Raw genomic sequence first — 71,299 nt, forward strand, 5'->3', positions numbered from 1 at the left:
GTGAGGAAGGGAAGAGGTAAGGGAGCGAGGTTGGGGCCTCAACATGGGCTGGGGCCTTGGGCTCAGAAGTGAAGGAGCATTTTTGTGACTATTAGGCTGCTAAACAATCACCAGGACTGCCAGTAATAATAGTGATAGTCAAGGGCTTTGGGATTGGTGATGGCGACAGAAACTCCCTTTGATGACAGCCTCTCTGAATGCCGGGTGTTGTGCCCAGTGCTCTACACATTTTCTCACTCATCCTTACAAAGGCCTATCCTCACAAAAATCCTGCAAAGGGAAAATGATTCGCCCCAGGTTACAGTGTTAGTAAGCCAGGAGCCAGCGTGCACTTGGACTCCAACTTCTTCACCGCTAGATGACACTGTGATCTCTAGAGGCAGGGGTATCCTGCCTGTGGTCCCTGAGCAGAGGCTCCTGGCCCCGTCAGGGGAGCTATAGAGCGGTCCCAGCATTGGGGACAATGGGGGCTGGGGGAGAATATCAGACCCGATGACTTGTGAGTCTATTGTTCTATTGCTGGAAGCAACTCAGATTCCTATGAACCTACACTCCTGAGACTGAGGAGTTTATGGATTTATGTTGATTCCTACCACATATCACCATCATTTGCTCCTCCAACCTTGAAAGGAGCTGCTGAAAAAAACAAGGACAGTGTCCCAGAGGCCCGTGTCTACTTTCCAGCCCAAAGAGGAGTGGTGTCCAACAGCGAATGGGGGACAGAATGAAGAAGGCATCCTCTCTGCTTTTGGGGACTCTTGATTCTTGGGATCCTAGCTTTTCAGAGTTAGAGAGTTCCTTGGAGGTTACTAACTTGAGGCTTGTCCATATCGTTTCTTCAACTCATTTTTACTTCAGTCAGCTCAATTTAGATCGGCTCAACTCAACTTAACTTAATATCATGAAATCCAACTCATCTTATCTCAGGATGCCACAAATCAAACTCAACCGATGCATCCCAACCCAATTCAAACCAATGAGTCAAACTCCAGTTCGCTCACCTCAACTCATTGCGTCACACCTCGCATTCCAAGCAGGAGAAAGAGCCTGCGAAAAACCATGGAAACCAGAGTGTTTGCATGGGGACACTGGGGGTAGGAGCACAGTAAGCTAGGTCAGCAACTGGGACAGAAAACTGCACAGCTGTCATGCCGGACTGGGGAGGAAGCTTTGCCCAACTTCACTGGCTAATGCCGAGCTTGATTCCAGAGAGAGGAGAACCTCAGAGCTCTGCCCTGGAGTCATGAAACTCATGCTAGGACCGCAGACGGGTCCTTAGGGAGGATGTTGGAAGGGAGGCAACGCCACAGTCCCCTCCCATATAAGCTCTGACCAGGGAACCACTTAGGTTCCTCACAGCTCGGCAGAATCTGGAAGCCATGGTTGCCTTCCTTTTCCAGGAGGTCCAGTAAAGAAGGAAATAAGTGGCCTAGAGCAAGCTGGGGAACCACCCCCAATCCCCGCAATGCACCCTGCTGCTTATTAGCTCTGTGTGTGGTCTGCAGCAGGCCACTGTGTGTTTCTGGACCTCAGTCTCCACATCTGTCAAATGTACCTCTCACATGGTATAATTCACGTCCAACAATGTGACTTGAACTTGACACCAAGCTCAGTGCCTGGCACCCATTAGTCGATGACCAAATAACAGAGGCCCTACCTCACTTCCTAACCAGTGGCCAGGCACCAGGCTATGGAGAACCACAATTTTGGTGAATATCCCAGCTCTGCTACTTATACCAACCATGTGACCTTGGAAAAACTACGCACCTTCTCCTCAGCTTCAGTTTCCTCAAGTGAAGACAATGCAGCATTTATCTCATAGCATTAAAAAGACAGCTGAGAGCACTTAACATAGATCTTGGCACTTAGTAAACATTCAATAAATGCTTTAATTATTACTGACCTCCTCCCATCCTAGGGGTAATTGATAAAATAAAAAAGCTTGTTTTCCTCTGCTCTGGGCCTCAACTTCTCCACCTATCAAGTGGGTGTGCCCATCACTCTTAAGGCCTCTTTTCTCTGATATTCTGGGGCTTCCAGGTTGTGCTTGCTCATGAGCCTCAAGGTCAGGTAAAGGTGGGGGGTATGCATTGAGGGTGGTTTCCAATCTGCTGGGGTGAGGCCCTGAGAGTTCCTAAACCACAACCCCTGCGGGGCCCAGGGAACCCCCGACCCCTTTTGCTTCTGCCCTCCCCCAGCGCTGCCATGGGAACCGTGAGAGCCAATGTGCAGCAGCTTGTGATAAATATGCATGAATGGGCTGTGGTCTGGGCTCCTCCTCTAGTCCATGTGGGGCACCTCAGTGAGCTAATTGAGGGCGGCCATTGTCCCTGCACTCCCAGCCTGGGCCCCATTTTCACATTCAAGTGCCTGGCCTTGGTTTAAAGTGGCCGAGTGGCGGGTGCTATTTTTATTCAACAAAAGCCCCTTGAGAGGATGGATGGAGGACTCTGTGGGCCAGCCCATTGCCTGAGCCCATTCCTGTCCAGGGCCAGGGGGAGGGGGTCACACCAGACCATCTGATTGTGATTGAGGTGGAGGCCGCAGGATGGGCACAATGGATGTTCGAGAGGTCCGTTCAGCTACTGGGATGAATAGAGTAGGCGCTTTCCCTTCAACCCCCATTAGAACCCGGTATAATTCCCCCCGCTGCGGGGAGGGTGGGCTCTTCAGGATGAGAAGGGGAAGAGGAGAGGATGGGCCGTAATAAAGCCAGAGGCTCTTTGAAACGCACCCTTTGCCCCCTCCCCTCCCAGGAAAATGTCCTTTTAGCTTGATGATGGCACAAGAGGCCTTCATGAAGGGCAGGAGAGCCTCGGGGACGACAGGTGGAAGGGGAGAGGTGTCTCACTCTACCCACAGCTCCTAAAATGCAAGGAGAAAGAACAGTGAGAGAGTCCCCAACATGGTGGTGGCCACCTTCAAACACAAGGACTAAAGGGAGGAGAAGGCTGGAAAAGGAGGGGTGCTCCGCTCTCATTCCACTCACTATCGGGAAGCACAAAGCTTGTGGCAGGCTGGTGTCCTGAGTGCCTCTGTCCCAGCACTCCCCAAATCTCACCAGCCAATAGGGGCTGGATCAGTCCTCCAGTTTATCAATGAGGAGACTGAGCTCAGAAAGCTTCATCGGCTTGCTCAAGATCAGGCACCAAAAGACAGCAGGGCTCAGCAGAGAGGACAATGATTTTGGAGGTGTTTGTTGGCTCTGTTCGTGAACCCCATCTTGGCCACCAGCTCAATGGCAGAACCTTGGGAAATTGAATATGCTTAGAAATCGGAAAAGAAAATGGCCTATGAAGAGGACAGCAGGAGAAATGAAACCAGCAGTGTCCCAGGAACCAAGAGAAGAGAGAATTTCAAGAATGAGGAAATGATCAGCAGCAGTTGCTACAGCTAAGCTAAAGTACTAATTCATACTAAGAAGTGGGTGGTTGATAGAGCCAGGAGGACACTGAGAGATTTCTAAGCATGACTTCCTTACTGTGAAGAGATGGGGAAACTAAGGCCCTAAGGTGAAGAGATTAATCTAGAATCACACAAAATTAACATCAGGGCTGTAGCTTGAATGCCATCCAAGGTTCCCATGAGTGGCTGCCTTCCTGGAGACTTTTTTTGAGACCTTCTACACTTTTCCTAAAAGAACAACTATTAATGTCTTACTTCAAAAGTTCTTTGTGGTTGGATTTGAGTTGATGATGAATATTTTTGCCACAGGAACAGACCATGGGGGGAATACTGAGGCTTTATCTTTAAAAGTCCTCCAGCCTGCTGGGCAGTGGCTGCACAGAGGGCCAGCCCATATTTTGAGGCCAATATACACGTGGACAAAAATTCCACAAATGGGAAATTCATGGAGTTTCCTCATTAAATCTCAAAGATAAAGAAAAAAATCCAGATAAAGGAGAAAGTTGAGAATGTTTTGGAGAAGAAAACGGGGGAAGGGGGTGACTGGAGAGTGTGAGCTCTCTGCTTTGTAGAGTTGTTATAGTCCCGAGAAAGGTGTCACACTGTGTGGTGCATGTCTCCTGGGAGCTAGGATGAGATTACAGACATATAGATGCCAGCCATATGTTAGGAAGAGCTTAGCAATCAGAAGTACCCCATGGTGGAGCTAAAATTCTTTAGGTAGTGAGATCCCCATCAACAGGGGTGTGCAAGCAGGGACTTGTGCATCCTGGGATTTTTACTGGATGGAGATTAGACAAGATGCTTCTATATTCCTTTTATCAAAATCTGGAATTTTCTCAGACACAGAGTGGTTTGGGTTTGCTGAGTGAAATGAAACCACCTGAAACTGCTTGGCAAATAACTGCTGGGGGAAAGGCTGCCCACTGTGCCAGGCCAGGAGGAATGTCCGCAAAGGAGCCTCAGCAGATGAGCCAGACCACAGCCTTGGCAAGACCAGATTATTCCATCACAACTGACAGGCGTTGCTAGAATGGAAGAACTCTGGGGGTTGACTGTTCAAAAGAAACTGCACCATTGGGATTTATGATAGTGCACAAGAGTGGTTCTGGGCACGGCCAGATTCCTATCATCCACCGGTGGGGACTTGACCGGGGACTTGTGTGTGTGTGTATGTGTCTGTGTGCTCAGCAGGGCTCCTGCCTGGCCATCAGTCGGTAGGTAGATCAATGAGTACTTTACTGAGCAACTTTTATTTGCTGGGCACTATGCCAGGAGCTGGGCTACACAATGAACAAGAGAAATCTGGGCCTTGCTCTCCAAGTGTGGCAGGCAGACACATAAACAGAATAATAATGGGTAACCCTAACATAGAGTTTATTCTTTAGCAGGCCCTATTCTAAATGCTTCTGTCAGTCAGGATAGGAGAGGTATGTTGCAGTAACAAATAACTCCCCAAATCTCTATGGCTTAAAACAGCAAAGGCTTATTTCTCATTCATATTACATGTTCCTTCTGAGTTAGCAGAAATGCACACTCAGAGACCCAGGCTGAGGGAGAGACAGGACTATTCCTCCTGGAAGTGGCACACATACCTCAGCTCACATTTCATTGGCTGTGATGGGCTTGGGAAGTTCATCCTGCCATATGCCCAAAGGAAGAGAGAATCAGTGTGCCTGTGAATAGCCCCAGTGAGTGCCACATGGCCTTATGTCCATTATGAATTTAAACTTCACCTCAGCTCAATGGAGTAGGTAATTTTATTATCCTCACTTTACTGATAAGGAAACTGTGCAGGGAGCTCTACTGGAGAGGTGCCAGCATGCAGTGATTTAGAGGAGCTGGGGTTGGGGGGCCTTGAGAGCATAAATGTGGCTCTAGCCTGGGGGCATCAGGGAGGGGTTGCTGGAGGGGGTGACATCTAAGCTGGAGAAAGGGGTAGGGGATCATGACAGTGCTCCAGGAAGAAGGAACAGCATGAACAAAAGCCAGGAGGGAGGAGGGTGCGTGGAGGGCCCAGTCAAGTATGGTGGGCTCCCCCTGAGTGGTGAGGTGAGGCGTGGTGAGCAGGGAGAGACCTGCAGCAGACGGAGAGTCTCTGCTTCTCTTCAGCCTGGATGCTGGGAGTCTGGGGCCTCGGGGCAGAGAAAGGGCTGTCTGATCTGAGACATTGAGCACCTATGATGTGTTGGCCTTGGCCTTGGAGCTCTCCCAGCCCTTATCTCCTGGGTGCAATCCCTTGACCTTTCGGGCTGAGTCTCCTGCTGCCAGTGTGCTTTGTTCTTATCTGACTTTCCTGTCCAGCTGCTGCCAAGTGGCTCTGGGGGTCAGCCGGACTTCACAGTCTGACTTTAGGGCGCCAGGAATGCCATCTCTGCCTTTTCTCTCCTCTGTCTGCAAGGGCCACCAGATCCTTTTTTGGGCAGGTAAACTGAGAGCAAACCCAGCGTTCCATAAGAGAATGAGGTCTGGGTCCTCAAGACGGCAGCTTGTCCACTCCGTGTCTTTGGAGAGAACTACTGATTCTACATACTGTGGGCATGCCCACCTCCAGGCCTGTGCTAAGGACGCTCCTCTTCCCAGCATAGCCTTCAGGCCCATCCTGACCCTCAGGTCAGCTGGACTGACCAAGTCTTCAACAGTGGAGATATCTGCCCTATTATGATAAGGAAACGATAGACTCAACTTAAGTAAATTTATTTTAACTACACACCTACTATATGCTCTGACCCTTGCTAAGCATCAGGAGAAGCGATTGCTTAATGGCCCTCTATCCGCCCTGAAGCTTTGATGTGTCATGTGTCCTGTCAATTCTTCCTCCTAAGCAGGTCTCAAATCCATCCCTTGGTCTCATTCCATCTGCTCCACCTCAGTGCTGGCTGTCGTCATCATTCTCCTGCAGTGTCTGGGGTGTCCTCTTAATTGGTCCCCATATACTACATCAAAGTGTGGAGGTCCTTCTAACAGGGAGATTTCATCATGTTTTCATTATAAGCATCACCTGATAATCTGCTTGAAATCCTTTAATAGTTCCTTGTGGACCTCAGGATATAGTCCATTAGCTTGGTATTTGAGGCCTTGTATCAACAAGCTGGCCACCCCTTTCTCCTATCTTAATTCTCCACTTAACTAAGCCATTCTTGCCCTTCTAGGCTCTACTCCAGCCACTTCTCTTCCAGGAAGCCTTCTCAGAATGCCCAGTCTTCAGAGATTTCTCCCACTTCCACCAGCTTTCGTCTGTCCTACTCAGCTCTGTCCTAGGTGGATTCAGCTACTTACACCTTCCTCCCTCTCATCCTGTCCGACAGATATTTTTGGCCAGCTAGGTAGATACCAGATGCGAGTGAATGAATGAATGAAAATATGGTGTGGTGATAGGTACTATGATAGAAGGATGCCGGGGCGGCTGTGGGGACAGAAGAGAGCATGGAGCAGGGTTCAGGCAAAGCTCCCTAGAGGAGGTGAAGACTCAGTCAAGTTTCAAAAGGGGTAGATATTTTCTAGGAGAGAAGAGTTCCAGGAAGAAGGAACAGCATGTGCAAAGCTGGAAAGTGGAGGAAATATTGTACGTTTATAAGTACATATGGCTGGAGGGCAGAGTGTGAGGCCAGAGGTGGCAAGAGATGAGACGGGGGGTGGGGGGATGGAATCAGGACCAGAACACGGAGAATAGTGTAGGCCTTAATCTTCACTCCAGAAGGAAGGTTTTAAGGGGGGGGGGGGGGTGACCTCTGCTCTTTTGGGCTTTAGAAAGATGAATCTAGCTGCAGTGTGGAGAGTAGGCTGGGGGCAGGGATGTGGCTGAGGGGCTGCTATGGAAATTCAGTGAAGTGGATGAATTCCAGAGACATTTAAGGGGTAGGCCTGGCAAGTCTTGGTGATTGATTGGATTGGGGAGTGGTGAGAGGGAGGGGAAAGAATAAAGATAATCACTGTGGAAATCCCAGGCCCTTGGGCTCTGACCACAGCCCACAGTGGGTCCCATCAAGTGCCTGGATGCTGTCCCTGGGGCTCTCAGCGTGGAGTCCCTGACGTCATTTACACTGAACAGACCCTGTTTCCTGTCTGGCCATGGAGGCCTCAGAAGGGATGCCCTGGAGGCTGGCCCAGTGGCTTCATTTGCCAGAGTGACTTGGCTGAGATTCATGGAGCTTGAGGGGTGAGTCTGGGCACTCAGTGTACGCATCCCCCCCTGCTCCTAAGGATGTCAGGGTGGGGTGGGATGCAATGGAAGAGGCAACAGAGGCCAACATCTTGGCAACCAGAGGGACAGCAGATACCAGGCAAGCTGACCTCTTCCGAGGGCTCGCAGAGTAGGAAGTGGATAGGAGTCAGATGCGACAAGCATTAATCGAGCTATTACTATTAGCCAAACACTGTGCTAATTGCTGGGGAGTCAGAGAGACACACATCTCTGACCTTGGAGAGTAACCAGCTCTAAGAAATAAAGTGTGCTGAAGGGTTTTTGCATGTAAGCAGTCCTGGGACAGGTGAAGGAGCCTGGAGGAGGGGAGAGAGGGCTTGGGAAGGTTGGGGGGGTGGCAGTCTTGGCTCTGGCTTTGCAGGGCCACTCTACTTCTATCAGCTGGGCACTGGCCTGTGCCCCACCCTCTCCTCACCCTTGACTCCCGGGGGCAGGGATTCCCACAGACTATGACAGACTTCTGACTGCTGGGGGTTAGCTGCAAGTTGCCATTCTCCATGGGGTATATCTCTGTTCACAAGGGCACTGTATCAGGGACCCTCTTCCCCTCTGTGCCACCAGACCAAGGATGTCTACCTTCTGGAACTTACTCAGCGTGGACTGTTGCTTTTATTTCTGAGGTTTTCAGGCTCCCTCTCACTCCAGATAGCCCTGACACTGGGATCTTGCTCTATTTCTCTCATCCATCCATTCATTCATTCACTCATTCATTCATTCAACAATTCTGATTATTTTTTCATATGGGCACTTGAGCAAGCACAGGGATACAGTAATAAACAAAGCATCTAAGCCCCCATTTCCATAAACCTCACAGTCTAAGAGATAGCAGACAATAGTTAATTATAACCGAGTGTGAAGAAAGCCTTCAGGGCCCTGAGGATGGGCTTGGACCAGGGTGGGGAGTTTAGCGTCTGCCTCTCAGGGCAAGTGATGTCTAAGCTGAGACCCTGGGTTGGGTGGTAGTCACTGAAGTGCAGTGTGGTGATGAGGGTGCCAGGCGGCAGGAACAGCCTTTGGAAGGGCACAGAGGGAAGAGAGAGCACAGGCATTCAGGCGCTGAAGGAAGCGCACGACTGTGAGGCCATCTCTGACTTTCCCCTCCTAAGCATCTGAGAGGGTTGCTCTTCCTGGCCTTCCTGTGGCCAGATGGTTTCATACGACGAGTTATGGGAAAGGAAGTGACATGTACCACTCCAGGGCTCAAGCATTTAATTGCCAGTGTGCAGCCTTCCATGGATGTCTTTCTTCCAACACGGTGACCATCCACTTTCAAAGTGGCTGCTGCTCTAGCAGCCTGGGACCCTGAGTGACGACAATGACCAGAGCCGCCCATCAACTCTCAATGGCCACATAATGCAACTGAGAAATATTGATATTTTAAGCTTCTGAGATTTCCGGTGTATTAGTTAACTGCAGCATAACCTAACCCTCCCGGACCAGTACAATGAGAGAGTGGGGAATATTTCCTACAGGAAATTAATTTATAACTTTTAAGCAGAGAGAAACCAATTAAGACACTTGTTTTAGAAAGACAGCCCTGGCTGCTGGGTGGGGCTCTGGCCATTAGTCTGAAACAGGCTGCAGTGACCCATGTGAGGCCTGAAGTAGGCTTGATATTGGGGTGAAAAGATGTGAATGGATCTGAGAAATCTACAGGAGGGAGAACTGATAGGTCTTCAGGTCTTGGGAACTGGGAGGAGAGGGCAGGAGAGATGCCAGTGACGACTTCCCGGTTTAGGGTGGGGCACCTGGTGGGTGGCAGTGGGTTCTCTGAAGTGGAAACACTGAGGAGGAGCCACTTTAGGGGAGAGAGAGTTCTGGTTGGGATATTTTGGGTCTCAGAGTTGTGAGAGCTCATGGAGGGGGTATCTGGTAGGCAGTTGAATGAATATGTGGGTCTCGATTCAGGAGAGGGGGAAAGACGGGTTGGAGTGAGAGATCTGGGGGCCAGAAGCACAGAGAGAGGACTGAGCCACTGGTAGGGAGCTTGTTCTCCTAGGGAGAGTGAGCAGAGCAGGGCCCTAGGACAGCTCCAGGGGCAGGGAATACAGGAGGTAGAGAGGCATTGAGTACCCCAAGAGGAGGCACACCGCCCCTTGTGATTGAGCCCCGCACTTTGGGGCAGGGACTCTTGCCCAGAGGCGCTCTCTGTCCAAGGTGGAGGGCCTCTCTGCTGTCACAGGCTCCCAGCCCTTGGGGCCTGCAGCAGCACTAATACCTCTTCAGCAAATCAGTGGGTCCAAGGCTGTGGCAAGTTCAGCATGCAGAACCCTCTGTTCGAAGGAGGGAGGCAGGAAAAGTAAAGTTTCCAGAGTTCTCTGCCTCTCAGTGTCTAAGATTCCAGGCTTCTCGGAAAGTCAGGTCTTCAGATCCTGTTATTCTAAGACCCCGTGACTGGGGCCCCTGCTAACCTTTTCCATCGCGGAACTCGAGTGGTCGAACAGACCAGGTCACCCAGCTTGGTCTTTGCTGGCTCTGTCTTGAGCTGATGTGGCCCCCATGTGTGAGCTGATCTCTTGTTAGGCTTCCCGGGTGTGGCAGATGCCACCTTTGCTGACTGTCACCACCGAAGGTGCTGTGAGTCCTCTGGGGAATGTGGGTGCTGGGAGAGTTGGGCCTCTAGAAGGGACTTTGCTTCATTAGCTCCAGCCTGTTCTGAGCCCCTAAAGCTGGGAGGCACCCAAACCCAAAAGGATCTTTGCAAATAACTGTTCTGCAGCAGCTTCCTCTTCAGGGCAGTGAAAGGCTGGCTAGGAGAAAAGCCTAGAATGTATCTGAGCCCATTTCCTGGGAAGAGGTGGCAACGGCATCCAAGGATGTGAGAGCAGTGGGATGGGCCTGGACTCTGGTCCCAGACCCCTGTCCTGTCTCTACTGTCCTTTGACTCTCCATTTGGGGCTCGGGCCATATTGATATAAGGAACAATCATTGTAAGGCTGAGTTTCTTTTTAGAAACACCAGTGTTCCCTCCTGCAATGAGTTCCAGATGGTGGGAGCTCTCGGTGAGGGAGCTGGCTCCTCGGAGGATGGCCGTCCCCCTGCAGAGTGACAGCAGGCTGTGGACGAGCCAGCAGTCTCCTGACGCTCCGGCCTTTACAAGTTACTCGACCCCTTTCCAGTTTGTTTAAAACCCTTTTCTTTTTCCATGCAGATGTTCCTCCGGGTGAGCGATCTTTATAGTTTTGAAAAGATTATATCAGTTTTCCATGAGATTGGGTTACTGTGTTTCTTGGGCTCCCCCCTTCTTTAATGGCTCTAGAAAGGCCAATTCCTCCGGCAGGCATTGCTAGTGGAATGTAGAGAGGGAGGCGCGAGCCGGCGGCTGGGAGCCTGAGCCGGGCTCAGACTCACGCAGAAGGAAAACAGGCTTCCACCGCCTCCTTCCAGAGGCGGCTGCTCCGGTCAGAAAGCTGAGAAAACTGCTTGGGCTGCGCATTTTTCGATGATTATCAAAGGTGTTAAAATAGAGACAGAGGCACATGTTTGGCTGGAGGGCGGGAGAGGCCGCTGCACAGTTTTGCAGGCTTCAGCTGTCTTGAATCAAAACTATCACTTTGATACTGGAAAATTATTATGAAAATGTTAGTTTTGGGCCTTGGAGCACAAAGCAAAGATTGCTTGGAAGGCTGAGGGCTCTTCATTTAGCATTTGTGTCAGATCCAAAAATAACCTCTCTCAACTGTTGGATTTCACCTTTATCCAGGCTTAGAGGCGGCTCCATCCTGCCCCGGCTCTCTAAGGCGCTGAGCGCGCCGGAGGCCACCTAAGTCTTCAAGTTCGGCAACGGTGGGCGGGGCCAGGACAGGAAGGCTTCCTGGGTGAGAAGGATTAGCTCCAGGCTTCGGAGGAGAAAACAATTTCTACAAGGAGAGAAGGCAGGAAAAGGGAAATTGACCTTTCTCGAGGGCCTATACTGTAGCCAGCTGCGTTCTAGGTGAGGTGTAGAGTGGGTATGTCACCTGGTGAATGAGAGGGGCTTCAGCCTGCGTCCCTAACAACATTGGCCAAGAGGGAGAGAAGGGAGAGACCTGGGCCGCAGTGTGAGTGTGGGAGGGACAGCGGTGACCCTGGAGTGGGCCTCAAATGCTGGCCGGTCAAGAGGACTTTATTCTGTCAGATCCTGGGAGATTTAAACAACTGCTATTCAAATTCTAAATTAATTTTTTTTATGCTCCAAGGCCCTTTGCTGTATTTGCTTCCTGGAAAGGAAGAGGAAGAGATGTAGACATTTACTGACCTACTCTGTGCTGGGCTTTGGGAAATGGAAACAAGGAAGGCACAGCCATGCCCTCAAGAGGCTCATGGAGAAGCAAGAGAAAGGCAGGGGCTGCAGGAGCCCAGGGGAGAGGCTGCTCGCTGGTCTTGCGATCAGAGGCGGCTTCAGAGGACGACTGGATGGCCGCTCTGAGCTTCGGAGGATGAGTGGGGGATGGCTGAGCGGAGTCTTCATGGCAGATGTGCTCCAAGGAAGAGGCTGGGACGGGCGCTGCAGGCGGATGGTGCTGTTAGGGGGCCAGGGCTGCTGCAGGTCCACGGAGATGGTGAGGGCTGCCCCCTGTGTGACATGCTGCTGAAGGAGCTGAGCCTGGGCTGCGGCAGAGATATTAGTAGAGAAACATGGGCACCACCCCTGTGGACTCTGAGCCGCCGGACTACACTGAGCAGGGTTCTGTGGCCCCTGCTGGGAGCGGCCTCTCTGGAGGTGGAGGGCAGGGGTGGGGGGCTTTGTGCTGGCGGTGATGGTTGCAGGAGTTGGCAATTGTGTCAGGAACTCCTGAGACTCAAGGCAGAGCTGCTCCTTTTAATCCCCTAGGTGTGTCCCGGGGCAGAGGGAGCTGCTGTGCTGTGGGATGTGCCCGGGGCCAGGAAGGGTGATGGGCATCGTGTTCATCGCTGTTCACATGAGGGTGAGTCGTTGGCCAGGTGACTCAGATGCCCTCTCCAATTTCATCCGCATCACTCCCAGACCTCTCTGGGACCTTCTGTTTGGCACCTCGGGCCTCATACCTGTTCTCATCAGATGTGACTTCAGCCTCTAAAATCTCTCTTCCCCACCCCACATTTTATCTCCATCTTTGGGGCTGTCCATCTCTGTGGGGCAGGGGTCTCTGTACAGTGCTCATGCTGGGGAATGATCTGACTTAATTTGGGGTCACAGGACTTGGGGTCCAGTCACTAACTCAATGCATGACTCATGGGAAACTCACTCACCTCTCTGGGACTGGGTTTTCTTAGCTGGGTCAGGGAACTGAGGATCCCTGTCCTATCTGCCTCCCTTCCTACGCGTTGAAAGGACCAAATGAGGTCAAGGGTGGTGGCGAGCACACTATAATTGTTAGAGGCAGCCCAGGACCAGGAAAGGCAACATAAATCCTGGCTTCTGGTGCTCCTTGGCCATGCCAATCCCTTCACTTCTGGAGCCTTAGATCCTGGAAGCTTTTGCAGGCCAGAGGCGAGGAAGTTCCATCCATGATCTCAACTTCCCGCTGGAGTCATCTTTTAAAGCTGTAAGTATAGAATCAGGTGGAGGCCCTTTTGGAAACACTTTGGGGACTTTCCATTGTCAGCAGACTTAAATCTCATGTGTTACCTGCTCTCTCTGCTCACAAGGAGCACTGCCCTGCCTCAGGACCTTGGCACATGCTTGGTTCTTGTGCACAGAGCATTCTACCACACCCTTCCTCTGGCTTACTCCCACTCAGCATTCAGGCCTCAGCTTAAACATTATTTCTTCAGAGAGGCTGCCCTCAGCCCCCGCCTTGCGTATGCCTACTTTGCACTTAGCATGTCCTTTTCAAAGCATTGACCCAATTCCTAAACAGTTTATTTGTGCGGAGGTTTGTGTTGCTTGTTTACCTTTACAGCCTGTAAACTCTATGAAGTCAAAAATAATGGCTGTTTTGTTCACCACTGTATTCCCAGTACCCAGTCCAATGCTTCACCCACAATAAATGCCCAATAAATATTTGTCCAACTGAATGAATGAACTACCCAGTAAACTTGGAGGTCATTATAAATGTGTCCATGTTGCTTATAGGAAAACAGACTCAGAGAAGAGAGGCGACCTGCCCAACTTCTCATAGTTAGGGAGTATCGTTCGGTCATTAACACAGTCTGATAGCCTGTACCGGGGGGCGGCAGGAAAGGAGAGTGATCAGGTCAGTCCAGGAGAGGTCTGCTGCCCTGCCCCTCTGGCCCTCCCGTGCCTCCGCACTGGCAGACCGGTGGGGCTGCCCTTGGTGGGCCGCCTGAAGCTGTCCTGTGTTCCTGCCGCCTACAGGTGCAACCCACATGAGCAGGTGAAAATGCAGAGGTGCTGACAGCTCTCAACCCTGCGCGCCCGGGGGCATCTGGTTTGGATTTGGTCAGGGTTTTTACTAGTTGTTTTAGAGACACTTAAGCTTGCACGTTACACCTTGAGCCCACCACATGGCTGCTCCAGGGCCCCATTGAGCCACCCAGGGGCAGGGAAAGGGCATTCCATAGACCTGCCACAGTGCCCTGCGGGGGACCATGCGATCAGCAATCACTGCTGGCCTCTGCCTGAGCTGTGGGCCAAGCCATGCGGAGATGTGGGAGACGTGCTGAGTCCAGCCGCGAGCCTCTGGGACCTCTGTCATTTGATCGCAATGTCCCATTCCATCATCATCTCTCTCTCAATGCCCCTCCATGCCCTTGACACTCGAGATGTTCACTCCTGGGCATGTGCCTCCTGCCTCCTGCCTTTGCTCACGTACTTGTCCCTGCCAGGACTGCCCTTGCCCACGTGGCAGAAAGAATCACAAATCCCCCTCCATCAGTTTGGCCTTTGCAGAGAGCAGAACCAGAACAGGATAGAAAGGCTGATTCCCTCTTCATCCAAGCAAACTGTTTCCATCAGAGCTGCCCAGGAATGGACCGACCTGTTTCAATTTCACCCAGGGCCTGGGGCATCTTCCATTAGCAAAACATGGGGCCAGTCTAGGTCTGCCTCCAGCTGTGGCCTTTTCTATCTTAGCAGGACTCCTTCTGCCCTTGGTCTTCATTTCAGAGGCAGCTTCACGTCTCACTACAGTTCCTGCCATTTGTCCCCATTCTCATTCTTCAGGTCAGTTTCCTCTCCCTGGCACATGCCCTGGTTGTTACCCTGCCCTTGACACTGTAGTGGAAACTTGGTCTCTTCTCTCAACTTGGTTGCCTGCCATGAGGCTGGGCTGGCCTGGCTGAGCCAGAGCATGGAATATGGAAGACTTCTAACAACCCCTGTTGGTGCTATGAGACCTTAAGTTTCTGGCTTCCCAAGGTCCTGTGATTCTAGATTTCATTTGTCTAATGTCTTGTGATTCTATTATTTGATACTTTTCAGGATTCCAGTACCCTAAGAGTCCGTGACACTAAGTTTGTAGCTTACTAGACCGCCCTGTGCTCGCAAGCTTTCAGGGCCCAATCCAGGCCCTGACATCTCATACTCGTTCAATAAACGTCTGATGTATGATTCTCTTACTCTGAAATTCTATGTATTTCCAAATTTCTAGGACTCCCTGAGTCCATAATCGATCATTTTATTCATCACTGACAGAAACTGAGCTTTCCACTTTCTAATCAATTGTTGCAGAGACAGCTTTTTCGATGAGTCATTATTTTGAGAGTGGGAGGCTGGGGGGGGGGGGTGGCACACCACACAGACGGGCCAGCTTCCTTTCTAGCTCATTTCCTCTATTTGGATGTGGGTGGTTGAATGGAGCCTCTGGGGTCAGCTTTCACTGGGGCAGGCTGTGTACATGATAGGGTGTGGCGGGAGTCAGCATTTATGGCCTGACATCACATATGCTCTGTCCTGTGCAGCTTGTGTCTCAGGCAGGGCGCAGTGCTAATGAGTGGCCTGCCAGCGGGGCCTGGGGAGAGCTGTTAGGCACTCCTCCTGCCCTTGGGACTCTTGTAAAAGGAGATTGGAGCCTTCAGGGTTTTTAGCCCCTCAGGGGATGGAATATCCGAGTGTTTTGAGACAAAAGGGAGTTTCACTGCTTTCCCCAGGGGAAAAAACCTCGCAAGTGGCTTATAGGTTATCCTTTCAGTCTCATGTGCTAGAGGTGAGCTCTGCCCTGGGGGGATGGATGGAATTCTCTCTTAAGGTGCAAGGTGCACCTGGATTTGCTTGAGGCTGAGCATCTGAGAATGAAAGCAAGGCCCATCTCTGGGACGAATCCCCCAGGGGCAAGAATCCCAAGGACAACAGAGGGACCCAGCCCAATGCTCATGGAAGAAGCCCTGGGAAGGAAGATGCTAGCCTGAAAATCAGACCTATTTTATCGCTGCCAAGCACAGGAGGTATTCAAGGACTGTGGGAGTCCAGGTTGCTTTGGATGGGAGGGAGGTTGGCCACACGACCTCAAAGGTTCCTTTATGTTGAAGGAGTCAGTGATCAAATTCAGGATGTGAGAGTAAGAGGGGTCTTCAAGGTAATTGAGGGCCATTTCCTTCAGTATACATGTGGGGAAACTGAGGCCCCATAGAGGAAACTTCTCACTGTGTGAATTGATTGCTGAGCTGAGACAAGATACCCATGATTTTGTCTCTGATTACTGTGAGCTTTTTTTTATTAACAACACAACAAGGTCAGACATGTGACTTTCTTGGCCCTGGAATAGAGTGACTATAAGTAACAAACCTTTAGAGTGAGGAGGACCTGGGTTTAATGACCAGCTAGACCACTTAGATGGTTGGACTTGGGCAAGTTAATAACCCCGAACCTCAGTTTCTCCTGCATAAAGTGGTGATAATAAGACCCACCTCAGAAGCTCCCACGCTCCCTCTGCTCAAGCTATTTGTGGTAAAACATTATTTTGTATTTTCAATCTTTTGCGGACCAGTAAGACTTTTGTGAAATACAATAAATCTTGTCATGGCAATGGCAACTATCAATAAACATGTCTAATTGCTTTCTTTCAAATTCTGAAAACTTGTGGCACACTGGTAACCAAACAGGCAGGAACCCGCTGGGACCAGGCCCCGGGGCGCACATGGAAGGGAACCGATCCAGGCTGTGTATACTCAAGAGGGTCTCAAGGAAGTTCAAGGTGGAGGAATGAACCAGCAGGAATCCCAACATTATCATGTGTTGAGCACCTGCCCAGTACCTGGTGGGCTACGTACATTATTTTGTGTGAAATCCCTCCCTCCTGCCTGGGTGGCACGGTGACCTCATTCTGCAGGCTTCTCTCAGTTCCCAGGTTCCTTCCCACAGCAGAAAGGCCCTGGATGGTGATCACACCCTATTCTCTGCTCTTGTCTGGAGCTGTCCTTGCAAGGGTTATTCGGGTTGACAGCATGAACATTTCCTGTTGCTTTTTGGGAACATGCCTCTTGGCCCTGGTGAGGAGCTGTGGTTCTCACCCAGAGCAGATGGCACGGGCCAGGCACTTCCCCCAGCTCTCCAGGTCAGGGGACTTGGCCCGTAAGAAGCTCCTGGGCACTAAACATTCAGGGGATTGGGCACAAGACTCTTTAGGTTGGCAGGAGAAACAAACCTATGCCTTGCTCTGCCATTCTGCGTGCACACTGGAAAGGAGATTTATGGTGGCAATCCGGGGGAAGGGATAGTTTATCTTCTAAAGGAAAACTTTGGGAAGCCTCTGCTTGGGTCCCAGACCTCACAAGGATCTAATTAAAGGCCTATTAGTCAAACTAATTCCCGACATGACATCGGTTTGCATTAGACAAACATCTTTGACTTTTCAAACGCTCTCTTGGGAGCCAGGACTTGATCGTGTGACATCTATTGATACATATCGGGGAAATGGCTGACAAGAAATTGGGCAGGCTGATGCCAGAGGGTCGAGTGCTGGAAAATCCTGAGGGCGGGTTTTATTTGTTTGGCAGGTGTTCAGCTCGTAAACCCCATGGGTCACCATTTCTCTGCAAGGTGATCCCTTTCGTTGGTTTGCTGATTAAATAAATGATCAAAGGTCTAATAAGGCCCTTGCCTGTGTTTGTGCCAGGCTATAGATTGTTCCTCTCTGTGTCCCTGTGACCAGACCAGGACCCAGCACATAGGAGGTGTTTGGGAGGAGGGCAGAAGGGAAAGTGTGATGACAGCAGCCCAGCTCACAAGTGAATAACACAGTCTCTGTTTCCTGGGGAGAGCAGAGGCCTGCGGGCAGGCGTGCACGTGGACAGTGATGCGGTGACCCAGTGCTGTGGTCAGACAAGCAGGGACCGTGAGAGCCTGTGGAGGGGGTGTCAATGTGCGTTTCCAAAGACTGGCTGCGCCTCACACAGTGCTATGACTTAAATATGTCTGCTTCAAACGTCAAGGATTTGGACATTGTTACAGCCACACTGAGCCAATTACACACCCTCATTGGCCATCTCCCTCGTCCCACAATAACAGGCACCTGTGTGTGAGGCCATGGGTCAGAGTTGGGGCCCAGAACCAGGAATCAGTGCATAAAAGGAGAGGATTTGGGCTGCACCTAGGCCCAATCTGAGTGGGGCCTAGGCTTAATCTGTAAGTAGGTTTAGGGCTCAGTTTGCCATCCAAGATCAGGGCTGAGTCTCTAGGAGGATCAGGGCTCGGACTGTGGTCAGCATCAGGGATGATTCAATAGCCAAGGTCAGGGCTCACTCTTTTGTCAAGGTCAGGGCACAGTCTGCTTTCCCTTTTGAAAGTTCTTAGAGGCAGGAACCAGTTCTTAATCATCTCTCTCCTAATCTTGTTGCACAGTGAGTTCTCAGACATGGTTTATTAAATTGAACTCTGCTCACTTGAATCAAGAATGATCACAGTCTTTGCAAGATTGTCCTGTGGCAAAGAAAACAGGCAAAAGGCATTTTCTGAGTGACTCCATCTGGAGCGCTGCTCCATAGTCTTTATAGGTAGTGAGCTTCTCATTCCTGGAGGTATGCAAGCACAGTCCCATATAAAGCTGAGGGAACAGGGAATTCTTTCCCCAACAGGGGATGAACCACAGTTTAGAGATTTAGGCTGTGGGCATTCAGATTTAGGACACCAACCATTACGTCAAAGAATTTGCACAAACAGCAGCTGCCCAATCCACAGCCACGGGCCAGTCCCAGGCTTCCGATTGTTCCCCATGTCTTCAGCTCGCGGGGTCAGCCTCATCCATCAGCAACGCTGCCTGTCATCAGCCCTCTGACAGGCCTCTGGCCGCCAGGGTCTGCTGCTTGGTGAAAGCCCTTATTAAAATTAATCTCATTTTTACGACGGCACCATCTATCTTCTGTCCAGTGGGAACTCAGGGGTCACTGTATTTTTGTTTACTGTCAGCCTACTTCCTTTGGCCATAAATTGCTTTCCTTCCCAGCTGAGCTGGAGCCCTAGAGAACAACCCCATTTTTTTAAAAGTCAGCCCAGCTTGTGTTGCCTCATTTCTCTGGCCTCTGCTGCTGCCCTCCATCTGCTCTCGATTTGGGGAGTCTGGTGATTTCAGTTTTTCCTGTCTCTAGGTGGCAGCCACCCACACTCTGTCCTCTGTTCCTCTCTTCTTCTTGTTTCGAGTGTCTAGTTTTTATCCAAGTTCTAGAGATTTGTGCTGAGCATATGTCATGGGCAAGGAGTACAATCCAGCAGGGGAGGTGGAGAGGATCCACATATGCTGCTGCTTTTCCTTCTACCTATAGTGCCCTTTGTCCCAGAGAACTCCTATTCATCCTTTAAAACCCACCTCCAGTTGTGCTCCCTCTGGGAAGCCTTTCCTGATCCTCCTCCAAGACTGAGTTACATGCCACGTCCTCCGTGTTTCCACAGAGGACTTTTTTTTATTACCGCATCCCCATGCTGTTTTGTAATTATCTGTTTATGTGTTGTTCCTTGAAAGTGGAGAACACTTCTCTATTGGTTTGTTAGGGATGTCATGACAAAGTACCACAGACTGGGTGGGAGATTTATTCCGTCAACATTTCTGGAGCCTGGGAAGTCTGAAATGAAGGTGTTGGCAGGACCATGCTTTCTCTGAAGCTCCTGGGAGAAGATCCTTCCTGGCCTCTCTTAGCTTCTGGGAGCCCCAGGCGTCCCTCGACTGTGGCAGCCTCACTCCAGTGTCTGCCTCTGCTGTCACATGACATTCTTCCTGCATATCTGGGTCTCCTCTTCCCCTAAGGACACCAGTCATATTGGTGAGGACTAGTCACATTGACCTGATGGGCCAAACAAACCTTGGAAAACAGACTTTATTTTGTAGTCACACGGCTAGAAAGTGGCAGAACCAGCACTAAAACCCCAATCTCTCTATTTCTGGTCTGAGTTTCTCCATTCTTGTGTTTCTCTTTTGCATTAAAAATCAAGTTTCCTCTGTGGCCTCTGAAAGGCCTGTAGGTCCTTTCTTGAGAAGATCTTACTTGCTTCAAATAGGCAAGCCACTAATGCTTCTCTCTGAGGCTTGTTTCAGTCACGTTCTCAGTGTGGGCCCGCGGGCCTCTGTTAATTTCCACTCTGGAAGCCCACTTTTCAGGTGGAGGCAGAGAGAGTGCTTCGGTGTCTGGTCCCTTCAGGCACCTGTGGAGTATATGGAGAGCTGCTACTTACCTGCTCCCCCAAATACCTCATATTCAACGATTCCTCCAGCATTAAAAAAAAATGTATTCATAGAACTATGGCATTAACCTCTTTCTCAGAAAAGTCTTGTGAGTATGGGAAGAAAAGAGCTGGATCTCAAGTGACAGGCAGTCAAGGAGTAGGCATCAGGGACAAGGACTCCAAAGACAGGCATCCTGGCCTTAGATCTTGGCTTCTCCATTTGTTAGCCAAGGCCTGTGCCTGTTTCACCATCTGTGACAATATGGTCGTACCCACCCCATGGGGATTTTCTTGAGCATTAAATGAGTTCCTTTACATATAGTGCTCAGAGCAGTGCCCGCCACATAGCCATAGCAGTGGTCGCTGCTGTTATTATTATTGCGTTGAATCAAGCTTCGTGTGTAGCGTGAGGAGAGAACGGGTTGGGAGGTTTGGGTCTGGGGCATGTATCTGTGAGAATGATAACTTTGGCTGGAGACCCTTAGAAAACTGCAGCCTCGTGTCAGCATCACCGTCATTACACGGGAAGGCTGCTTCATGATGAAAGGGGCTATTAAGAAAGAGTGAAGGGACAGGGTTTCAAAGCAGAGTCTTTGTGAACAGAGGCCTTATGGCATCTGGGTGGGGGCACTCGGGTCTGGGAGAAAACCAGAGGTTTTGGAAGCAATCACGGAACACGAATGAGACTAGAAAGAGGCCTTAGTTTGTGCCTGTTCCCTGTATTTATTTCAGTCTTGCTCATATTTTTAAAAATCTTGCTTCATATATTCTTGTAACTGAATTTAATGTAATCTTTTAAACTGTACTGTTATTTGAATATACGAAATGGGCAATAAGTCAACCTGGGGCACATCGGAGGATTCTCTGAAGACCGCTTCTTCCCACCACCCTCCCTGTGAAATCACTTGCCAGCTTCCTGATCCCCTGCCCTTCGCCACATCTGTCGCCTTCCCCCATCCACGCTTCCCAGCCCTGTCCACCTGAGGCCCCCTCGCCTGGAGTCCTGCAGCAGCTCCCCTGGCTGGGGCAGGCAGGCAGGGGAGCCCCCCCACCAGTGCTGAACCTCTCTGCTGCTGCCGAGCTGGGTTCCTGGAGATTGGCATTCGAGGCCCCCCAGGATTTGGCTTCCATCTCTCTTTCCAAACCTCTTTCCCACCCCTGTCTCGAACATAGTCTTTCCTCTCGCCAAAATGGACAGCTTGTATGGGAAAAGAAAGGAAAAACCATTAGGCCCCGAATGCAAAACCACAGTTAAAAAAAGTTCATGTGTCTCTAAAGTTTGTGATTCTTTTTCTCACCATGTTTCCTGAAATGACTTCGCAGCTGCCTCCTCATTCTAGTTACTGAACCTCCTCGCCCCCACCAGTTGTCCCAGCTCAGCTTAGCCGGCCCTTCCACCTCCCCAGCCTTGCCAGAGGAATTTATGTCTCCTCAGAGTTTCTATGGCTCTTTATTTTTCCATTTCTTTCTGCCTTCTATTATACTTATTTCTAATGTACCTCCTCTATCAGCTCTGAATTCCTTGAAGGAATAAGCCACTTGTCATTCATTAACTCATTCATTCATTCATTCCACTGCATCTCCAAAATGCCAGGTCTTTTCCTGTGCTGTGGTAATACCAAGACAAATAAGGCAGGTCTTTGTCACCAAAGAGATCAACTCTCATTAAAAAGTTAAATAAAAAACCCCCTTAGAGTGTGACCCCTTAGAGTGAATGCTTTCATTCACCAGCGAGAGTGTGCACACAAAATATTGTTTAACATGCAGGGTGCTTCCAGAACCTTCTGAAACTATGGGGCAGGGGCAGGAGCTCTGGATCTAAGGGAACAGAGATGAACAGAGCACCTACTATGTGCCTGTTCTTGGAGAAGGGACTTCACCTGTACCATCTCTCAATCACTGCATCCACCAACCTCCCCCCCCACCTAGCACAGGCTGGCTCAGCCAGTGGCTATCTGGGGGGCATGGCTCTCTTGCCAAAGGTTTGGGCTGCTGAGGGGGACACTCAAGGCTTCCCTTCCCTGCCCTGCTGAGGGGTGGAGGGGCGAAGTGGAGGCTGTTCTCAGAGGCAATGGCTTTGTGTTTTTCTAAGAAACAGTTTCCTATTTTAGGACTTGTCACTGGAACAGGGTGGCCTCTGGCCAGCCAGCCTCACTGTGGGGAGGTGACTGCTGGGGAGTTAAAATGTCACAGGCTTATCACAGGAGAGCCTCTGTCTGGGTCTCCCTGACATTTATGCCTGTGTCTGCTCATTACAATTATAGCACTGGAGCAACAGGAGTGAGTGAGAAAAGTCGCTCAGGCTCGCCTTTCGGGAGCTGAGGAAGTAAGGAGAAGGGACAGCTCAGAGAACGGGAAGGAGAGGACTCCAGTCTCCCAGGGCCTGTGGAGGTCTCCTCGTTGCAGCCCAGATCCGAGAGCCTGGCCTTTGAATGTGGCCATCTTGATGCATGTTTGCATGGAAGAACCATCTAGAAGACTCTTTTCCTTTTATTCTCTTTCCAGCAGAAGATTTGTGGTATCTGGAGGGGGAAAAAAAGGAGGAAAACTATTAGGTCTTCAGAGTAAAACCACAGGACTTTTTAAAAAAGTGTTTATTTTTCTGTAAAGTTTGTTTTTCTTCCAATGGGAGCCAAGGCGCCCTGAACGCTGGCCTCTGCTGGCGCCTGGGAGCAGAGGGAAGATGCTTGTGAGGAAGAGGTTTGCTCATGGGGAACCTGAGGCCCGCGTGGAATGGGGTCTGACTCATGTCTTCCTGCGAGTGGCTCGTGTGGCAGCAGGAGGCCTTGTCTGCAGAGAAAGGGGACCCGGAGGACAATGGGGCAACATGTTGTCCATCTCACTGGAAAGAGAGCTTTCCAGACGTGGGGCCTCAAATGGTGGCTGCAGGTTCCTGAGTACCTGCTACATCCAAGCACTGAGCTAGGGGCATTCTACTTATCTCATTTGCTCCTCGCCACAAACCTGTGAAGTTGTTACTATGATTACCATTTTACAAATGGGGAAACTGAGGCTAGGGACTGTAAGTGATGATCCCACAGCAAGTAAGTAGTACAGCTCGGTTCATACTGAACTGAGGTCTAGCATGATTCCCATGTCTTTGCTCTGAAGTTCTAGGTTATATAGAGTCTCTTAAGTGACCTTGGGCAAGCTATTTAGCCTATTTGTGCCTCAGTTTCCTGATCTGTAAAATGGGAATAGTGGAATTTTTTGAGGGTAGGCTGAGAAGATGGGTGTAATGCACTTGTAGTAGTGCCTTGCACGCAGTCATTATGTAAGTGCCTGCTACAATAACAGTAATTATTATTACCTTGTTCACAGGTTGTGCTTGGTAACTTAGTGTTGGGGGACAGGAAGGAGCAGGAGATTGGCCCCTGTCCTCAGGGGGTGCACTGTCTGGTGAGGTTCTGAGTGCCAAGGATCCCGTGACCGGGGCGTTTGGCCGTGAACTTCATTCAGGTGTTCGTTGCCTGCCCAGTGTGGGCCGGGCCTTCTGCTCTTGCTGGGTGCACAGGGAGGGTTGAATACGGTCGGGGCCCTGGGGGAGCGCAGATCACTGGGGAGAACAGGTGGGTCAGCAGATGACAACGCAGCGTGGGCAGCGCTGTGATGAAGGGACACACTGTGACCGTGTCGGGCCCGCCCTCATGTCCACACTGCATCTGACCTCAGCTGGCCGAGGCTGCTTCCTACTCTCAGAGGGCCCCTGTCCCCCTCGTGTGCGGTGAATCCCCCCGTCTCTCAGGGCTGACTCGGCCACATTGCCTCCAATGAGACTTGCTGTCCTTCCTGACTTGCTGCCCCCTCTGGGGGCTGAGGACCCTCTTCTGCTCTCTGCGCTCCTCCTGCTCCTCCTCACCAGCCAGGCCCTTCATCACGGCCTTGCCCGCATCTGCGTCTGGGTAGGTCCCTTCACGGTGGGGACTCGAATGCCTCACACGCTCAGGGGGTCTTCCCTGAGGCTCTAATACTTTCCCCTGGATAGGAGCTTTGCCCTTCTGTTGGTCTTGCCAAAAGAACCTCCAGAAGGCTGTGACTCCTGGCTTCGGGGAGAGGAAGGAGGGATGAGTTGGTGGATAGGAAAGGCTTTTTGGCCATGGCTGTCCTAGGATGCCAGCCACGGAGCACACTGCTTGGAAGCAGACACACAAGACCAGAGACCAAGCTCATCGACGCTTTCATTGATGCCCTTGAGTGACATATTGAAATGAATCTCAGTTTCCACATGTGTAAAAGGGACGATAATAGTATCTACTTCACAGGATTGTCAGGAACTTAAATGAGATAATAAATGCAAAGCACTTAGCACACGGTGTCTGGCACCTGGTCAGAGGCCAATAAACATCAGTTCTCACTGTCATTTCCATGGTGATAATGACAATGGCCAACCAATACTGGCAGATTTGACCCATGACAGCAGTCAACTGGTTTAGACTGATTCCCTCTCGAAGTGCTAAGAGAGCCACTGAGCATCATCCTCTTTGCTGTAGAAAAGAGAAATGTGTGTCACTATGTAATAGTCATATTCTAAATGTCACAGCCCCTGTGTGGGGCTCCTCCTCCAAGAAGCTTTCCTGGACCAGGCAGCTGGGCTATTCTCTCCACTCTTTGAGCTCTCATGGCACGTAGCATCCAGGCTGCCCATTTAGCACTTGATTACAGACTGTCTGGTTTGCTCTCTAATTGCTTTCTCTGTGTATGGGCTTGTCTGCCCAGCTAAATCACAAGATCAGTAAGAATAATGATTGCATCTCATTTATATCTCTCAAAACACCTAGGTCTGTACTTTCTACATAGTTGGAATTTAATCAGCGATACACTGATCGGACCTGCCTAAAAACATCTGGTGTTTTACCTGTCCTGAGAGAACCACCAAGAGTAGAAACATGGATAAAAGACAGAATTCACAGAAACAGAAATGAAAATGGCCTAGAGGGGAAAAAAGTTGAATCTGGCTTATTAGAAATCAAAGAAATGTAAATGAAATTGAGATCCAATTTTCCTTATTATAGGCACTCATTTAAAAGTGCTGGGGAGGTAGGTGAGGGGCCCTCGCAAACGTTGCTGGTGGGAGGGTTAGTGTAATGCTCTGTGACAATTGGCAGTAACAGCAAGTGTCTAAGGAGCCCATACCCTCCTTCCTCAGTAATTCCACTCCTGGAAATCTTTTCCAGGAAATACTGAGAGCTACAGAGATTTGTGTACAAAAGTCATCATCACACTGTTATTTTTAATAGTGAATTTTTTATTTTATTTTATTTTTTATTATTTGTTTTTGTTTTTTTGTTTTTGTTTTTTAAATATATCTTTATTGATTTCAGAGAGAGGAGAGGAGAGGGAGAAACATCAATGATGAGAGAGTCATTGATCAAGCCCGCAACAGGGCATGTGCCCTGACCTGTAATCGAACCCCAATCGCCTGGATCCCAGGTCAACGCTCAACCTCTGAGCCACGCCCGGCCGGGCTTAATAGTGAATTTTGAAAGATGGGCTAAGTGCATCATGGTGTGGGGGGAGTATTGGGTCAATAAGATGAGCTTTTTATCTGAAAAGATGTCAATTCCTTTCTCATAATAAAAGCAGTGAAAATTAAAACAAGAGACTATGTTTAACTACAAAATTAAAAAGAATAAAAAAATTGATAAAATGCAACCTAGAAAAGCTGACATTTTAATATAGTGCAGGGATACTCATCAATGACAATTTTGCAAAAGCAAATGTAAAATTTTGTGCAAATTAAAGAAATGCACATACCTTTTGACTTAGGAGTTGTACCTCCAGGAATCTAACCCATTGATGTACTCACACATATATACACAAATATGTGCACAAGATTATTTATTGTGGCATTGTTTGTAATAGAAAAAAAAGGAAACAATGAAATGCAAATCCATAGAAGACTACAGAATGAAGTAGATCTTATTTTAAAAATTATGTTTTTGAAGAATTTTTAATGACATGGGAAAATTCTTATGCAGTGACATTAAAAGAAAAAAATTCAAAATTGCATATTGGTTATATTTCAGACTTGTGAAAACAAATCAACCATAGGCCAGCAGACCACACTTGGAAGGGCTGGAGAGACTGGGAAAGAGTCTATGAAGTATTGATCATGGTTGTTTTAAGGGGGGGGGGCAGTGAGTGATTTTAAAATGTTCTTCTTCATACTCTTCTGCATCTTATGAATTTTCTACAAGCTGCGTTGCTTTTACCAAAAAAAAAACAACAAAAAACGTGGGGGGGAGGGAGGAACATTTCGAAAAGAAAACATAGAACAAATGATACCCTTCAACGGCTCTTCATGGATAACTGGTATTGTTGCTTCAGCTCTCACAACAAACTGTGTTATGTCTTTACTAACCCTGTTTGAATATGAGGAAACTGAGGCACAGAGAACCTTGGTTCCCAAGGCTCCTCTCTGAATGAACTCACCATGTTGCCATCTTCTTAGTTGATAAAGTGCAAACTTGACCTGAAGCCGGCACCACTCCAGCCTCACCGGGGCCACTTTGACTGCTCCTTTCCCTTAGGTCGCAGGGACACCATCCCCGAAGAGGCCAGCAGCGATTGCCACCCTGGCCCTTAGGACAGGCTCTTCTCACCTTGTTACCCGGCTTACATGCCTTCATTCTCCAGTACCCAACCCTGATGGACTGCTGTGAGGAGCCCTCCAGAGCCTCCTTGTGCTGGGTCAGGTGCCTCTCCTGGCTCCTAAGCTCCTATGCTTAACATCCCTGTAAAAATATCATCATCATCAGTGTTGTTTAAAGTATTCCCTTTCTTTCATCAAACTAGAAGTTATGCACAAAAAGCCTGTGGACTGGGTTAGGCCTGCAGATGTTCATACTACATAGAATAACAGTGTAAAAAGAGAGCTGAACTGTCAACATTTAAACATTGGGAGATCTTGTAGAGATATCCTGATTTTTGGCTTCTCTTTAAAACTCCATCTGGCAACACTGGGCACACAATTCCTGCACAGCAGCCATTAGAAGGAGCTGATAGAGGCTGAGTCCTTTAGGTGAGGATAGCTTGCCATCATCCCTGTCACTCTGTACTGTCTTACACCAGCCGGTTTCCCTTCTTCACTTACTGGCTTGACTCCTGAGATGGACTCTTTACGAGCAGCACCTCAGTTAGTTTTTGGTGCATAACCCTACCCAAACCTTACTACCCATTTACTATCTCCAGCTTCTGTGAGTCAGCAGTTTGGTCTGGGCTCATCCGAGTGCTTCCTGTGCTGTTGGCAGCAGTGATTAGGTGACATGATTCTTGTCGCCCGGCAGGCCAGCCTGGTGTGGTGCCAGGGTTCCCAAGAGCAGAAAGAGAGCAGGTCTCACGGTCTGAGTGCTTTTCAAGACATGTGCTTTAGTGTCTTGTAATAATGTTGCTCTCACCAAAGCGGGTCACAGGGGCAATGTAGAGTCAAGGGCTAGAGAAATGGACTCTACGCCCTGATTGGAGGAGCTGCAAAGTGACATTGCTGACTCAGGTAGGCAGAGATGAGAATTTGTGGTCATCTTTGCAATTTACCATAGGCAGAGAGCTTGCCTTACTTGCCTGTCACTCAAGGCAGTAAAAAGCAGGGCCTGACCTGTGGGAGGGTAATCAGTAAACGTTTGTTTAATTAAATGGAAATGAATGCAAATGATCCTATTTACCACTGGCTTTGGAACCTCTTCTCAACAGACTCTTCTAAGCTTTCATTAGCTTTCCTTTCATCCTCAAAGGCCCTTCCCTCCTCCTGTGCTGGGGAGAAGCGAGGAGGGTGGGACCTCTCAGGACCCCAGAGACAAGGTTCTGGTGAGGGCATGCTTTGGGTCCAGGCTCCACCCCAGGCTGAGTTGTCTGGAACAAGAAGGCATTGGACCTGTGGCCACTCTAAGCAAATGCCAATGAAGCCACAGCCGAAATGGTCCCCTTTGATTTTGATACCGTGGTGAGATCATCTAAAGATGATCTTAGTTTTGGCGGGGGCTGGGGAGGGGGAGGGGGAGAGTCCACTTGCTAATGGGGTGTGCCTGCCACACAGTCCTGCCCTTGCTCTGGCTTGGCCCGTGGCCCACAGCTGAGACCGCAGTCACTCAAGGCAGAGCTGGAGACAGGGATGGATGACGTCCAGTGGCTCAGCCCTAGTGATAAAGGATAACTTGGATTCCTGCTCAGGAGGCTGCCAGCTACTGAGCCCTGGGTCAGTGAGTTCTCATTTCAGCCCAGTCACTACCTTGCTATCCCTCTGACTTCAGGCTCCTGCAGTGAAATGGGAGGAGGGTGTGCAGTGCTCCCTAAGGGCCCTCCATGCTGAGATTCTAAGAGCTTGTACACATGCACTCATGCATGTTCATCCCATCCCAGGATGCTCTCAGACTCCAGTTAAATCCCTACTTTCTTCCCAGCTTTCTCATTCGCTCCCATGACTTCAGTTACTCACCTCCTTCAAGTCTTTGCTAAAATATCACTTTCTCAGTAAGACCTATCCTACCCATTCTATTTAAAACGAATCCACTCCCATTTGTCGTACCATTCCCCCTCACCCTGGTCAACTTTTTTTTCTCTCTTGCATCATACTTGTAATCTTCTAATATATCATATAATTCACTTATGTATTGTTTGTTGTTTAATGTGTGTCTCCCCTCCTAGAATACAAGTGCCGTTGGTGGAGATCTTTGATTCACAGTTATATCAGTGCCTGGAACATTGCCTGGAACATCAGTAAATGGCACAAATGTGATGAATGAATTCACAAACATTTGTGATGGTAACTCCCCCATCCATACCTCTAGCTCACCCCTGTGGCCTGAGGTCCACACCCATATATTTAACTGCTTACTGGGCCTGCATAAGGTCTGAGGCAGGATCCTACTTGACGCACTGACTTCTTTCTAGTGGTGGCCTCCATTCCCATTCTACAGGGGAGGAATCTGAGGCCCAGTGAAGAACAGGGCTTATCTAAGATCATACAGCTACTTCACTATGATTCTCACCCCTATACGCGATGACATTTTGAGGCTGTTCTGACGTGAGCAGGATCACCCTGACCCACCCACCTGATCTACTGCTCTTCCCACAGGTCAGGGAGAGAGAGGCACTCAGAGGAAGTGATGCGAGCCGGAACAGAGCAGGTCAGGCCAGCTCCGGTGATAGCAGTCATAAGAACTAAAGGATAGCTCTGCTGGGTCTGCCTGACATCCTTCCCTCCTTCTTCCGGGAAAGGCACTCCCTCTTCTTGTGGGGAAACTGCTCCTCTTTCATTCCATGAGATCGGTGTCACCATTCCGAATACTCTGTGCCCGCTGTGCATGGAGTCCTTTAGAATACCCCAGCTCTTTGAGCACAGTGATTGGCTCAGGGATGGGCACATGACCGAAGCTAGACCAATTAAATCATTCCTTGGGATTTAATATGTGGACACTAGGTAAGTGAAAGTCTGGAGTCACTGAACTGGGAAGATGTAAGAGTGGAGCTGTCTGAGGTCATTCCTCCCCCACCCCTCCACCCTCTTACTCCAAGTTATAAAGGACACTGTAGAGACATGAAGACCACCTAGAGTAGGACATAACGAGATATAGAGAAAGAACAAATGGGAGCAAGAGTGAAAGCAGGTGTATGTACATGAGCGATCTGACAACCGTGCTGCCTGGCTTTCAAACTCCAGTCTGATTCTGTGCAAAATGTAGTGGCCTTTGGCCCCAGGGAAAGTGGGAATCCATTTCTCCTCTTCTTCCCATCTGGCCCAGCCAGGCTTCCCGATGCCTCTCTGTCCTCACTGTGCCCGTTGCCACCACCACTGCAGCCGCCCTACCCCCAAGGGCTCTTTCTCCCACCGGCCTGGGACCCACCTCAGGCCACCCCACACCGGGCCTTCCACATGGGCCCCTGTCCTGCGGGGGCCCCAGTGGCTGGTGCCTCCAGCAACAGTGGGAGGTCCCAGGACCCACTGCTGTCCGGGAAGGGGGTGAGCGGGCAGGTTTGTGTGACAGGTCCTGGGATTTAAAGGGTCCCTACATTTGTTCTAAATCACTGTGGAACCAACCCGCGCCTTTCATCTGGGGTTGTGGCGGTTTGGTTTTCTCTCTGTGGTGTTCCCGTCTGGACTGCATGGGCTCCCGCTGCCCTGCTCTCCCTCCCCCTCGCTCTGCTCTTCTCCCCATGGGTCTCTCTCCTTCCCTCCTCCCTCCCTCCTGGGCCCTCTCTGGTCATCTTCCTGCTCCCGTCTGTCTCAAGCTCTCTCTCCCTGACTGTCTGCCTCTGCAGTGTCCGCATCCCCACACCGTGGCCTTCGCTGCAGCTGCCTTCCTCTCCTCCTCTGTCTCCCTCTCGACTCTCGAACCCCCATGTGGTTTTGCTCTCAAGCGCTTTCTCTGTTCCCAATCTGTCTCCATCTCTGCATGTCTTTCTCAGCCCTTCTGTCCGATTCTTGGTCTGTCTCTGCCTCTGTGCCCACACCCCTGGCTCTCTCCATCTGTCTCTGCATCTCCATGTCTCTGTGGCTCGCCCTCAGTCTCTGTGTCTCCCTCAGCCCCCCTGCAGTCCTTGAGACTGAGCTGGTCTTGGTGTGGTCTGAGGGGAGCCTGGCCAGCCCCTCTCCCCCCGGCACACAAGAGCTCTGTCGCCCCTCGGAACCTGCAAGGCCTCTGTGCACGGGAATGTGCTTGGGCTGAAGCCTGGAGCTGAGGAAACCCATCTGTCATTTCTGATGGAAGGGCCCCTCCCAGGAGGTCTCTGCCCCCGCTCTGCTCCCCCTCGCCTGCCTGTGAACTCTGTGAGCACCTGAGGGAGAGCCGCTTGCCTGCCGGGAAGAGGGTTCCACGTGGGAGCAGCTTTCCAAGGAAAACATCGCCTTGATAGATCATGTGTTGGGAGGGAACTGGTTCCACACACCATAAATTGCCAGCCTGACTGCCCCCGCAGGGCCCCGCAGCCCCCAAGTTGAGGTTCTCCTGCTGGGCCAAGCTGGGTTGGCGCAGCCAGACTTGGTGCCCGGAGAGGGGAGGTCAGGAGGCCTGGGTACAAGTGAAACTCCCAGCAGCAGCTGGCAACCAGGCCAAGGCTGCAGCCCCCTCCCACCAGGCAGAGAGCTGAGATCAGGGTGGGCCAGGCACAGGGACTTGGTTGGTACAGGCAATACTTGGGCCTTGTAGTTCCAAAGTGTGTTTATAGCCAGCACCTTTTTGTTTTCAAATCTAGGGGGCTGGTTAGCTCCATTTTAGGTAAAGAGGCATTACAATTCAGAGAGGAAATGACTGAGAAAGTGCCACAACAAACTAGAGACAGAACTGAGAATGTTTGACTTGAAATCCTATCCCTACTCCCCTCCCCTCTCCTAGTTATTGTCAGAGAAGATTCCTGGAGGAGAAAGGTGTAAGGTTGGGCCTGAACAGTGAGCAACGTCATTCATTCACCTACCATTTGCTAGGTCTCTACTTTGTGCTTGGTGTTCAAGGGCCATAGGGATGAATTTCACATGTTTTCCACCTGCCAGGAGCTTAGAGTCTAAGGGTTGACACGCCTACAGTAAAAAGTGAATTGAACTATATAGGAGGTATCAGTGGGAACTGCGAAAACCTAAAGAAAAATGTAGGGAGATCTAAAGATCCCTTATAGATGGGAGGAATGCAGTTAGGGAAAGCTTCCTGGAGGAAGGGGTCTGTGCGTTATACTTGGGGGAAGGGTACTGCAGGCAGATGGAAAAAACAAAGTGGCAATGGAGGTGCAGAGGCATGAAAGCAGGGTGTGTTTAGAAAACGGGCTGGCCAGTTTGGCTGGAAGGAGAGGGAGAGTGAGAAACAGAGGAGAGGAAGGGGGGTGAGGGTCCAGGTTCTGGGGGAGGCCCTGAGGAGGGGAGGTAGCTTTATCCTGAGGACAGGGTTGAGGCCTGGTACAGACTATATGGCCTCAGATTTGCTTGTAGATTTGGAATATGTGGAAAGGATCAGTGGAGATGCTGGTAGGAAGATTTTGTGACAGTGTAATGATTAAGGCGGCTTTGACTCCTGTCTCTTCCACAAAGCAGCTATGGGAGAAGTTAAGTTCTCTATGTCTCAATTTCTTATCTTTCAAAAGGGACTGATCACAATACTACCTACCTCTTAGAGCCACCCCAAGATTAGCTGAAATCACACAAAGGCTGTTGGTGGCTAGAAGATCGTGGTGGGTGTGCATCTTAGTCCGTGACTCAGCTGTGCACCATGGCGAGAGTCCCACTGTGGCCTAAGCAGGAATTTAGAGTTTGAGTCCCTTTCTCACTGAGCTGGGAGGAAATGTGACCTAGTCACTCAGCTCTGCCCAATTCCAGGATCTCGCTTTGTGCTGAGGTGGGGAGCGGGCTGGTCTGCCTGTGAGTCAGCTCCATCAGAGCCGGCCCTGCCCCCGCCGCATCGCTGGCCTGGCCGCTGTGGGAGGCTCCTGTAGACACGGGGATGCGGCTACCTGGACACGCCTCCCACAGGCACATCTGCACTGAGCAGTTGCAGGTCCTTACTGCCTGGGGATTCACAGATTTTGCTCTGCTTTTCGGTACAGCCTGGGTCTGCGGAAAGATCTTGCCCCTTTCTGTAGCTTCCAAGCCAGTCTGTCTCATTTCTCTGTTTCAGCTTCTCTGTACAGCCCTAGTTCTTTTTGGAAAGAAAAGCTAGGAATACTTGCTGGCTACATTTTTTCTACCCTACCACATACCTCCCCTGGGGCCATTCCCTGTAGGAGGAAGGGCAAGGGCAAGGAGAAACTACCAAGGGGAGGAATAAATTATTACTATTATCTTAATAACGTTCAAAGTCATCATCATCTCAATCTCAATGAGAGGCACAAAGCAAGGAGCAGCAAACAAGTGTGGGAGGTGGGGACATGTTCCATAGGCACAGGTCTAATGGGCCACTGAGCTGAACAGTCTGTTTAGGGGCAGAGATGGGGGTGGGGAAGCAACCCATTCTGGGGGGAGTGGACTGGGGCCGGGGCCAAGGGGCGCTGCTGCTGGCTGTTTCCTCCTTCACCACCTGTCATTGCTTTGGCCTATGCTAGGTGGGCTGGGAGTGCCCACCTTACCCAGCCCTCCTCAGGAAGCTCTGCCTATAAGCCAGTCTGCCCTCTGGACGAACCAGCAGCTAAGATCTCTCCCCAGCACTCAGCGAGGACAGAGACCCTGTCATTCCCTGAAGAGTAGGACCGACATGTGTGAGTGCAAAGGTATTTCAGCCAACAGAGCCCCAGACTCAGACACACAAGGACATGCACACCCTCGCATTCACATGTGCAGGTGGATATGACCAGATGCACACTTGGGTGGAAAGCTCACAGACACACAGCACCTTCTACACTTATACTCCCACACCCACCACAACTCTGTTTACAAATATTCGAACATGTGTCCACTCACAGCCTGCTCTCTTACGTACAAATACACATATGCACACTGAATCACACATACAAAAGTCAAGTGCACACGTGTATATACACACACTTAGTTCATCCATACACAAATGTGTGTACCCACAGATCCTCGCCTTCAGAGACAATAAGTGTTTTCTCTCTCTCTCTCTCTCCCACACACACACTCTCACACATAATCAACAGAGATTCACCGACAGCATAATCTCGGGTAAGGTATGGTGCTAGACCACAGAGAACGAGGCAGAGAGTGTTTTTCAGGGAGAGTATTAGTTTGCTTGGGCTGCCATAACAACACCACAGACCAAGAGGCTTAAACAACAGAAATTTATTTTCTCACAGTTCTGAAGGCAGGAAGTCCAAAATCAAGGCGTAGGCAGGGCTGGTTTCCTCTGAGGCCTCTCACCTTAGCTTCTCCTGTGTCTTCACGTGGTCTTCCCTCTGTGCATGTCTGGGTTCTTATCTCCTCTTTTCACAAGGACACCAGTCATATTGGATTAGCCCTCCCACCCCAATGACCTCACCGTAGCTTATTTATTCCTTAAAGGGACCCCATCTCCAAATATAGCTACATTTTGAGATGCTGGGGATTAGGACTTCAACATACTAATTTTGAGGGGACACAATTCAGCTTACACCAGGGAGCTTCCCTCTAATGGGGAAGATAGATTCAACCTACAGAAGTATAAACTGACTCAACTGACTCAACAAACAGATGGGGCTGAGGGAGAGGGCAGGGATGAGTGGGACAGGCCTTAGACAGGACAGTGGGGAGGAGTCTGCAGGGCACAGGCCACCTGCCCATCTTGGGCTGAGTGTACTTGGCCAGGCCCAGTCTGCTCACCTCTGTATATTCCAGGCCCCACACAGGGCCTGGCCTGGAGTGTGGCTCAGCCAGTGTGTTGGGAGTGGACAGATGGGTGAGTGGATGAGTGTGTGTGGTGCTTCTTTAGTTGAAGAGAACTGGCTCTTGTGTAGGAAAGCCCTGGAGGAGAGGCAGGCAAGAAAACATCCCGTGCCTAAGTGCCTGGGTGGTCAAACAGGGTGTGGATGGCCTGGCAGGAACCCAGAGCCTCAGCCTGAGGGAAAAGCAAGAGGGAGGGAAGGAGAGAGATGCCGAGGGCTGCCCTGAATGCCAGCACTGGGCCTGCTGTGTGACTTTGGGCAAGTTACCTAACCTTTCTGAGCCAGTTTCCTTATCCGTAATAAAATGGTAGCTATCTCCCAGAATTGCTGTGAGGATTAAATGAGATCACACATGTAAAATGCTTAGCACATAGCCTGACCCATAGTTGGTGCATAATAAATACTTGCTAATATCAGCACAATTGCTGATATTCCTTCTGGAAAACAAACATGCCATGTACCTGAGTCATCCTTGGCTCTACCTCTCCCTTATTGCACATATTCACCAACCACTAAGTTCTTGCTGGTTCTGCCTCCTGTATGGGCCTTCTCCATCCCCCATGGTAACAGCCTCATCGACTCTCACCTGGACATCTCACCAGCCTCTTCCTTGACTTCCCAGCCTGCAGCCTCTCACTTACCAGTCCAGCCTCCATACCGGCCTCCAGAGCAGCTCTCTAAACTACAAATCTGATCTGGTGACTTTCAGCCTTAAAATCCTCCAGAGCTCAGTTACACCCACATGATAAAGGGCATTCAAAGCCTTTTTGGCTCTGGCTTCAAATTCCAGCCACAGTCAACATGTACCAGAGCCCACTGGCACATGGGCCTCTTTCCTAGGCCCCAAATCTCAGGCTTGCTCAGACTTCTGGGCCTTTGTGCATACTTTCCCTCTACTTGGAAGGCTCTTCCCAACTTCTCTGCCTTGCTAACTCTTACTAACCTTCCCTGAGATTGAGCTCAAGGGGCAGGAAGCCCTGCCCCAGCTGGAGTCAGCTCATCCCCCACTGTGGCTTTTGGGGTCAGGTCCACTCTGCTGCCTGCAGGAGTCTGCCTTGCTCTTTCGGATGTCCCTGGCACTGGCACAGCATGTGGCTTAGTAGGTTCCCAGGGCATTCTTTGAATCACTGAACAAAGGCTTGACCCAGTGAGGTAGAGACTGCTCTTAGTTGTACAGACAAGTAAACTGGAGTTCAGAAAAGCTAAGCAATCCACCTAAGCTTACATAACCACGCTAAACCACATTCAGAGCCCTTTCTACACACAGTGTCCTCTGCCTGAAATTCTCGCCCTTCGCTCTCTCTCCTGGCCCACTCTTTAAACCCAGCTTAGAAAGCACTGCCTACAGGAAGCCCTCCAGGCTTTCTTCTGGGCTCACCCAGTGCTGTTTCTCTGACAAAATTACAGAGTAGACTGTTTCTCACCTTTGGATTGTGAACACAGGGACCTGGGCTGCCTCTAGGGTGTTTGGGGTTATCCAAAACTAGTATGTCAGCACCATTCTGGAGACCCAATTTCATGGGCACCTACAAAAGAAATATCACATCAGCTAACGGAAGTGATCCATTTGCTATGCTACTCTCCTGGGACTAGGGCCTAGACATGGAGCCCAGGACAAGGCCACAGAAATGAACCCTGGAGCTCTTCAGGGCATTTGGTCAACCTTATGCCCTAGAGGTAGAAAGAACCTGGAAGGGGAGAACTGGGCCAGAGCCTAGGCAGGTCTCAGTCCCGGCTCAGCTTGTTCCACCTGTACTGCGCTGCCAGCCCTGGCAGTCCCAGACATTAAAGAGGGACCTGGAAAATTTTGCAGAAGGCGCTCTAAAGTGTAGGGCTACCTGAGTGGGAGGCGGGCAGGAGCAGGAGCAGGTCAGAAAGCAGTGCTGTTATGGACTGCACCCATCCTATTCACCACTGGGACAACGCAGCCTTGGGCCATTCATGTAGCCTGGGTGGTTTGCACAACCCAAACCCAGTAGGAGCCTATGGAGTAATGGAGTTACTTAAAGCCTGGGTGGTATTAACAGAAGAATGGCCTCTAGATAAAGGGAGCTCAGTACCTGCTGTTTTCTCCTGACCAATCCACATCTAGAATTAGTTGTTCAGTGAGGAGCTCCATGTTGGAAGGGGAACAGGGAGGAACTGGACTATGTTTCACTATTAGAAGGGTCATTACATGGAAAGAAAAGCAAAATTAATATTGTGAGACCCCAGAGGGCAGATCCAGGGTGGTGGATGAAAGTGGGGAGGTTTCAGCTAGATTTTAGAAAGTATATTCTAATATTCCCAGTTCTTCAGAAATGAACTAGGCTGCCTGGTGAGATAGTGAGGTCTCCAAGCCTAGAGGTGTGCAAACAGTGGGTGGATGGGCCACCTTCTGAGAGGCTGCAGGGCAGATTCCTGCTCTGGGAGTGGTCCAGTTAAACTCTCTGTAAGGCCCTTTTCCACCCCTTGCTTCTGAAACTAAATCTTCATTGAGAATCTATCTTGTGCTAGATATTACAGGGGTGAAAAGAGAAGAGAGTCAGGGTCCCGGCCACCAAGGGCATGTGTCACTGTGGGAGGTGGTGGAGGTTCTAGGGGCGTGGCAGCCCAGAGCAAGCAACCACCTTGCACCGTGACCACATTATGTCTTCAAAGGCCAAGGATGTTGACCTCAGGAGCAGTGCTGTCCAATGGAAATGTCTATTGACCGAAATGTTTCCTATTCGGGCTATCCACCCTGCTCACCTTTGAAACGTGGCTAGGAGGCTGAAGTTTTTCTTTAATTCTGATAGCTATATGTGGTGAGTGCCTGCTGTACTGGGCAGCACTGAAACAGAACATTCCCATCACTGCAGAAAGTTCCATTGGGTGGCGCCACTCCAGAGCGTTACAGGCAGCTCCATGATCCTGAGGCCCCTTCCTTCCCTCCCCTCGTTGTGTCCGCAGCACAGAAAGGGAAAGCTCAGCCTGGGAGTCAGTACCTAGCTTCAGCACCGGACAGGCCAGCTTGCTGTGTGATTTTGGATAAAGCCCTCGCCTCTCTGGGCTACAGCTTCAATCAAGTGAGAAGGTGAACTATAATAGGGCTTAAAAACAACAACAACAAAAAACCCTTGGTGAGTCTGGGATTTGGAGATCCTTTTTCTCTCCTGAAAGGAACCTTCACTCCGTATCCCTCCTGCCCCCCTTTCCCTCCACTGACCCCAACCTTCCACCACCCAGACCTTAGCTCCCAGCGACCTGAAGAACTTTTGTATTACCGCTTAGCACTTGCTGTACGGGTCTATGACCTTCTTTAGAAATTTTTTCTTTACGAGTTTATTTTGGCTTGTGCTGAGCATTCATAAAATTCCTAGGGAACTGGAGGTTTAAAAGTCGGGCTTGTAAAAGGAGTAGGTGGGAGGGGGTGGGAACTGGGCAGAGAGGGGAGAGGACAGCAGCCAGCTCTGGGAAACTGGGGGGAAGGAGAAGACTCCCATTCTCCACCCGGCCTCACTGCCTGTGAGCTCTGGGTCTTTTGGGTCATGAAAGGAGAGAAGAGGTGGAGGAGACGGGAGAGGGTGGGTGAGGGAGCTGGGAGGAAGGAATTGGAGGCACGGAGCCTGAGATTTTCCCACTGGGCAAGAGGAACTAAGGCCGGTTCTGATAAGGGGTCCCTTTGGCTTGCCTGGGGCTTTTCTTGTCATTCATCTCTTCTTTGGCCCGGCTGCTCCTCAGCAGGTTGGAGGTGCTGGTGAATGGCTCAGAGAGCACCGGGCATATGAAACAAATTAGGTCTCTGTTACAGCCACCCAGAGGCGGGTGATGGATGGGGGCCTGCGTTCACAGCAAAGCTAATTGGCAACACACAGAGACATCCAAGAAAGTATATTATTTTGCCAGACTTCGGAGTCATTGGGCTTTTTTTTTTTTTTTTTTTATTGTAGAACATTATACAGCCAGAGATAAAAAGCACAGTGAAAGTTTTAAATCTAATAAAAGCTTTTGACTGCAGAGTAAAAATAACATACACAGAGAAGTTTGATTTGGATTCAGGTTTTATTAATGTTCTTTCATTGCAAAATGTTTCCAATTAAAAAACAATTCAGCGAGCGCCACATTAATAAACTGCTTGTCTTTCGGAAGGGCCAGAGATTCTGAAATGTAATGGTGGACAGATACAAGCGCATACATACACAGAGCTACCAGGGGGCTGTTACAACATCTAACGTTTCCAAATTGGGGCTTGTATAGCTCAGACCTGGAGAGAGTGGGGAAACCTCATGACTGGGCTTGGAGAAAAAGCACCTGAAGTTTATTCAGCTTCACCTGATCCAGGGACCTCAAAATAATACACGAACCTGGCTTACTTGTCACCAGCATGGCTCAGCAAAGACTGGAGCATGCTAGGCCTCAGTTTTCCCATTTGTAAAAGGAGGCTGTTGGGGTTAGTGGTCTCTGAGGATTTCAGCATTTCTCCAGGGGAACCCCTATTGATTATCCCCAAAGGTTTCTTAATCCTTGCTTTAGGAAAAGTTAACAAAATCTGAAATTGATTAGCAGTGAGGAGACCAAACCACATTAGGAAACTGTCAGGCCAGGGGCTGGTGCTTTTGTCCAGTTGCTTGTAAAGAGGAACTAGTCGTTTGACTGACTCCAACTGGAAGCTTGCGAAATAACTAGCCATCTTCATAATATGGGGAATGGGGATGTCACATTATTTTTAATGGGTGGTTTTCAAAGGAACTTCATCTTGCAAAGTGAGTGTTAAATTAATCTGTTCCTTGACTAATTCCTGACAGGTTGTTTTTAAATAACTGGTCATTTTCCATTTAAGCACTTAACTATATCCAACTGTTTTATTTTTGGCCCCACACAAATGGAGGTTTAACGCTGGTGAGGAACTACAATTCTAACTTGGTACTTTTTTAGGTGACTTGAGTGGATTGCCACCCCCCCCCCCCAAGGCCTGGCCTGTGTGGCTCAGTTTGGGGGAGTTAATATCTCATTAGGAGACCACTCATACACCTTGGGGACCCAGGAATGCTGATCATAAAGCTAAAGATAAACCTCTCAGCTCACCAAAGGCAAGGAGCAGGGTCTTTGTTCCAGGAGGATGTCCGAGAGGGCTGGGCTCTGATTTCCCTCTTTGCAAATTTGGAAGCTGAATGTACTCTCCATCCCCATCGCCCCCACCCTCCACCCCCATCCCTTCACCCCCCCCCCCCACTCCCCCAGTCGTCTCTCCCATCCAACCTCCGGGGCCAAACCTGATGGAGAGCTAGCTCCTGGAGAAGGGCAGAGACAGCCTGAACCCACAAAGTCACTCACAGAACCAGGTTCACGCCTGCAGGGCTAGCGGAACCACCCAGCACCAGCTCAAAAGCTCGTTTTTCGGTCAGCTTTTCAAACAGAAGAGAGGAAGGGAATTAGCTCACTTGTTCTTTTTTGGGGCTCCTGATCCTACTCTAATTTGTCTTTCTCACACCTTCAGTGTCCCACACTGACTTCTAGTGTCCTGGACATAGGACACAATCCGCCAGGGTCTGGTCTGGGCCTGGTCTCCGGGGAGAGTCAGCTCATCTCTCTGTCCCACTGCACGACCCCACGACCCCATCCTGTCCCCTTGCCTCCGCCTGAAACCCCAGGGCCTTGGAAAGCCGGCTTGGTCTGGCGGTGACCACCGCCCCCGGGCCTTCTCCTCTCCACCTTCCCAGGGCCTGGATGGCCTTTGAGTAAACAGATAGCCCAGCGAGGTATGTGATCAATTAGCTTTGCTGAAAATACAATCATTTTGTTATTCCAAGCTGATGAGAAGGCCTCTTCGGCCTGCCTCTCCCAGCCTCCACACGCCAATCAGCCCGTGTCACCGATATAATTTTCCACATAAACACAACCTTTGTGCAACATCTACTCTTGTAAATAGATGTAATTCCCAAACCAAATAACTGCACTTGGAGGAGAAATGGATATTATGCATGCAAAGAGAAAAGCGGCGATTTTTACACTTTCCAGGCAACAAAAGATTACCCCTAATTGCAATGGGGGGAGGGAACCGTGCGGGGCGAGGGAGGCGGCGGCTGCTGGGAAGCAGGGAGGCCGGCTTCCAGGCGGTTTTTTTTCTCTCTGCACATGTGTGAGAGCGGACCACCAGGAACTGCTTAACCCGGGGTTTGTCCTGTTTAGGCAACGGGGAGAGCATGGTTATTGTTGTTGATATCTTAAAGGAAATGGCGAGTTACTTAATTATAAGGTTGGATCTCCCTTGCCAGGAGGGACCCCCCTCCAAACCCAAAACTGTACACATCCTGTTGCAGAAATGTCCCCTACATTCCTGGGCAGGAATGGCTTCGGTGGCCGGGGACTGTGTGCCTTTCTCAATGTTCTGCTTGCTGGAGTCGATCCCTAAATTAGACCTTGAAAGCAGCGGAAGTTCCCAGGCAGCCGGGAGGGAGAACGGCGCGGAACCCACTGTGTAATCCTGGCCAGGTCTGGGCACAGCCGCCTCCTGAGCTCTGCAATGCAGTGGAAATGAAGGCTGGGACGCCCCCTCCTGTGCCTCTGGTCTCCCTGTGTCCCCTTCTGCTGGAAGAAAAAAGTCCTTTGAGGTCAGGAGGCCCCTTGGAGGGTCCCAGGCCAACCAAGGGGCAGAAGGAGTGCGGCCCTGGGAGAGCAGCCAGGAGCAAGCGCAGGCTCGCGGAGCTGGCCCTGCACAGTGCCAGCCCCACTGGGCCAGGCAGCGTGGCCCACATTAGAGCCAGAAGGCCCCAGAGCGAGCCTCTGGGCTCTACCCCGTGCATCTAACAGTGACACTCAGAAGACTGTCTTTTGCAAAGACGCTTCTCTTGGCAGGTAAGTAATGACATCTTGGCCTCAAGCAGGCCTGATGCTTTCCTATAATGCTCTGGTTCTTTATTTTGTCTAAATTCAAAACAGTGAGTGAGGCATTAGAGAGGCGCTGCTGCTGGTCTGTGTATTGGGAGAGAAAGCACCGGTGATCAGAGAGGAGCGGCTGAGTGACCGTGGGGCTCCTGTCCGGGTTCTGTCTCCAGGACTGGAAGGGAAGGGGTGGGCGGCCTGTAACACTTCAGCTACAAAAGATTTTTCCTTCTGACCCCCGCCCCCACCCCTCCCCCCTGCCCACAAAACTCGGCCTAAGAACCCTCATCCCCCAGCTTCCACCCACCCCGGGCTCCTGAAGGCCATCTGAAACTCATTAGCTGCTTGAAATGATTGTCATGGGAGCTCTTGATGGAGAACAAGAAAGGGAGAGGGATACTTTTAAAGGACAGCAATCGGGACCCAAACGCTGGCAGATGTTTGGAAACCTGGCTGTTTGAGGAAGGGCCTCCCGGAGGCGTGGGGGCCAGCTCCTCCGCCTGACCCGGGCCGGGCCCCTACCCTTTGTCTTGGGGCAGCTCCTGGAGCTCAGGCTGGATAAACTGGCCGTTTTCTTGTCCCCTTCACGGAGGAGGAAGATCAGGGGCCCTGGGACATGCTGCAGCCTGATTCAGAGGACAGCTGTGGTAGCCACTTGGTTCTTTGCCAGTTACACCTTAATTCCTGTACTTTGTAGATGAAGCAACCTTCTGTTTGTCATAACAAAACAAAAAAATATCAGAAATGTTGAAATTATGAGAGCATACAATATTAAAATCACAGAATGAAGAAGCTTGGAGTTATAGACTCTTCAAAATATAGAACTTGGGATAAAAAGTCCCTTTGCATTGCAAGATGTCAGAAACCCAGATTAGAATCATATACTGTTAGAATTTTTGAAAAAATGATTAAGAGAATCACAGAAATGCTTTCGATTCTTAATAGCATGAAACAGAATTGTGGAATTTTAGGGTTATGGAATCAGAATTCTTGAATAGTGGAATCATAGAGCATTAGAAATACAGAAAAAGAAATTTATGGAAATCCAGAATCACAGTCTCTTAGAACACACGAATGGTGGGCTGTTAGAATATTAGATTAAGGAAATATTGACTGATACAATCTTAGAATCACAGAATGTTAGCATCACAGATGGTAGAATCAGAGAACCATAGACTTATAATCACAGCAGTTTGTAATTACAGACTCATTGGATTACAGATGCTTAGAATCACGGAACATTAGACTCGGAGAGTGTCTGTTTTGTTAGAGAAGTATAGGATCTATGAATTACAGAATTTTGGAATTATAGGCTTTTAGATGGAGCCTTGAAGAATTTCAGAGGCAAGGGGGGATTTAGAGGTCATTTGGCCCCACTTCTGGCCCAGCCGGAACTTTCACCTAAGCCTTTTCACACACACAGGCCCTTGGCCATCCCGTGCTTATGTCCAGATAATACGGTTTAATTTGATCGTTCCCTGCATTTCCTGGAGCCGCTGACCTTCTTTTCTGCTCCCCTCTCATCATTACAAATTCCTACCACCCTCTGTTTTTCGAAGGGGCAGTTTGCTTTTCTTTCTGCAAGTCACCCGGCATCTCAGTTCCCCAGGCCTGCGCCCTGCAGGAGGGATGGACAGACTCGTGTGTCTGTGCAGATGAGTGTGCCCGTGGCCTCTGTCCCAGAAACAGCAGCAACAGGCCCGGCTCTGCGCCTGTGCCGCCCATTCCTTCTGAGGGACCTGGGAGCCGCCGCTGACGCCGAGACCAAGCAGCCGGCCTATTTAGGTGAGAGGAGACTGGAAACTGGAAACCTTTTTATGCTTATTTATTTTATGATCCTCACGGGCTAGGGTTTACACAAATCAGACGACATGTGAATTAGATAATTCGCTAGGAATTAACAGTCGCTGATGGTTATCAATCTTGGGGATGATGGAAGCTGGGTTGATGAGGACGGCTCAGCGATGAGTTGATGATGTTATTGTGTCCTCGTTGGGGTTCAGAGAGATGTGGGGGCTCATCACCCACTCTAAATCCCCGAGAGGGACAGTATATATAGTGCACGGGGATGGATGGTAACACTTCGGAGTCTATTGTAATGTTTAGGAAGAAGCCAAAAGCAAAACAGCCAGCTTCATAGTCACCCTAGTCCTTCGGAAAATGTTCATTTCCTAGTGAATTCATCCCAAACTCTGTACAAGGACTAGCTAGAGATAAACAATTCAAAAATGGAATCTCCTGCCTTTTATTCAAGCACCATAAAGACAGTGGACGCTTAAAAAGGAGGCTGTCTTCCTCAGAAGATCTTTTCTCCAGCTCAGCTCAAGCACAGAATCGTCTAGCCCCATGTTCACCTAACGCACCCCAAGACTCCCAGGGAGGGAACAGCTCAGGTTAGAAACTCTAGAAGATCAATCAGTGCAATTCTCCCCATAGATGGAACTTTGTAGACAATCCCTTTCACCAATTTCAAATCTTTTGTTAAAGTCCAATTTAGTTTACGAACTGCAAAGCACCCAAACCAAATTGCAGTGCCCCACTGGTCCTGGCAACACCATTTCGATGGAGCCGAGATTTTTCCGAAACTGAAATGCCTGCCTAGGAGGCAGACCGTGGTGGGCTCTGGGCACACCAGCCCAGCCCTGGGATGCTGTGTGCCTTTAGGCAAGTAGACCTCCTCTCTGGGCCCCAGTCGGCCCACCTACAGATAGGAAGTTGGATTAAATAATCTAAATGAGGGAACAAATATTAGAAACAGGAAAAGAACAATTTGGTTTTGTTTCCTTTTTGGGAGTTGAATTTCAAATTAGTCAGGCCAGTGTTTCTATTTATTTTTGAGGCAGTTCAACCAAGAATTGCTGTTTTCATGGCTCTAGCTTTTGATTTCAGATGCTAAACAACAAAACCTCGACCCAGACTTGCTCAACTACTGACTGCAGCTTTTGTACACATTTTCAATGGAGCGGCATATTGGGTTAAAACAAATGACAAACACAGTTGCCTTCCCAATTCCAAAAGAAACAGAGTGGAGATGAATTAATAAGATGGCAAGCTGGGTGTCAAGGGGTCTCAAGTGACTCAGTTTCCCCATCTGTAAAATGGGGAAGGGATGGAGGCAGGGAGAAATCTTCCTGTTCCAAAGCCAAACCGGAGTTTCTGAGGCCCCAGCCCTAATTGTAGGCAAGGCTGTTGGGGATATTGTGTCCTGTTAAATCAGAGCCCCTGGGGGCCACCCCTGCTGATCACAGTGATGGGAGGGGTGGGGCTGAGGGAAATGAAGAGCCTTTATAAAGGGGACAATGGAAAATCCCCAATTTGTGGATAAGTCTCTTTCACGGGAGCCTGAAAGGCCAAGGAGGGGGTGGGCAGGGTGAATGGGGCAGAGGGGCTGAGGTCCCTCTTTCTGTGGCCCCATTGAAAGTCCATAGACCAGGCAGCAATGAAAGGAAGTGAGTTAAAGAGGCAAGTGAGGGGGCTGGGCTGGGGGCTTGACAACCCCCTAACAGACACCAGCTGTGACTGGAGGGCGCAGGCCATGTGGACAGCTAGGCAGGCAGGACTGCCCAGCAAGGCCGTGGGACAGGCACTAGGTTGTTTGCCAGGTCCTCAGTCGAGCTTTCTCCTTTCTTGATGTGAAGCCCAATGTTTAACATATGGCTCTACTGTGCATCCTCTCATAGCTGGGACCTTTGAGACTGGACCTTTCTGGAAAGGCCAGTGTTGGTGGTAAGGTTAAAGGGTGGGGTTGGTTATCAGCTGTTTTGTTTTTTTAAAAAATATATCTTTATTGATTTCAGAGAGAGGAAGGGAGAGGGAGAGAGAGAGATAGAAACATCAATGATGAGAGAGTCATTGATGGGCTGCCTCCCGCATGCCCCCGACTGGGGATCAAGCCCCCAACCCGGGCATGTGCCCTGACCAGGAACTGAATCCTGATCGCCTGGATCTTAGGTCTACGCTCAACCACTGAGCCACGCCCGGCTGGGCCTGTTATCAGCTGGTTTGACTGCAGGCCCCGGGCCGGTCCATTGAGCCAAAATACTCTGTCAGGACAACCCCCAACTGACCTCCTTGTCCCCACAGCTGGTCACTATAGACAAACAGCCGATCGATTCCTCCAACAATGGGTCAGTTTAGACAAACAACAGGTCAGTCCAACCAAAACAGTTCAGTTCAGTTATAAAAATGGTCGGGGGGGAAAGAACAACAGAAAAACAACAACAATACCAGTTCAGTTTTTAAAAAATAATCATGCACCTTCCTGGGCTATTACGTAAGGAAGCAACCAATTGGCTCTCCGACAAACTGCTCACTGTTGTCCAGACACTCGGTGACTTGACAGGTCTGGAAGGAAATACTGAGAAGTGATATTTCTGGTCCGGTCCAGCAAGGCTGTGACCATGGACTTCCCACTGTCCTGCCCTCATGGAGACCCAGCCGGACATTCCTGAGCAGGGGGAATATTCCAGATCCTTCTGGAGGGCTGCCTGAGGGGGCCTGAAGCCTTCGTGGGCATTTCCCTGTGGCCCCACTACCTTCTTGGACCCACTTGTATTAACTGCATTAAAAAAGGAATTCAAACAACAAAACAAAAACCTCTAAATCTAGAAACATTTCTCAGTTAATTGGCTAGGTAGGCAAGGGGACATGCTGACTTTCCTTCTTAGGGGAAGTAAGGAAAGAAATGAGGGACCAAAAGAAGACTGGGGGGCCCAGCCAGGTGGGTGAGTTGGTTGGAGCATCATTGCATACACCGAAAGGTTGCGGGTTCGATTCCTGGTTGGGGAGCATGTGGGACTAAACGAATCAATCTCTCTTTCTCTCTCTCTCTTTAAAAATCAATAAAAACATATCCTCAGGTGAGGATTAAAAAGAAAAAAAGAAGCATGGGGGAATGGGAAAGAAGAAAGGAGGAAGGAATAAGGCAGAAATAGTGGAAATAATAAATCCACTTCGCTTTACGGTTAGAACATACCATAAAGTGCATTTTGAATCCGTTATTTCATAACTGTCCTTTGATGATCATGCCCATTTTAGAGATGGGGAGACCAGCTGACTTTGCCCATGTTCCCACAGTCAGTTGATGGTGGACCTGGGATAGAGCCTGGGTCTCCTGCCCCTTGTTACCCTTGTCAATCTCTGAGTTATAACATTGTTAGAACTGCTGGGAGTTGGGCTTGGGAATCATGTAGTTTCATTGTAGGGGTGATGAAAGGAAGTTCAGACAGAAGAGCCCAGAGTCCTTACCAGGAGAGCAGTCCTTCAGAAGATCCTGCTTTCTCTGAGCTGAGTGTACCTCCATGTCAGAAAGTTCTTCTTTGAGTCTAATCACACACTCTCTTGCTGCTGGGCCAGGCTGGATGCTCCTCCTTGTGGCCAGTCTCTGGAGGTGAGCACGGGAGGTAAGCAGAGCCAGGGAGTGGGCTGGAAGCCCCTCTTCCCCTGAGGTGGCAGAGGGTCTGGCTGCTGGAGGAGCGCCCACAGGGCCATCTCTGTGTTTGGTGAATAAACATCGGAGTCCAGTTTCTGGCTTGTCACTCTGCAGCCTTTCAGCGGGTGAGAGGCCAGGTGGGCAGGAGGGAGTTCCGGCAGGCGGCACATGAAGAGGCCGGGCCTGGGGGCCTGGGGCCCAGGGAGGCTGGCTCTGGACAGCCAGTAGAGTCAGCCTTTGCAGGCCACGGAACTTCACACCTTTGAAAGGCTCCAGAGCGACCCACAGAAAAAATAAACTGTTCCTCCCATCCATGGCAGGCCGGCCATCCTCAGGGGCTCCGCATCATGTGCACCGAAACCCTGTAAAAGGGCCCAGTGTTTCCTTTTCCACTCCTCGAAAGGATGCGTGCTGAGCCTCGTGAGGACAGCTGGCTCTGGGCAAGAGCGCTTTACCCACGGCCAGGGAGCCTGGTTCCAGCCCCACTCCCCAGGGGTGAGCCACCTTGGTTCCCTGAGCCGTGGTTCACACGCCTGGAAACCAGGAGTAAAAATACCTCCCTTCTGCTTTCCTTTTGTGCAATAAAGCATATGTGTGAAAGCACTGAACATATAGTAGATATTTTATCAATGGTCGCCTCTGTCTTTTACTACCTACACAACCTAGAGCAAGTCTGAGTTCCTCCAGAGCCTCAGTTCCCTCCTCTGTGAAGTGGGGTTACTGCCTACATAGTCGGGATTAAATGAGACAGAGGGTTAGCACATGCCTGGCACACAGAATGTTCTCTAGTAGCAGCTTCCTTCTCTCTTCTTCCTTCCCATTCAGCCTCCTCTCTGGGTCTCAGGAGCATCACATTACAAATGGGAATGGGAATGACCTCCCGGGGGAGAATGCTAGGAGGATAGATGCAATGCCACAAGCACTTGATGAGCAGGGCAAGGCCACAGAACTGCAGGAGAGGCTAGATCTCAAAACGTCCTGAAAACGAGCAGGAAGAATATAAGGGTTAGAGTCCTAGGGTTATTATAACAAGTCTCACACTAGGGCCTGGTTTGGTCTCATCCAGTGATGGCTCAAGCAGGAATACTGGGAGACTTGAGGAGAAAGGGAGGCACCAAGGAGGGCTTCCTGGAGGAGTGCTCTGTCCAAAGCTATGGAGCTTAGTCTTTCCATCCAGGTTTTGTTTGTTGCAAATGCTTGAAGCCCAGACCACTGATGACTCCCAGCAAGTTGGGAGATGCCCCCAGAAGTGCCTTTGTTCTCCCACCTGGGCTTTTCAGAGCTGTGAGGAGACAGAATCAGGACTACGAGGAGGGCAAATGCCAGAGCAGATCCTAGTGTGAGCTCTCCAGCAGCCGTCTCCAGGGTAGTGAGCTCCCTGCCACAGCAGATGTCCAGCAGTGGCTGGAGAACCCTGTGACAGGTACTAGGTGAGAAGTGGAACTATCTGAGCGACAGACTTTGGGGTCAGACAAGCTCAGTTCCAGCTTTGCAATTCAGTCCCCTGTGATCTTGGGTTAGTCTCCTAACCTTGGTGAAGTCCCAATTTCCTCAGATGTAAATGTCAGTAATTCCTACTTCAAAGAGCAGTTTTGGAAATTAAGTGAAATAATGCATGTAAAGCATTTAGTACAGTGTCAGAAACATGCCGGCTCCCCGTCACAGTTGAGAGTCTGAGATCTGACTGACAGAAATGTGTAGGGGTTAAGATCCTATACTTTGAGGATTCTGAAATTATAGGCTATTGCGTCCAGTAATTTAACAGAGCCCTTATATAATGCTTGCCCTGTGCCAAATACACTCCTAGGGGCTTTACAAATATTTACTCAATCTTCACAGCAACCCTATACTATAGGTACTGTTATTATCCCCAATTTATACATGAAGGAACTGAGGCAGAGAGAAAGTTACATGACCTACCCACAGTCACGCAGCTGACGAAGGGGCTGAGCTGAGATTAGACTCTGCGCACATAACATTCTAAGACCACAAGATTCCCAAACTGCTCCATGTTCCTAAGAATCCAGAAAATTTAATTTTATGGAACTTTTATTAAGGATGAGAAGGGTCTAGAACAGGAGTTGGTAAACTTTTTCTGTGAAGGGCCAGATAGGAAATAGTTTAGGCTTTGCAGGCCATAAGGTCTCTGTCACAATGACCCAACTCTGCTGTTATAGCCAATAGCTAAATGAATGGGCATGGCTGTGTGCCAATAAAACTTTATTCACAAAAACAGGTGGCAGGCGGATTTGGCCCGAGGCTATAGTGAAGGCTGTTGACCAAGTAACAGCTCAGGCATCTTCTGTTCTGCTGAGCACCTGCTGGGGCTCCCTTCAGAGCTAAGCCTTAAGGAGGCCAGACTGTGCCCCCCTTTGGAGAGGCAGAGGGGCCTGGGATGGCCGGGGCGGCTTCCTGGGGTGTGGGTGGCTCTGAGTGTGGCTCTCTCTTTCTGTCCTAGAGAGGCTGTTGAAAAGGCTCCTCTCTCCAGCAGCAGCAGAGCCTCATTACTCAGCCGCTGAAAAACAATGTTAATTTCCCCCAAGCGGGAAGCAGCTGCACTTGTGAGCCAGGGCTCATTTTGCTGCATGAATATTTATGGCATGTCCCCTAATTAAGCCCAGAAATAAAATTTACCCTGCTCGCAGGGGCCACGGAACACTGTAAGGCAACGGCAGGAACCAGCCCCTTGTGCCTGTGGAGTAGGGTTGTCAACGAAGCATTTGTGTCCAGAGCCACTTGGCCTTGGCCAGCATCCCCGGGAGCGGTGGGGGTGGGCGTCGTCTAGAAGGTCAAGCAGCCTTTGTGTGGTCACTTGCTGGTGTAGGGGGACTCCTGAGTCATCTCATTGAGCTCTGCTGGGTGGCCATTGTCCCAGAGACTATTGCCACAAACCTGCATAGGATGACACAGAGGTGACCTGAGGCCCGAGCCCTAGCAATATTGTTTTTCTTCCAGCCAGAGTGACTCAGGTATTTCATGACTGGCCCTCAAAGGTCACTCTAGTAGCAGCGGCTCAAAGAGGGAGCGCCCCCGGCAGGGAGCCGGGTTTGAGATCCCCTCTGACACTGATTCCGTTTGATGTGGGGTGGCCACCGGCTGTCCTCGCCTCAGTTCCCACTGGCGCAGTGAAGAAGGAAATGCCAGCATCATGGGGCTGTTACCGAGAGCCATGGGAGGTGACGGAAGAGGAAACATTTGGGGGAATGGTTCCCACCACAGTTTTGGGGTTTCCTTACCTCCAGGCCCTTCTTCTCTTAAACTGGGGGCTGAGGAAAGCCGGCTCTGCCCAGCCCACTGACCTTGAGGGTTTCCTGAAACCATAAATCTTGGCTTTTCCTTGGGGGGGTCCTATCTCCAGAGAACTGCTTGGGCCCTCACACCTCTTCTGTGGAGCCAATAAACCAAGCAAATACCATAAAGCTCCTGACCCTGGCCTGAGCCCCAGTGGTCGGAGCGAGACCTCGAGTGAAGAGGCTAGGGTTTCATGAGTTGATCATGAGGTTGACCATGAATCTTCCCCATTGCCTTAGATTCTTTTCCATTATTTTCCTCTTTAAATTTTTCACAGCACCTGCGAGGTCTATCCTGTGCCGGGTGGGCCTGGGATAAGAGGATGCTTTCCTAAGGTGGGTCCAGGTGTGTAATTGTCCCGGGGCCTTGGCAGTCAGCACACCTTGTAAATCTGAAAGTCAATAAGATGTGGAAGTGGGGGAGACTCCAGGCCGGAGAGGAGGAAGGGAGGGGGTAGTGAGGGTGGGTCGGTCAAGGGTGGCTTTAGCGCCCGCTGCCCCCCCAGGGCTGGGCCTGCCCCGCCCGTGGGAGGCCCGGGGCTTCCTGCTCTCTCACTCTCCACCTTCACATTCTGAGCTCAGGTCTGATCACATCAACGGCCCAACGGCCCAGACTTTGAAGGGGCCCCCGAGGCCGCCTCTCTCACACCCTTGAGTATCTGAGTGAAGGAATTTCCAGCGCAGGGTTTGGTCCTGAGTGACACGAGTGAGTGTTCACTGAAGAATGAATAAATGAACAGATGAATGGGATCGGGTGGGTGGCACAGGCTCAGATAACGTATCTCTGTATTTTTCCTTTTTTCAATCCCTGTTCTAAAATGTGCCAAGCCCAGATTTCAGCACACGCAGAGGTTTGACAACCCCCTGAAGGAATGAATGAGTGTGCGGTGAATGAATGGATACAGAAGTTATTACTCTGGGCCAGCCGCGGGCCAGGCGCTGGCGTTACGGCTGTGAACAAGACGTGGTTTCTGTCCTCAGGCCCTTAAGTCGGAGCTGGGAAGTCAGGCTCACACAGCGCCGAACGATCCGTTACCTATTTAGTTACTCTCGTGATAAATGCTACGAGGGAGGAAAGTGAGTCAGTAAAGAAGTGAGTAAGTGAGGAATGAGTGAAGACAGCAATAAGCAGGCCGAATGAGGGAAGGAGTAGACATGTAAGTGAAAGTGAGGGAGAATAAAGGAAGGCAGGAAGGAATGGCGGATGAAGGTCAATCAGTGACCAGGGAAAGAATCGGTGCCACCTGACCCGGTGTTTACCGACACATGGCCTAGGAGCCAGACTTGCCCCAAGCCAGCCCCTCTCCTGCTTCCCTGGGGACATGGGGCAGGCTGGGCAGAAGAGGCTCCTGAGGCCAGGGAGCCAGGCCCCCTGTATCCCCCCATCAGCACCACTGCCGCTATCTCAGTACCTCCAGAACTGAAAGCCAGCCTAAGAAAGGGTTGAAGTCTTTAACGTGTAGAATCTCAGGGCCTGCAGGGGCTGATTTTTGCTCAGCGCATAGAATGAACCTCAAAGCTCTCACAATCACACCCAACACCTGAGTACCCTTCACTGTGAGGAAGTAGGCTCAGAGCAGGAGGGGGCCCACCCAAGGCACCCCACCAGTGCCCCTGACTTCAAGGTGCTCTAATGAGTATTTGCTGGGACAGGCAAGGCCGGTTATAATCCAGCCCCCTTTTCACCTCTGAGCTCCTCTCCTAATTCTCTTCCCATTGGGGCCTCCTCCAGCTTCCAGGCCTCCTCGCCTCCTCCGGGTCCCTGGCCCATGGGCACCCTGCACTTTGTTCCCTCTGCCTGGTGCACCACCCCCCCCCAGACCTCTGCAGGGCTGGCCCTCTCCCTTCCTTCAGGACATTTCTCAAAAGTTGCCCTCAGGCTTGCTGCCACCCTGATTTCAGCAGGAGAATCCTGACGACTGGGTGACAGAACTGTTGGATCAGATCCCAGAGAGTATTGACTGTGAAACCGAGGAGCTCTGCCCATTCTGCAGGCTGTAGGAAATCTCTGTGAGCTCCGTCAACAGCATTCAACACATTTGCAAGCACTGAGTAGGAGTCAGCTGCTACGGTGGGCACTTTCATATGCAGGCTTCCGTGGAATTCTTATAACAATCCTTTGAAATCTGTATTATCGGCTCCATTTTACTTGTGGGGAACCAAAACCCAGAAAGGTTGAATAACTTTCCCAGAACTTTGAACCAGCCCTAGGTGACCTGAAATCTTTGTATCTTTTTATTACCCAGAGGCCTAGCACTCATCAAGTGTTTGTTGATCGAATGCAAGACCTGCCAGAGAGCAACCCCAGCAGCCTGGAGGCTGTTGATATTTAACCCTGGCTGCAACCCCTCCCCGGTTCCCAGAGCAGCCTCCACAGCTCTGAGCTGTGAATGGAGTCTCCACACAGCATTTTGTGGACTTGGAAGTCAAGAAGCGAATTCATAGTGCTTTGCAAAACACATTTTCTTTTAAGGAAGGATTTTTTGTTTTCATTTCAAACAGCCCTGGCTGGTGACGAGTGGCGAGGAGAGGTGCCCTGTTTTCCATCCCAACACCTATTTCCAGGTGGGGGTAGGGAAGGCTCCATCCCAAAATGTTATTTCAAAACCTTTCCGGGCCTCGCAGCTCCATTTCCAGGCCACATGCTGCAAAGAAAAGCACAATTTCCCATTACGGCGTGTTGCCCTTTCTGGTGTGAGCACCTTTCAGAGCGGGAAGAGCTGGCTCGCTCCAACACTCCCCCGCCCGTCTCCGTAAATAAAGGCTGAGCGCCTGATGTGGGGCTTAAATAAGCAGCCTCTCTGGGCACCTGATGACCACACTCCTGATAGGCGTGCTCGCCAAGAACAGCAGACGGACGCTGCCCCTCCCAGCCCCTCGACAGACAGAAGATGAAACTGCTGTGACCCCACTGCTTCCCGCTTGCTTTCTGCCATCTGAGGCACACTCAAAAAAGAAGCAGGCCCGCGCAGTCTTGTCATCTGATGGGGTGAGGACAGAGATGGATGATGCGATCCCTGCCAGGGGAGGCCACGTTCAGACACTCCCAGATAGCCAGCTGCCACTTTATTAACAGCAAATATCCCCATCTGAACTGGGCCGGGAAAGAAAATATTTATGCTTGCCTGTCAGGAGGACCTTCGTTTTTCTTCTGGGGGAGCCAGTCAGGGTGCTGGGCCAGGGCTGGAGTATGATGTGTCTGTGAGGCTGCTTCAGCCCAGGGTGGGTGGACACTCCAGAATATCCTCAGGACAGCTCTAGAAAGGCATGGGGGGCTCCAGGAGGGATGGATGTGGAGCCCAGGAGAGGTGCCACCAGAACATGCCCCAGGCCCTGTTAAACTAAATGAGAGAATCTGCCTGTGGGTGTGGCGGCTACAGTTAGAGACTGAGTCCAAATGCACCATTAAATAATGTCATGATTAAAAACTTGCAGCTGTATTAATCTGACAAGTGACTTTGTACTGAGAATAAAATAATCTTGTATTGTCAGAAAATGCCAGTACTGGAGCTGAGCCTGTCAGTTAAGTTAGGCATATATTAAAATCAGTTTATTTCATTACTCTCATCATGGTCATTATTTTGAACAAAAATCACAAGGCGCTTCTTTAACAGGTTTCAGGGATGCCGGTGGATCTGGAGCCTGGGAAGACAAGCACTCTGGCCATGCTCTGGGAGACAGCTGTCCCCAATTACGGTAATTGAGTTATAAGGTGTGAGGCTGAATGAGTCAGGTGGCCCTAGGGAATGGAGGCTTGGGCCTTATGGGCATCGCCGGATTGTTCTTTTTTGACCTTGGTGAGGTTCCCCTTCCCCAGCTCCAAGTGCTAGATCACTCATCTTCCCTACAGAGCATGCACATGGGAGTTAGGAGGCCTGGGTTCAAATCCTGACTCTACCACGTAGCAATTCTGCAACCAACCCTGAGCACCTCATTCAAGATGTAGCGTCTCTGATAAAATGGAGCTAATAAATGTCTCCCTCTTGGGGCTGCCTTGAGAATAAAGTAAGGTAAAGTCTGAAACAGCCCAGAAATTTATAAATGATAACCAGCAGTAATGGCAGGAGTGACACACATACTAATCTTTCTCTTTAGGTGTGTGTCAATAATTTTTATTGATTTGTAAATTGCTATTTGCAAATGTGTGCAAATATAATTCCTAGTTCATATCTGTATTAGTCTGCCTGGGCCTCATCTTACTTAATTACCTCCCAACGTCCCCAACTCCTAATACTATCACATTGAGGAATAGGGTTTTAACATCTGAATTTTGGGGGGATACAAACATTCCATCCATAACAAAATCTGTATGTGATATTTGTATAGTTCATATCTGCGTCTGCTTATGAACCCATGTGTTGTGTTAATGTCTATAAGCCAAAACAGAACAAAGATGGTAGGAGGTCTACATACTTCTGTGTGTGCCTCTGTGTCTAGACCTTTCTGTACCTGAGAGCCCAGCACAGGTTCAAGTCATGGGCTCAGGCTGCAAGTGTAAGTATATAATGTGTAGCATGTGCACACATGTGTGTATACAAGCATGGGAAGGGCATGACTGGGACCACAGTGGGCAACTGCCTCTCAGCCCAACCTGGCTGGGCTCCTGCTCCCACCAGCCCATAGCGCTGCTGAAGGCACCTGGGCAGGGGGCCTCAGAGGCTCTCTGGGACTGGGGATCCATCAAGCCCAAGATCCCTGTGCTGTGGAAGAACCCCAGTCCCTGGGGTTTGCCTAGGGAGGGGACATGGAGCCTGACCCTGACATTGTGGGGAACCTGATGAGCTCACCTTCATCCAGCATGGGACCCATCTTCATCTATTCAAATGGATCATTTACCTCATTTAGAGCCTCACAAGCTTCAGCCCAAATGACATTTGCTTAGCAGTTGGCCTGTTTGAAAAGCTGATGTATTAGAACCAAGGCATGCAAATGCTGTACCATCTTTCTGAGCTGAGGGTGCAGGGAGATAGGCCCAGGGGAGAAAGGTAGGAGAGAGGTGGGGGGCACTCAGTTGGTCAAGGATCCCACAGAAACAGGCAAACACATTATCCACTCCAACACAGGCAATTTTGTCCCCAGGGTGGCTAATTAGCAGGCAGCTGCCCGGGCTATCTACTTGACTTGCAGAATTAGAATGCTCAGCACAGAGATCTGTGTTTATGCTAAAAAACTGTCCTCCTTCCCCAACCAGGAGGGGAGTTCTCACTGCTAGCTCTGGAGTCAGGAGACCACTCGACTGGCATTTCAGGGGCCTGGATGGGGCTCCTTCTCCATAGAAACTCCTGCTCTGTTGGAGGCCTCAGAAAACGACAGGCTCATCAATGCAGGTACACAGGACATGTCCACATACAGGCACAAATATCTCCCCACTTAGATAAACGTGACACAAAGGCACAGCCACACAAACTTGCCCAGAGTCATAGGCACCTACCTGTGGAGACACACAAATGCACAGAGAGGTACAGGCCCTCAACCAGCACATCCACTCACACAAATATCCAGAAATAGCCTGAGACCTACGTCCCTCCTCACATACAAAAGGAAATGCGTACCTGCATATGTGCATGCACAAACACGTACCTAGATTTCTATGCATTCAAGTAGATACACCTTCGCAGGCTCCCTGGAACCGGTGTGTGAGAGTACACTCGGAGACAGAGAAGCTGCTTAAAGAAATCTATAGAAACAGACATTCTCAGAACACAACCTCTGTGATTCTCAATCAGAACCTGAGATCAGAATCAGATATGAATGCCAGCTATGGATCATATGAGGAGATATCAGACATCATATGCAAATCAGAATTCTCCCGTCAGAATCCCCAGGGAGCTTTCTATAAGTACTCATTTTGGGCTCTGTGGTAGCCAGGTGAATTTTGAAAGCCTCCCTTCATATAATGAACACAAACACTTTTATCATTAAAAATAGAATTAAATGGCTCACTGCTGGCTATTAGGAGGAAGAGCAATTTGATTGGGTGAGAACCATTAGGACTTTGTAAAGTGGTGGCTTGTTTTGTTGTTTCAGGAACACAGAATAACTCGGAACTAACTTTTTACTGGTTGGCCTCTTTATGTCTTCACTAGCAGAGAGAAACAGTGAGAGCAAATCAGCTTGTCCAGATTTTCATTCAAACAAAGATATTTCACACTCCCTGTCTAAACTGGAGGGTCCCACCCCTTCCTGCTGCAGATAGGGAAACTGAGGCCCAGGCAGGGCAAGCTATTGCCCAGAGTCATATAGCTATGGAGAGCACACATAGGAGCTCAGTGAGTGTTAGCTGCTATGATTATTGTTACTATTGCTCTTCTAATCATAATTCATTATCATTAGCAGAGAAGGCTAAGCATCCAGATCTCCCTCCCAGCTGGCTTATGGACTCAGGATTTCCTACCCAATTGAGAAGACACCAAGGGGCAGTAGCAATCTGGGCACGAGCTCAGTCCCATCTTCTCTAATTGTGACCTGATGTTCTCCAATCCTTCCACTTCCAGGGAAAGGGGCAAAAGAGGGCTGCTGAACGTGGTAAGGAAGGCAGCAGGATGAACTTTGGGGGGAGGGGAGTTTCCTCTTGGTGAGGGGCTCACAGGACAGCAGCCTACTTCTGCTCCCTGGGAGAGGCCTTTCAGACACTTTCTGATTGGCATCTGGCAGGACAGAGCAGTTGCAGGTACCAGGCTGGACTGCCAGCCCCCCTTCTGCATGCAGCTCCCTGGAGAGTCTCTTCAGGCCAAGGAAAGCTTTGTTCTAACCATTTCTCCCTCAGCCAGGGCTGCTGGGTGGTCTAGGGGCAGGAGGGCAGAATGGAGGTGGGGCAGGGCAGGGCAAGGCTGGAGGAAGTATGGGGTAGAAGACTTCAGGGTGGGGTGTTGAAATCTACACGTGGAGGTGGGGAGGGCTGGTGCAAAAGGGGAGTTGGGGTCAGCATAGGAAGGTTTGGAGGCACTGGGGGAGTAAGAGGAACCCAGCAGATGCCAGAACAGTAGAAAGGGGCCAGGGAACTAGGTAGAGGTCCACAAGGGTGAGGGTATAGACTAAGTCCCCTGCCCAGACCCTGCCATCCCAGGTGGCTAGCGGGAGGGGTCCATAGCGAAGCACTGAGCCCCCACACTTTGTCTGAGGCTCCAGAACATGTGGCCGACGCGCCCCCGCCCCCTCCCACCCTGCCGAAGGGCTGCCATTTGGAAAGCATTTGCAGACACATGGATTGTTTTTAAGTTAATGCTTTTTAATTCACTCTGTTTCCCAGTTGTCGTTTTTTATTGAAAAGGCGGATTCTGCTGGTGTGTGTTCCTTTGCGGGGGCGGCGGGGGGGGGCGGTTTGTTCTTAACAGGCAGAGATCGGAAGAGAGACAGAGACAAAGGCGCAGCGAGACGCGGCGGGGGGGAGGGGGGGGCAGTAAACAGGATCAGAGAGCAAGAAACCGAGAGAGATGCACAGGAGCTGAGACAGACAGACACAGAGAACTCAGGAAGGCTAAGGGAGGGACCCGGGCCCTCGGGGCAGAGCGAGTGTGCTGAGAAACCCTGCAGGGGGACCCCCGCATCCCTCCACCTCCAACGAAGGCCCCTGGGGCTGCTCTCCGGCTCCGAGGCTCAGCTGGCCCCGGGGAGCGGCTGGAAGGACGTGGCGCGCAGCAGGCTGAGTAGCAGGACCGGGGTCGCCGAGAGCAGGCATCCGAGGTCCCACAGAGAGGAGGCCTGGGAGTCGGTGGCGTGTCCTCTCGGGGCCCCACACACCTTCTGGTTTCGGCCTGAGCCGGAATCCCGCTCGGGCTCTGGAGAGTGGCGCCCCTGGCCCGCTGTGCCGCCTAGGACAAGCGCCCCGACCTCTCTGAGCCCTAGCTATGCACCTGCAGGAGGGTAGCGCCGGTGACCCGTTCAAACGTGCGGTGGCTGCGGGTCAGAACGGCCCGGGGGCCTGGGAGACAGAGCTCCGCCTGGGCTTGGCGGTTTCAGCACAAATCCCAGGGATTTTCGGCCCCGGCCGCTGCCCGGGGCTCCGGTTGAGGCAGGACTTGCGCAGAGGGGAGAGCCCGGCGCTCGCGCTTCCTCTCTCGCGGCTGAGAACCAGTCCCTCCCCCCACCCCCGCCTGGCGACCCCTCCTCTCCACATCTGTGCCAGGTTCTAGAGAACCTTCCCCAGCCGCGAGTGTAGACACACAGAGATGTCCCCGTGCCAGCACGCGGTGGTCGTGTAGACGGTCGGGCAAACACAGATGCACCACGCAAGGTCCTGTGGACGCGGGGAGCGCCTTGGGGGCCCGAGCGGCGAGGGCGCCTGCGGAGGAGCAGCGGCCCCTCGGGGCCTTCACCCTGGCGCAGCTCTCAGGCCCGGAGCCGGAGACCTGAAAGCCCCGGATAATTAGAGCTAATTACATGTGTGCAAACAGCCGCGGCAGAGGCCGCGGGCGGGCCACCCCTCCCGCGGCCTGACCCCCGCGATCCCGCCCAGCGAAGGGGCGTTGCTGGCACAGCCGGGGCTGAGCGCTGGGAAAGGGCGCGCAGGCGGAGAGGAACCTGCGACCCAGGGCGTGGGGTGAGCCCTCCGCCTCCAGGGCGCCCCCCGCGATTACACTCTGTAGTGCGAGCTGCGGGCCCGGGAAGTCCCGGAATGGCTGGGCTCCGCCGGGTTAGGAGCTGGGACTCGAACTTGGTCCCAACTCCCCTCGGCCTTGTGTGAGCGGGCCCTGGGGGCGCGCCAGAGCATTTGGGTTCTTAGGCTTCGATTATCTTGGCCTCCTGAATCCCGTCTCTGACGCAGATTCGAGGGGGCTCCCCTTGTATCCTGTCACCCGAGGTCGGCCATCCCAGCGAATGCCTGCCTGGAGCTGAGGCCGCGGGGGGAGGAAGGGCCAGAGCCTGGTGCTCGGCTTTGGGTGATCAGCTGGTCTCTGACCTTATGGGCCACAGGACCCTGGAAAGAGTGACTGTTCTGAGCTTTCGTTTGCGCATCCATGCCCTGCACGCTCCTCTGCGAGGCAGAGTCCGACGGGCAGGAGAAAGGCGCGGATTCCTCACGTGTGAGTGGGGCTTTGCACTTTGCAGTGCTGGCCTGAATCAGCGGTCTAATTGTGTGGTTTCGGGAGCCTTTGGCGGGTTGGGTTGGAGCGGTGGCGGGGTGGGGCTCAGAGAGGTCAAATGTGGCATTGGGATCACACAGCGGGGAGAGGCAGATGGTTTTCCGGACTTCGGATTTCAAGTTCAGACTCTGCTCAACTCTCCTTCACCCTTCTCGGACGCCCCTGAACCCCCGGGCACCTCCTGCGCTCTGCGAAGCCTGGGAGTAGGGAGCAGGAGTGCAGATCGCGAAGCTGTCGCTGTTCGTGGGGCCCGCGGCACCCGCTCGCTGTGGGCCCATGGCGCCCCCTTGCGTCCGTGGCCAGAGGTGCACCCCGCTCCAGGCCGGGCCCGCCCCAGCCGTCTGGTCTGATTCCTTCGCCTCAGTTGAGATTGTGCACGAGAGGGTCGATTAACTGCAGAAAGGGTGGTATGAGGGGACACAGGGATGCGCTTTGTATAGCGGGGTCTCAAGGGCACCTAGTGGTGACACAATAGAAGGGCTGAGGGCAAGAGACATATTTGAGACAGGGTACTAAGGGAAAGGCCCCTGGAGCTGTAGCCCCTCCCCTCCGCAAGACTGGGGATCTGGGGCAGGAGCCCTGCTCTGGGTGAACCTAAACCAGTGTGCCAAAGGTGCAGCTTCCTGAGCTCTGGCTGGGAGGACAGGTGCCTAGGTGCTGGTGCAGGGAGGTAGAGTAGCTTGAGCCCAGCGGTTCTCAAACTTCTGGAGCATCAGAGCCACCTGGAGGGCTTGCTAAAAAACAGGTTGTTACCCCACCCCCACCCCCACCCCCACCCCTGGGGTTTCTGATTCAGGGGTGGAGTTAGAGTTAGCATTTCTAGTAAGTTCCCAGGTGCTTCTGGTCCAGGGACCACACTTTGAGAATCACTGCTCTGACCCCTCAGAGAACTTCCCCTGAGGCCCCAAGGCCCAGGAGCTCCACATTCACAGCACACCTGTCTGGGTAAATCTTATTCTGGTCAGTTTCATTTCCTGGTCTTGTCCTCAACATATGAGGTGCAATGTGGCTGGGCCTCCAAGCTTCTTCCCCCTGGTCCCTTCACCCGTGTCTCAAAAAAGAATTACTTTTCCATCTTCTAGATGGGGCAGTCAGGCAGGCTTCCTGGAAGAGGTGAACTAAATTTAAAGCACTGCTAGAGGGGAGTTAGGGGAACAGCTGGCCAGAGGCTGAAGGGTGGAGATTGAGACAGTGTAAGACCCTCCGATGGCAGTGTGTAACATGGCAGAGACTGGGGGTTCTGCTTTAATGCTCCCCCTAAAAACACACAGCCCAGGGCTGGAAACAGGGGCAAGAGGGACTGCTAAAAGCACCCAAATGAATAAGCCATTGCGAGCTGGTGTGGCTGGGGCTCGCTCTGGTGGCCGCAGAGTCCTTCAGATGGTGGCTCCAAAGGGGTGAAGGCAGGAATAGTCTCAGTGGCTGCCCTTCCTGCCTTGGTTTCTCCATCTGAGGAATGTGTGTCATGTGTCTGCTGTTTCCCTGACCTTCCCAAGCTGCCAGCAGGATAATATATGGAAATTGCTTTGACCTCCTGAGAAAAGAGGGTCTCCAGGAATAGAAAGTTCAGCCACTAATCCCGTCCCCCCAGACTTCCCACTAATTCCTGCTTCCGATGTCAGCCTGGCAGGTTGAGTTTAGCAAAAGAAAGAACAACTTAGAGGGATGATGGTTTTTCTAATGGCCCCAGTTCTCCAAACACATCCACACACAATACACACGCACACACAGCCTGCTCACAGGCCCACCCTCACGCACAGCCCTTCTCCTGCTCTCACACACGTGCCTCAAGCGGAGCAATCATAATTGTGGAGAATAATTAGAACTAACATTTGCACAGTGCCCTGCCTTTGACAGGGCAGTTCCACCCTGCTCTTTCATTTAATACTCACAACAACCCCAGAGGCAGGGATTATTGCCATTATTAACTGAGGCTCAGAGAGGTTAAGTGACTTGCCCAAGTTCACTCAGCTAGTAAATGATAGGCATGGCCCCGAGTTGGGTCTCCTGGCTCCAAATGCTTTCCTCTTTCTGCTACCCTATGCTCTTTCCTCCGTGCATCCATGCACATTCATTTGTTCATTTATTCACCCATTCATTCACCTGATAAATCTATATTGTGTATCAGCGTGTGCCAGACTCTGTGCGAGGTGCTAGCTGCTTTACTGCATCTTCCATCCTAATCCTCGTGACAGACATGAGCTAGGCGCTTTACCCATCCCCATTTCACAGCAGAGGAAATGAGAACGGAGAGACTAAGTGGCGGGGTTGAGATTTGAGCCCACAGTGTGAATCCAGAGCTCTGGCACCTGTGCTAGCCTGCTCCCACATACACTCACACCCAGAGGTACACACATCTCTCTGCCTGTGCACTGTCCGTGTGCACTCTTCCAGCCTCTACTCTCCTAGGCAGGGCCTGGAGCAGTGAGGCACCTGCCCAGGCCGTGTGTCAGAACCCCCAGCCTGTCCCTGTCACCCAGACGTTTCAACTGAACAGGCCCAGAAAATCAAGGATAGGATTTTCTCCAAAATGCCATTGGCATCTCTGGGGACAGAGTCACATTTTCCTACTGATTACACAACACGGTAGCATTTACAATAGTCACTCTGTCCATCAATATCAGTCAGAGGCGGCAAGAAATGTGTATCCCCCACCCCCACCTGCGCTGACCCAAGCCGAGAGCAGAGGTAGGATGCAGGGAAGGTGGGACATGGCTCCGCCCTTCAGAGGGCCCAGGGCTGAAGGAGAGATTTACTACCTCAGGGGTGGCCTGGGGGTTACTGTCACTAGCTGATGGGCCTTAGTGTCACAAGACTTAGATTCTGATCCAGGCTTTGCACTCACTAGCTAAGTGACCTTAGGAGGTTCAGTTATTTCCTCTCTAGGACCCTCAGTTTCCTTGTATGCAAAATGGGGACAATGACCCCTCTGTGGAAGGGTTGTGTGTGCAAATTGAAGGGGACCCTGTTCTGAACAGGATGAGCAGGAAGACTATGAGGCTGGTTGACCTGAGCTGAGACATAGTCTGGGACCCCTCCTGTCCTCTCTTGGAATTGCCTGGTGTCCCCTCTGCACTCTACCCACAAAGAGAATCTGAGTGTAGGGAGATTATGAAGGGGGTTGATGTTTGTGCCAGGGCTATGCCACGTACGTTTGGAAGTCTAAGTTCAGAGGCCTCTCTTCCCTTGACACTGAGCCAGTGGGGCATGGAGTGCATGAATCTATGACCTGGCCCAGGCAACCCCAGGCAGCAGAGATGGGATAAGACCTCAAAGTCTTGGGACAACGGGCCCATGTCACAAGGGGCCTGTGTGTGCACATGTGTATCATTGTGTGAAAGAACATGGGTTTCTGAGGCTTGGGTTTCTTTCCTCATTTATTTAGTAAATGTGTATGACTATCGAGTAAGTGTATATTGAACACCTACTGTGGGTTATGACTATTCTAGATGCTGGGGCTACCACCATGAACCAGATGAGCGAAATGGCAAACCTCATGGAAGCTGGAAGCTCCGAGCCAAGTCAAGGACATAGACAATGTTCATGTAACAAAAACAACAACAACAACAAAACCCAAACCAAAACCATGACTCCTAACTCTGCTCTGTGTCTTTGGGCAAGCCATGTAGCCTCTCTGAACATGAGTAACTCCATTTGGGATATTACATAATGACTCCTGCTTCACAGTGCAGTTCTGAGAGGACATATATAAACTGAAAATATATTGCAAACTGGAAAGCCTTGTGCTCATGTGCATTACTCTGGTGTGTGTAAACATGTGTGCTTGCCAGCACCCGTTTTCCTTGGCTCAGTGAACACAGCACCTGTGGGACTCCGGAACTGGTCCCAAATTCCATAAAATCCACAACTCCTCCCATTAGAAATGCAGGGAGGAAACCATATGGCTCTGATATCCTGACTTTGGGTTTGGTTTTGCCCCGAGACAACACATCTTGCAAGTTTCTCTGCTTGGAACTTATTTCCAAAGCTTCCCACTCTAATAGGTTTCATTTTAAGGAGAGCAGAGGAGGTTGAGCTGAACACTGAAATGCCCTGAACCTGGGGACAGTGCTGGCTGGGGTGAGGGGACAGAGGCCAACGCCCAGGCGGTGGAGAGGAAGCCCAATAAGGGAGCAATGGCAGAGCTGCCACTCTCAGCACTGCTGTCATCCTTCAGGTCCTCCTTTCCTGGCTCTGACTGAGTAAAACACTCACACTTCACTGGAATCAAAGAGCTTGACCCTGGTATCCAAGTATCGGCCCCATAGCAGCTCCCGGCACAAATCACCCACCCCAATCTAACCCTTGCCAACACCCCCCGGCCCAGCCCAGCTCAAACCAAACCAACCACACACATCTCAAACCTTCCAACTCAACCCTATCCAACTCATCCCAACCCCTCTCTACCCAACCCAGGCCAACCTCACCCATCACAACTCATTCTAACCGCCCCACCTAGCTCATTGGTGGAAGAGGCTGGGAACTGGCTCATCCAGTTTTGATTCTTCCCTCCTCCTGTTGTGCCTTTTAATCGCTTAGAGGCTGAAAAGCTAATAATGATTTCCCAGACTGCCCTAGAGTTAGAGTGTTGATGTGATGTAGGTTTCACCAAACGCCATGCCCTTGTGCAAGGCAATTCATCCAGGAGTGAATTAAATGGACAGAAAGTCAAAGAATGAGCTATCCATTCAAAACAATACTTGCAAAAACAAACATGCAAAAGTAGAGAACAGTGTGGCGTACCCTTGTGTCCCCCATCACCCCGCTTCAACAAGTATTAACATTTCCCCACTCTTGTACTACCTATCCAAAGCATTTCTTCATCACGTTTCTTTCCTGAAGCCAGAACCTGTCTGTGCTTTCCTGCTGAGGTGTGCACGGAGCTGGTGTGGACAGAGGAGCATGTTTCTGGAGCTGGAAGCTCGGCTGGCGGCTTCCTGAGTTGGCAGCTGGCTTCCTGATGGTTGCAGAAGGAGCAGCTGCCTTGGTGGTCCACTTCTGCAGCGCAGCTTTGGGAGTTGGTCCCGAAGATGTAGCCTACAATCTGTTTCTTCAGCTCTCCAAATATTTCTGTAAGCCATTAAATACCCATTCATACATTTATTTCTGCTTAAACTATCAAGTGGATTCTGTCTCTGCAACTAAACACTCACCAACCCCAAACCTAACCTATCCTCAACTCAGTCCAGCCTGCCCCAAACCAATCCATCCCCAAACCGTTCCAGCTTCTCCAAGGCTGTTCAGTCTAGCCCGACCCTAATCAATGTAGTCCAGCTGAACCCAGCCCCAACCGACCTCTCCTCGCCTCAGCCCATCTAAACTCCATGCAACCCAGCCCAGCCCAGCCTATGCCAACTCTCTCAACCCAAACGATCCAACTCAACCCGTGCGATCCCATCCGATGGCTCTCAGACCAATCCCTTCTCTGTGAACTGAGCAGCACGGCCCATTCAATTCCACACGCATTTTCTGAGTGTCTTGTGTGAGCCACCACAAGGGAACAAAGCGAACTTGAACTCCTCCACAGATGTAAGGCTGCTGTCTTTTGTCAGCAGTTCTTTTCTGCCCCCCCTTTCCTTTTCTCCCCTGCCCCCCACCATGGACCCTGCCTCCTTGCCCGTGTCCATTCTCTTTGGCCATCCAATGCCCCTGTAGTGCTTTCTGGGTGTTCAAGGCCTCCAGAGGAAGTTCCTCTCTATCCCAGCCCCCCCCCCCTTCCTGGAGAGCGCCCCTAGAATTTCCACTTCTGCAATGCCTCCTCATGGTAATAGGTAGACTTTCTAAAATGGCTTTCCAAAGATCTCCTGTCCTAATCCTGGAACTCGTGAATATGGTGAGACATCACTGTAATTACGCTGTGCTGTGTGGTCCAGTTGATGTTAAAATTGGGAGGCTATCCTGGATTAGCTGGGTGGTTCCTCTGTAATCCCAGCGAGCTTTCTCCAGCCCTGGTCTACAGACTGTGAGATAATGAATAGGTGTTGCTTTCAGTTGCTAAATTTGTGGTAATTCATTACACAGTAATAGAAAACTGATATTCCCATCCTATGTTGTGTGTCTCTCTCTCAGAATTATCTTGATGTTTTTCCCTAATCACGCCAACGAATTAATTATTGTAGAGTGGGGGGATTAGAATTTTGGACACAGCTGCACCTGGGTTCCAATCCTGGCTCAGTCACCTCCTGGCCATGTGACTTCAGTCAAGATATGTAACCCTTCTAAGCAGAACTTTACTGATCAATAAAGTATGCAGATAATAACTTTGCTGGTGAGTTTCCTTGGGAGATTAAATATAATACACATTTACATGCCTGATACATAGTAGGAGAAGGGGCTTAACTATTTCTGTTATTTATTTGGGGTAGCAAGGAGCTAATATTAAGTTATCAGTTCATAGACATTAGAGTGAGCGAAGCTGTCATTTCCCACTACCCTCAGTAACGGCAGGACAATCTGAGGAGGAGACCACCGGCTTCACCCAGAGGAGGAGCTAATCGGGGAATGGAGAGCACGGCGAGAGAGGGGGTGCCCCGCAGAGATCGCCGGCTCTGCCTGCGTTGGAGTCTGGGTCTCCTAGAAGCACTAGGAGACTAGGTCACAGGCAGAAAGAAACAAAAAGTGAAAAGGACCCATTGTTAAATAAATAAATAAATACGTAAATAAATGCAGGGACCTGGGCTCCCTGTCTGGACCTAAGGAACTGGAAGCCCGGCCGCGGCCGTCCTCCTTCAGGAACTGCAAAGCACGCAGAGCTGTGCTCACGCTGCGGCGCCTCGCTAATGATCGGGGAGGTTATTGAGAAGCAAACTATTTCCCTCCCCACCCCACCAAGTCTGAACTTTAGAAGTCATCGGATAGTGCACAAGAATGAGCACCCTGTGCTCCAGAGGCAAATATACAGACCAACACCACAGGCCCACTGTGCTTGTCAAGGACCCCGATTGCCTGAACATGTGGGGAAGAAAGACCCTGTTTCATGTCTAGAGGTCTCCGGGGCTCCACATTTTCTCCATTCTCCTTTCTCCCTGTGCCCACAGCCTCTGCCCCCACCTCCTTGGTCCAGGCTTATCAGAGGGACTGGGATCCAGCCAGTGGTCTTAGCTCCAGGGAGCTGAGTAAGCATTTCTGTCCAGCTCTCCTACCCAGTGACCTCACTTTGGTAGCTTGGAATTGGCAGCCAGGTGAGAGTCTTTACACCACAGAAACTGGCAAAAGCTACAAATCAGGCTTCATTCCATCCAAAGAACTGGTGTTAAACATTGACCAATGCACTGATGCTTCTAGCTTTGGTGAACTGGGGGGAGAGGGGGGCGAGGGATGGGAATCCTACTCCTTTCTGGGCCTCAGTTTCCTCCTTGGTCAAATTTAGTTACCTTAGCTAACCTCTAAAGGACTTTTTCTTTTCTTTTTTTTAAAAAGCTCATTAGACATCAAGGGAAAGAGAAGAAGTGCTGAGAACAAAATTATTGTTTTTATAGAAACGCTTAATAAAATTAGTGCTCATAATAATCACATTAAGAAAGACCTTTCTCTGTGCCAAGTACCATGCTCTGTACTTGATCTCAGAACTCTGTCAGATTTAAACCATGCGCACACCTTATTCAGTCAGCCAGTGAACTACGTGGGGCAGAAAACATTTTCCCCTTGGCTCTGATTGACATAAGTGGATAGAATATTGAAAAATGGCTATAAATCTGGGCTCTGTCATCTTCTAAGTTACTTTGAGTAAGGTATTGATTTCTCTATCTCTGTTTCCTGATCTGTAAAATGGGAATAAGAGTAATAGCTTTTACTTCTTACGGTTGTTGTATTAAGTGAGAATATCCATGTCAAATGCTTAGGATAGTGCTAGTCACATAACAGCACTGAGTAAGTGTTAAGTATTGTCATCCTTGTATCTGTAGAGCTCACACAGGCCTGGTCCATGGTAGATGCCCAACAAATGTTTGTATAGGAAAAGAAGGAAGGGTGATACATAAAAGATGACAGAGTAAAATATATTAATAACTGAACAAATCTTTCACACTTACTTAACCTCAGTCTTCCTGTTTACTTTTATTTACTTGTCTCACTATCAGCCTCACAGATGTTCTAGAAAGCATTGGGAATTCATTCATTTAGCCACTCAACAAACCTTCTGGTGCCAGGCCCCGGTTAGATGCACAGGGACAGGCTGGGGTTTAGATCGTGTATCATGGAACCCTCTGGACCCCCAGTGAGAAAGGTTCCTGAGGAGGCTTGAGGGGCAGTGAGGGCCAGAGGCCACAAGCTTTGTCATTGCTGGAAGAAGGGGTGGCACCAAGTTAAAGGCTGGGATGGCCAGCTCCTGGAACTGTGCTATGTTCCCGCTGCCACCTGCTCCTGTGAACCTGAAGGTCAGATGGCCGTTTGTTTGAACCTTGGCTCTGCTGCTTATGACCTACATCACTTGTTCTTGCACAGCTTCCTGCTAAGCTCATTTTTTCATAAGTGAAACTTGGGTAAACCACCTGCTGTGCCAAGGCTGGGTGTGAGGGGAGAGGGTGGTGCTGGCATCCTGCACATGGGAGTGCAACCAGTGTACACATTTCCTTCCTCTGGGCCATGCTCTGAGGTAAGAAAAGGAAGCTAACATTTATTACGCACCTTCTATGAGCTATGAACTCTAATTACATGAGAACTGAATTCTTACAGTGATCTACCTGGTAGGCCCATTTTGCAGATAAACTGAGGCCAGAGAGGTGAAGAAACTTCCCAAGTTCTCCACACTTCCCCACTGCAGGATTCCAGCCCAGCTCTGGAGTCCAAGTTCTGCCCATGGTGTGGGGCCCCTGCCCAGGCTGGAAGGGAAGTCACCAGGGCCCTCGGGTTGGAGGAGGCCACCAGCTCTGTACCGCACAGGCAGGCGCAGAGTAGGGAGGGCAGGCCTGGCTGTGAGATTCAGCTAGTCCCATACAAATAAACCCAGGCAAGGGGCCAGGCCTGGGGTTCACTGGGGAAGGCTCTAGGGTAGGGCTTGAGTTTCACTTTTCGCCCAGCTCAGATGGGGAGTGACAGGGCTGGGGGCTGCCTGGAGTTCAAAGAGGATATGTGGCTCAGAGGTCGCAGTTCAACTGAGAAGTCATTCCCAGCCCCCTCAGCTGGGAAAAATGTGTTCAAGCTGTTCTCCCCTTCTGGCATGCTCTCCTGTCCCCCTTTCCCTTCCCCTGTCATTCCCGCTACACTGCTGAAGAAGGGGAAAATGGGACCCAATGGGCCTGGCTCCAGCCCCTCCTCCTGCAGGAAGTCTACCCTGAACACTCCTCCCCTGCCAAGCTCTTCACTCTAATTTCAATGAGCACTTGCTAGATGCCAGGTTCTATGTCTGACACTGTGATGCTGAAACGGATGAAACCCTGTCAGGGCTGGAAAGGAGAAGCAGACAAGAACAGATAATGTCAGTATGAGAGGAGAGCATCCCAGGCATGCATTTCTGGGTGTCTTTCCCCTCCACCTCCTGATGCTCCCGTGACCCTGTCACACTCGTGCTGACGGCTACCATCCAGAACCAGAGCCCTTTCTGTAGCACACACACCAAGGCAGCTAGGACGGGGCAAGCAGCACAGTCCTGAGACCCGGCCGGTCAGGGGTTTAATCCCTGCTCTGATGCTGATTTGCTGAATGAGCTGAGGCAATTGCTTTCCCCTCTCTGAGCCTCAGTTTGCTCAGCTGCAACATGAAAAAGAAATAGGATCTTGAAGAAGATCAGGAATATTACCTAACTACCCAGGTGGGTGCACACAGCGTTTCCCTCACGCTTACCTGCTGAGGGTCTGGCACTTTATGCCACCTTTCCCGGAGCTGCTGCTAGGTGCAGGAGGGACAGCGCCATTTGAATACCGGTTCCGCCACTTGCTGGGATTTATGGTTTGGGGCACGTTGCTCCCCGTTTCTGAGTCTCAGTTTCCTCATTTGTAACAAGCAGAGAAAAGAATGGGTGTGATAATGATACCATTGTGCTAGGCATTGCCTGACATCCGTTATTCACTGGGACACCCGTCCTCCCCGTGGGGATGGAGCTGATAGATGAAAAGAGCCAGGCATCGGGCTGGGGGTGGTAGGGGGCGGAGGCTGCCTGGGCCGCAGAGCTCTCCCCAGGACCCAGGGGGTTCCCAGCAAGGAACAACTCAGACCTGCTGCCAGCACCTGGGCACATGTCACAGTCACCCTGGGCACAGCCACACCGGTGCCCACGCACCCGGCCCGCGGGTGTCCTCACGCTGTCTAGCTACCAACAAGCACAGTGAGAACAGCCCCTGGCTTTCCAGGACCAGCTCCCCCTGTCAGTTTCAGGGATGAATCAGGCTCAGAAGGGGAAGGGACTTGGCCCAGGAGGATGGGCACTGGCAGAACCCGAACTGCACCGGGCTCCTGCTTCTCAGACTGGCTGGCTCCGGCGTGCCAGGCTGCCTGCTGTGGCCCATCCGGCTTACAAAGGGTGCGGGTGCACGCCCAGCACGCTCGCACCCGGGCCAGTGGACAGGCGTTCAAGCCGAGCCCTGGGGAGTGAAGGCCCAGGCAAGGCGCGCAGCACACAACCAGCCAGAAGTGCAGGGCCCAGCGGGGGCCACGGGGTCTGACCAGGGCGCCGCGCACGCGGCCCAAACACCCGCAGCCAGCCCGCGCCCAGCCCGCGCCCGCCCGCGCTCCTCCCCCGCCGCCAGGGCGGCGCTCGGCCTCCTACCCTGGGCGCGAGGCCGCCGGGGCCGCCAGGGCCGGGGCATTATGCGGGCGCATGGCCGGCCGCGCCGGGGCGCAGAGCAAACTTAACCTTCATTTGGGAGCGCCCAGCGGCCGGAGCTCTCGGCGCAGCCATCGATCGCCGCTAATGGCCTCGTCTAAATGCGGAGCCGCTGCCTCCGCCCCCCGGGTCAGGGCGCCCCCGCCCTCGCCCGGCACTCGGTGCAAAATGGTGTTTACCAAAGTCAATATTGGCAGCCGCGTCCGCCCGGGGCACCGGGCGCCCCCGCTGGCCTCCCCTGCTAGGGCCGCATCAGGCTGCCAAGGCCTCGTCCTTGGTGTCCCAACTGCCCCTGGTCCCGAGGAGGAAGGAGCTTGCGGGCCAGGCCCGGGTGGGGGCCCCCCAGGGTCGCCGGGGCTCCGCGCACCGTGCGCGGTGGGAACAGAAAACGGGAGGCCTGGCCTAGGGACACCTCGGGCTGACTCCTGGCTCCGTATCTCTGTAAATTTGGGGGCAGGTCCCTTCACCGATCTGAGCCCTTGGGGCGGCATTTTTTAACGCGGTCCCCAAAGGGTTGTCGAAAGGATCACGGTAGAAGTAGTTCGGGGCAGGTGCCCGGCAGAGACGCACGGGGCGCCTTGGAGAGCGGCTGCGCCAGCGCGAGGGAGGAGCCGCCGCCCGTCCCTCCGCCCGAGCCCGTCTACCGCCCGGTTCTCCCCTTCAGGGAACCGCCGGGGCAGGGGCTGCCAGCACCGACTTGTCACGGACACGGCACAGATTCTGGAAGGTTCTCCATCTGAATCCTGGCCTCACCACGGAAGAACCTGAGACAAATCCCTGGCCCTTTAGATCCTGTGCTTCCTCTGTCAACGTGGCAGTGTGATTCCTGCTCTCCCAGGAATGGGTTTCTGAGCTGGGGCCCTGAGGGCAGGCGGCTGGTAACCTTCCCGGGAACTGGGGAATGTGCTGACCCCCTGGGGTATGGCCTCCCGGCTTCCCAGGCTGCAACCATCAAGAGCTTATATGGCATCATATTAAGCTCATTGGGCAATAAAACCACCTCCCTGCTCCGGTCCCCTTTCATTCTTGCATTGTCGATCTTCGGATTGATAAGGAAAACACAGTAATTGCCGTTTCCCCTCCCTCCTCCTTTACTCTGTTCCCACCAGAGAAAGGCGCTTGTAAGTGATAACCCCTGGGGAGGAATCGGGGCTGGTCCCAGACTGAGCTCTGGTCCCGCGGGGTTGCCCAGGGACGGGCGACCGGCGACTCGAGCCCGCCACCTGGCGGCCACGGCTGTGCTGAACGTCCTGCTCCTACAACCGGATGATGAGTCCTGGCCCGGGGAGCTGAGACTCAGTTGACATCTGAAGAGCCACAGGCTCTTAGAATCACAAGATAGTATATGCTCTTAGGATCAGATCATTTTAGATTCTTGAGATATTGTGTGCATGGAACTTTAGAACAGTAATAATAACTACCATTCCTTGAGAGCTTTCTCTGTGAGGGGAAACTATAGTGAATGCTTTTGGGGAGCAGTT

At 51.0% G+C, this 71,299-nt stretch overlaps 1 long non-coding RNA gene across 1 annotated transcript; it reads left to right on the forward strand.

Annotated features, from left to right (window-relative positions):
- The first annotated feature begins 41,155 nt into the window (after positions 1-41,155).
- On the forward strand, positions 41,156-56,496 carry LOC107526781 (uncharacterized). The gene is made up of 4 exons (XR_001602224.2): positions 41,156-41,228; positions 53,591-53,672; positions 55,168-55,303; positions 56,310-56,496. It is a non-coding gene; the product is annotated as an uncharacterized LOC107526781 (long non-coding RNA).
- Positions 56,497-71,299: the final 14,803 nt, after the last annotated feature.

The sequence above is a fragment of the Miniopterus natalensis genome, chromosome 9 (assembly GCF_054644295.1).
Source record: "Miniopterus natalensis isolate mMinNat1 chromosome 9, mMinNat1.hap1, whole genome shotgun sequence".
Taxonomy (NCBI): domain Eukaryota; kingdom Metazoa; phylum Chordata; class Mammalia; order Chiroptera; family Miniopteridae; genus Miniopterus; species Miniopterus natalensis.